Source organism: Neophocaena asiaeorientalis, unplaced genomic scaffold (genome assembly GCF_003031525.2).
Source record: "Neophocaena asiaeorientalis asiaeorientalis breed wild unplaced genomic scaffold, Neophocaena_asiaeorientalis_V1.1 scaffold10, whole genome shotgun sequence".
Classification (NCBI taxonomy): domain Eukaryota; kingdom Metazoa; phylum Chordata; class Mammalia; order Artiodactyla; family Phocoenidae; genus Neophocaena; species Neophocaena asiaeorientalis.
In genome coordinates, this window is record NW_020172817.1 from 4,283,075 (window position 1) to 4,348,495 (window position 65,421).

Consider the following 65,421-nt stretch of genomic DNA (forward strand, 5'->3'; position numbering starts at 1 on the left):
GCGGCGGCGCCGCAGGGGTTCGGCCGCCTCCCAGAGATCCGGAGACCCTCCCGTCGGGGGGCCAGGCCGTGGCCGCCGCTGCAGCTCTGCTGCCCGCCGGCTACCGACGGTTCACAGGACGCTTCCGCACACGTCACCACCGCCCGCCCCGCGACCTCTGACCCGCGGCGAGGGGGCGCGGCCCGCGACGGCTGGGAGTCCTGCGACGCGGAGCCTGCGCATGCGCCTGCGCGGGCCGAGCCGTCCGAGAGGACCGCCCACGCGAAACACTACAGCGCTTGCTCCACCCCCGCGCGCCGCCGGCTAGCCCCAGAGTTCCCAGCGCGCGGTCATTGACCTAAGAGTTGCAGCAGCTCCTTGTCCTCGAGTCCCCGGGCGTGAGGGAGAGAACGTGCTGGACGGGCGGTGGGACTCGGCCTCGGTGAGGAGGAAGAGGGCCGGCCTGGGGCGTGAAGGGTACTAATATGTTTGGGCGCCTTACAGTGTCGCGCTGGGCTTCGGAGCCTCGCCCTCTGCCAGAGGTTCCTCGGCTGTAGAGCGAGGAATGTGGTCCAAGTGGGTGATGTGCTGCTTCCCCGGCCTCCCATGGGCGATGCCGTCACCACCCAGCCCCGAGCCTGGAGCCCGGCAGGCTCTGGCCTTCGGCGTGGTGCCGGGCTTGTCGCTCCAGAGCTGAGTTAACAGCCGTCCCCTCCGTGAGAAGGGGGACACGGTCCTACCCAGCGCAGCAGCATGTGTGTGTGTGTGTGTGTGTGTGTGTTGTTGGACTACATTCTTGCAAATAGGAAATTTGGGGGGCTTCCCTGGTGGCGCAGTAGTTAGGGATCCGCCTGCCAATGCAGGGGACACGGGTTAGAGCCCTGGTCTGGGAAGATCCCACATGCTGTTGAGCAGCTAAGCCCGTGTGCCACAACTACTGAGCCACGTGCCACAACTGCTGAGCCTGCACTCTAGAGCCCACGAGCCACAACTACTGAGCCCACGCTCAAGAGACTGCAAGCCACAACTACTGAGCCCACGTGCCACAACTACTGAGCCTGTGCTCTAGAGCCTGCAAGCCACAACTACTGAGCCCACGTGCCACAACTACTGAGCCTGTGCTCTAGAGCCTGCAAGCCACAACTACTGAGCCCATGTGCCACAGCTGCTGAGCCACGACTGCTGAGCCTGTGCTAGCCCACGAGCCACAACTACTGAGCTGCATGCCACAACTGCAGAGGCTGCGCTCTACAGCACGCAAGCCACAACTACTGAGCCCGCGTGCCACAACTGCTGAGGCTGCGCTCTAGAGCCTGCGAGCCACAACTACTGAACCCTCGTGCCATAACTACCGAAGCCCGGAGACCATGCTTCGCAACAACAGAGGCTGCTGCAGTGAGAAGTCCATAAACCACAACAAAGAGTGGCCCCCGCTCACTGCAACTAGGGAAAGCCTGCAGCAACAAAGACCCAACACAGCCAAAAATAAATAAATAAATAAATAAAATAAGTCTATTTTTAAAAAAACCAATAGGAAATTTGATTTAGGAGGAGCAAGAGCAAAGGGAAAATATTAACAGACTTCAAAGATGAGAAGACAAAAATGCTTCCTGTCCAGGGAGGGAATAGCGGAGTAGCTGCTAAAGATGAGCAGCAGTCATAGGTGCAAGGGGCAAAGAGTGCAGGGCCAAAGTATGGAGGAAGGGAATGGCTTGGGCAGTTCGGAAACCTACAAGGGGTTCTGGGGTAAAACGGGTTCATAATGGGGTTTTATTGAAAGATGAACCTGGAAGAAGGGTACTGGAGACCAGATCTTGAAAAGCCTCCTTCAGCTGATGAGGAACCTTGTGTTTGATCCTCCTTGAAAGATCGGAAGGAGATTATTTTGTCTGCAGTTAGAGGAAAGGTTGGAGAAGGGCAAGACAAGGAAACCAATATAGGGAGACTATGTAACAATGGGCATCAAAGGGAGAAACTGGCTGAAAAGAATACTTGCATTTTATGGCAAAGAACTGTGGCGGGTTTTCCACTTTAATTTTATTTGAAAAAGTAAAATACACATGCTAAAAAAATTAAGAGCACACAAAAGAATATGCAGTCAAATTTTGTATGGATGTTAAGGGTGTGGGATTATAGTGGGATGGCTAGTGTCCCCTAAAATTCATTCTCCAACTGGAAATGCAATGTGACCTTATTTGGAAATAGGTTCTTTGAAGATGTAATCAGGTAAAATGAGGTCCTGCTGGATTAGAGTGGGTCCTAAATCTAATGTGTGGTATCCTTATATAAGAAGAGAGGATGCAGACATATATAGACACAGAAGGAATTAGGACATGTGAAGATGGAGGCAGAGATTGGGGTGATGTAGTTAGAAGCCAAGAAATGCCAGGAGCTGCTGGTAGCTAGGAAAAGACAAAGGTTATTCCAAAGAGCCTGCAGGAGAAGCATGGCCCTGCTGACAATTTGAGTTCAGATATCTACTCTCAAGAACTGTGAGAATAAATTGCTGTTGTTTTAAGCCTCTCGGTTTGTGGTACTTTGCAGTAACAGCCCTAGGAAACTAATACAGGGATAAAGATGAAGGCTTGTAAAATACTATTAGGCTGAATTTATTGATAAGAGCCTACAAAGCAGATACATTTTACATCAAAGGGTTAGAAGAAGATTAAGTTTGTTTGATTGTTTGCTGAGTATGTCTCTTCCAATTGTACCCGTGGAACTAAGAAAATAACCACAAGATGGCTTTCAGAGCCCAATGGACCCACTGTGAGAAGAAACTGAGCAAAAACACCATTGATCACTTGACTTCCTTCCACCCAAAAGTGCCTACACTAAATGAAGTTGAAGTGCCAGAACTGCCTAGGATACTGTAAAGGAAGATCTCCAAAGTCTTGGGAAGATGGGAATATTAGAGTTGATTTATCATGTAAGACTTTCTCACCCACCTCAGGAGGGTCCAGAGGACATTACCCATCAACATGACTATGAGAAGTAATTTGTGAAGTGAGTCCCAGCACCCTTGAAGAGATCTGCAATTGCTCCTCTCTGTATTCAGATGTATCTTACAATGGAACCTGTTATCAAACTGAGATTCTTAAATGCAGTGGTGATGATGGGGTCTCAGGATGGCAGGTAGGTACCAGTGTGGTTGCTATAATGGACAGCTGAGCCAAAGCAGTAATCAGAATTGTCTGACTCGCAGAGGCCTGTGGTATTGGCTAGTTGATCATGGTGTCCCTAGAAAAGAAATAGATAGATAATTACTAAATTCTTCCTTGGTCTTTATAAGCAGAAGAGTTCTGGGAACTCCCTGGTGGTACAGTGGTTAGGACTCAGTGCTCTTACTGCCGAGGGCCCTGGTTTAATCCTTAGGGAGCTAAAATCCCACAAGCTGTACAGCGCAGCCAAAAAATAGATTAGCAGAAGAGTTTTGGGTCTATGAACAGAAACCCTAACTTGTGTCACCAAAACAGAAAGTCACAGCCCCTCAATCAGTTCCCAGGCTTGAGCCAATTTACATACCCAGAACTCTGAATGAAGGGCAGGCCAGATCTTCCTGAGGAAGGACCCTACTTCAGTGCCAAAAATGTATAGTGTTAATTTTTTCCCCAGCCTTCCCCACAGGGTCCTATAGCCATCAACAAGAGTGACTGTTCATTGGAGGAAAGGAAATAACCAGACTTTTGGGGCTTAGTAGACAGTGGCTTTGACCTAGTTCATGGAAACCCAAAATATCACTGTAGTATCTACATATCAGAGTAGGGGTTTGTGAAGGTCAAATTATCAGTGGAATTTTAGCTCAGGTTCATCTTGCATTAGGCCCAGTGGGTCTCTGAACACATCCTATGGTTATTTCCCCAGTTCCGGAATGCATAAAAAATGGACATGCTCAGCAGCTGGCAGGATCCCCACAATGGTCCCCTGACCTGTAGAGTGAATGCTGTTACTGTAGGAAAGGACAAATGGAAGCCACTAGAACTGTTGCTACCTATAAAAATGTAAACCAAAACAATACCACATTTTTGGAGGGATTGCAAAGATTAGTACCACTATCAAGAACTTGAAAATTGCAAAGGTTGTGATACGCATCACATCCCTTTTCAACTCACCTATTTGGCATGTGCAGAAGACAAATGGATCTTGGAGCATGACTGGATTTTTATAAATCCGATTATGTGATGATCCCTCTTGCACTGCTATTCCAGATGTGGTTTCATTTTTGAGCAAATCAGCACATTTCCCAGTACTTGATGTGCAGCTATTGATCTGGCAAATGCTTTTTCCTTTATATGTGTTGAAAAAGACCACCAGAAGGAATCAACTGGCAAGGTCAGCAGCACACCTTCACTGTCCCACCACAGGTTATATCAACCCTTCAGCCCTATGTCATGATTTAGTCTGCAGGAACTAAATCCCCTTCCCCTTCCACAGAACATCACACTGGTCTATTACGTTGATGATGATATGCTGATAAGTCCTGTAGACAGGAAGTACCAATTACTGTACACATATTGGTAAGATATTTGCATGTCAGAGGATGGAAAATAAATCCACCCCAATTCAGAGGCCTTCTACCTCAGTGAAATTTCTAGGGGTCCAGTGGAGTTGAGTATATCAAGATATCACTTCTAAGTGAAGGATAAGTTGTTACATCTGGCCCTTCCTACTGTTAAAAAAAAAAAAAAGAGGCATAAAACCAAGTGAGAGAAGAGAAGTCTCTGCAACAGTCCAAGCTGCTGTGCAACTTACTTTGCCACTTGGGTCATATGATTCAGTTGATCCAGTGATGCTTGAAGCGGCAGATAGAGATGATATTTGGAGTCTTTGGCCAAGTACGTATAACTGAATCACAATGCAAACCTTTAGGATTTTGTAGCAAAGCCCTGCCATCCTGTGAAATAACTATTCTCCTTGTGAGAAACAAGTTTTGGCTTGCTGATGGACCTTAGCAGAAATGAATACTTACCCATGGGCCAAGTTACAATGCGACCTGCTCTCGGTGATAAATCATATTGATGGTATGTAACCTTGATATGATCGGATGCAAAGGGCACCACACCTCTGTGATCTTCCAAACCCATAACCCCAGTCTAATGAGAGGAACACTGGACAAATTACAAACTCCATTAGAGGGGCATCCTAAAAATTACTTCACCAGTTCTCTTCAAAACTGTCAAGGCCACCAAAAAGAAGAAAAGTCTGAGAAACTATCACTGAAGAGGAGCCTAAGGAGACATGACAACTAAATGTAATGTGGTATTCTGGATGGGGTCCTGGAACAGAAGAAGACATTAGGTTAAACAAAAGAAGTATGAATAAACTATGGACTTTAGTTAATAATGGATCAAAATTGGCTCATTAAGTAATAAATATACCATACTAATGTAAGATGTTAGTAATAGGAGAAATTGGGTACAGGGTATATAGGAGCTCTGTACTATCATATCCATTTTTCTATAAATATAAAACTATTCCCCCCCCAAAGTCTATTATATTAGAAAAAACTCAAACTCAAATCACCATGTCACAAAATGATAAACCAAGACTTTCCAAAATAAGGAAGAATGTCAAATCATGTTCTTATTTTGTACTTCAATAGAAAGATTTAAATTTAAAATTTAATTATTTCATCTTTAATCCTTTAAAATTGCTATTGTATATGTGTTTTATAATATACATAATACATACACACAGAGGTACAATGTATATGTGCATATTGGGAATGTCCAAAAATTTTTTAACCAGCATTACAGAACTAAATTATTAGAGAGCAAGGGTGTAAACTAAATAAGTCAAAAACTAAATCAGAGTTTCTAAGAGGAAGTTGTGAAACGTAAGCCCATGAACTGTGATATAATTACAATTAGCCTATTGTTATGCCAAGATGAATAAAAAATAGCAGAAAAATCTATAAGCCTAAGTAAAAGCCTATATAATAACATTGCTAGAGACAATTCCAGTTAGTTTCCAGCTTCTTCTTAAAATCAAACATTTGTAAATTAGATAACTAAAAGTAAAATGGTGACATAATAATGTGTAAGTCCTTAGACTTGATAACAGATTTTGAACCATCTCAAACTGATATTACTTCTTCAGTGGCCTTCCCTGGAATAGTTAATGCATGAAAGATTCTGAGCTCCTTTTCTTTGAATACTTCAGCCATTATTTACAGTAACTGTTCATGAAGAATACTACTGAGCCATTACACTTTTTATTTGTTTGTTGGAATGATTGATTAAGTTCTCTATAAGGAACTTAGTACAAGTTGGATGCATATCTCCCTCTTCAATACCAAAAACTCATATTTTACAGCAAAGTTAAAACACCCTATATTTTTACTCTATGGAATTTCCCAGTGTCACAGCTATAAAAAATAGACTACAAGTGTATTCCGTACATCAGTTTCTAAAGTAGTCACAGGTACTTTTTAGTTTATTCTAGTTTCACAGGTTCATGTACTATACTCAAGCTTGGCAGGAAGTATCACTAGTTTCACTTAAAAATTAACTACTCTAGGAATACCTGTGTATTTATTTGAAGGACCCCCCCCTTTTCAGCATGTCTCTTGATTGTAGAATGCTCATTATTTTTAAATAGGACTTTGGGGGTGGGAACTACTATTTTTTTTGCAGTTCTGAGACTAGAAGAAATAACTTTACAGGGAAAAAATTAGGAGAAATAGTTAATTAAAAAATATCTTGCACTAATAATAGTTTACCTGAAAACCCCCAAAATTGTCCACAAGAGTTTTTCTTGGGAGAAGTGTGTCATAATGAAATTTTATCATGAAATTCAAACCATTTCATACATGAGATGACAGAGGATGATGTTATAAAAAGACTTGGAATTCTGGAAAATATTAAATGAGTCTTTTGCCTCCAGCTAAACAATTTCATCCTAAACAAATAATTCAGGCAGCTGATTATCTTAAATTATTTGAAGAGCTTCTAAAATGGAATTCCATACCCTTAGTACCTTAATATCTGCTATGGACTGAATCATGGCCCCTCCAAATTCATATGTTGAAACCCTAACCCTAATGTAACTATATTTGGTGATATGAGCTGAATATTTGTGTCCTCCCAAAATTCATGTGTTAAAACCCTTTACTCAAATGGGATGGTATTAGGAGGTGGGACCATTGGGAGGTAATTAGGATCAAATGAGGTCAAGAGGGTAAAGTCCTCATGAATGAGATTAATGCCTTATAAGAGTCACAAGAGTATCTGGTCTTGCATTTAGGCCTTTAATCCATTTTGAGTTATTTTTATATATGGTGTTAGAAAATGTTCTGATTTCATTCTTTTACATGTAGCTGTCCAGTTTTCCCAGCACCACTTATTGAAGAGACTGTTTTTCCTCCATTGTATATTCTTGCCTCTGTTTTCATAGATTAATTGACCATAAGTGCATGGGTTTATTTCTGGGCTTTCTATCCTGTTCCATTGATCTATGTGTCTGTTTATTTTGTGCCATACTGTTTTGATTACTGTAGCTTTGTAGTATAGTCTGAAGTCAGGGCACGTGCAGGGGACACGGGTTCGTGCCCCAGTCCAGGAAGATCCCACATGCCGCGGAGCGGCTGGGCCTGTGAGCCATGGCTGCTGAGCCTGCGCGTCCGGAGCCTGTGCTCTGCAACGGGAGAGGCCACAGCAGTGAGAGGCCCGCATACCACAAACAAAAAACAAAGACACGCCATTGGTAATTTGATAGGGTTTGCATTGAATCCGTAAATTACTTTGGGTAGTATGGTCATTTCAACAATATTGATTCTTCCAATCCAAGAACACGGTATATCTTTCCATCTGTTTGTGTCATCTTCATCATATAGTTTTTGGAGTACAGGAACTGCTAGAGGAAAATATAAGCATAACACTCTTTGACATAAATCGTAGCAATATTTTTTTGGGTCTATCTCCTAGAGTAATGGAAACAAAACCAAAAATAAACAAATGGGACCTAATTAAACTTAAACGCTTTTTCACAGCAAAGGAAATCATAAACAAATGAAAAGACAACCTACAGACTGGGAGAAAATATTTGCAAACAATGCAACCAACAAGCAATTGATCTCCAAAATATACAAACAGCTCATACAGCTCAATATCAAAAAACAAACAACCCAATCAAAAAATGGGCAGAAGGGACTTCCCTGGTGATGCAGTGGTTAAAAATCAGCCTGCCAGTGCAGGGGACATGGGTTCAAGCCCTGGTCCAGGAAGATCCCACATGCTGTGGAGCAACTAAGCCCATGTACCACAACTACTGAACCTGCGCTCTAGAGCCTGCGAGCCACAACTACTGAGCCTGAGTGCCACAAATACTGAAGCCTGCACACCTAGAGCCTGTGCTCTGCAACAAGAGAAGCCACCACAATGAGAAGCACATGCACCGCAATGAAGAGTAGCCCCCACTCACCTCAACTAGAGAAAGCCCACACACGGCAATGAAGACCCAACACAGCCAAAACTAAATAAATAAAAATAAATAAATCTATTTTTAAAAATGGGCAGAAGACCTAAACAGACATTTCTCCAAAGAGCACATACAGCTGGACATTTCTCCAAAGAAGACGTACATTTACAGGCACGTGAAAAGATGCTCAGCATTGCTAATAAGTAGAGGAATGCAAATCAAAACTGCAGTGAGGTATTACTTCACACCAGTCAGAATGGCCATCATCAAAAAGTCTACAAATAATAAATGCTGGAGAGGGTGTGGACAAAAGGGAACCCTTGTGCACTGTTGGTAGGAATGTAAATTGCTGCAGCCACTGTGGAGAACAGTATGGAAGTTCCTTAAAAACTAAAAATAGAGTTACCATGTGATCCAGCAATCCCACTCCTGGGCATATATCTGGAAAAGATGAAAACTCTAACTCAAAAAAATACATTCACCCCAATGTTCATAGCAGCACTATTTACAATAGCCAAGACATGGAAGCAACCTAAATGCCCAATGACAGATGAATGGATGAAGAAGAGATAGTATATTTATACAGTGGAATACTACTCAGCCATAAAAAAGAATGAAATAATGCCATTTGTAGCAAAACAGATGGACCTAGAGATTATCATACTAGGTGAAGTAAGTCAGAGAGAGAAAGACAAATATCATATGATATCATTTATATATGGAATCTAAAAAATGATACAAATGAACTTATTTACAAAACAGAAATGGATTCACAGACACAGAGAACAGACTTACACTTACCAAAGGGGAAAGCAGGAGGGATGGATAAAGTAGGAATTTGGGATAAAAAGATACACACTACTATATATAGAATACATAAACAACAAGGACCTACTGTATAGCACAGGGAACTATATGCAATATCTTGTAGTAACCTATAATGGAAAAGAATATGTATGTATATATATATATATATATATAAAACTGAATCACTGTTGTACACCTGAAACATTGTAAGTTGATTATATTTCAGTAAACAATTATAAATACCAAAAATACATTTATTAATTTTTTTAAAAAGAGTCACAAGAAAGTTTGCTCTTCCTCTCTGCTCTCTGCCAGGTGCAGATATAAGGAGAAGTCAGCAGTCTACAAATCAGAAAACTTTCCTTACCAGAACTCAACCATACTGGCACCCTGCTCTTGAACTTCCAGTCTCCAGAACTGTAAGAAATAAATTTCTGTTGTTTAAGCCATCCAGTGTATGGTAGTTTGTTACAGCAGCTTGAATTCACTAAGACATTTAGAGATAGGACCTGTGAGGAGGTGATGAAGGTGAAATGAGGTCATATGGGTGGGGCCCTAATCTGACAGGGTTGGTGTCCTTATAAGAAAAAGAAGAGACACCAGACTTCTCTCTCTACCATGGAGGACACAGAAGGCAGCCATCTGAAAGCCAGGAAGAAAGCTCTCACCAGAAACCAAATCAGCTAGCACCTTGATCTTATACTTCCCAACCTCTGTAACTGTGAGAAAATAAATTTCTGTTGTTTAAGCCACCCAGTCTATGGTATTTTGTCATGGCAGCCCAAGCCAACTAAGACAGTATCATAGAGTACTTCTTTATACTTACCTTTTCGGACAAGCATCTGGGTTCCTTTGGAAAGGAAGCCCAACATTCATACTGTACACTGGAATTTAGAAAGAGCTAGAGGGACAAATTGTAGAAGTTTCCTAAGAAAATAAAGGTAAGGAAGAGATTCTTAGTCATTTCTGTGCCCTAACATAGGAAATCTTCACCTCCTAGAGTAATCTGATGTTAGGCTGATGGTTTTCGTATAACCTCATCTTATCTCCATCAAAGTCAGAGGGGAAAACATCACCCTACTATTACCAAAAACTCTCTGCTTGCAATAAGGTAGGTTGTCAACCATACCTTAAAAAAGTCATACCAAGATATTGCTGACAAAGTAACAAGGGCTTTCTGGATCTTTTGCTAATCATTGTCTCATGATTTTTTTCTTTTTACTTGCTCCAGAATTTTAGAGGATAGTTGACTAGGTCTTCTCCAGAAGATACGGCTGCATAATTTCATTATCATTGCATTATTTTCCAAAGACCCTGGCAGCTAGAATTCATCTTAAAATAATGATCTTCAAAGTGGGGTACCTCTGTCTCTTGAGGTACACCAGGGCCACTTCATACAGCTGTGCAGCGTAGGCCCTGGGGTGAAAGATACCTTTCACAGCTGTACGAGGGCATGGATAGGACTATTTTCCTTTCTGACCACTTCTCTTACATTCACCATATTCTTACTTTACAAAAACAAAAGATTGCTCTCTTATCCATCCCAAATCTTACTACAGTGTGTCTCTCAAGGGCTGTGTTGTCCAGTACAATAGTCACTAGTCACATGTGGATATTGGGCACCTGAAATGTAGCTGGTATGAATTAAGATTTGCTGCTTGTATAAAATACTACAAGGAATAGTACCAAAAAAATGTAAAACTACCTCATTTTTAACTTTTTATATTGACTGAATGTTGAAATGATTATATTTTGGAAATATTGCATTACATATAACTTTAATTTCACCTGCTGCTTTTTGCTTTTTAAACAAATTTTAAATTACATATATAGCTCACATTATATTTCTTTTGGATAGCACTTCTGCTTTCGGAGAAGTCTCCCATATAAGGCATCAAAAATTTGCATTCAGGCTTTGTGTCTTTCCTTTTCTTCTCTTTAAGAGTCGGTATTTTGGTATTCAGTGGAGCAGTTTGCCCAATATGTTCATTCAGATATAATGTAGAGTGTGGTTATAAGAGTGATGATAATTTTACCCAAAGAAAGCATTGCTCCTGAGTGAGAGTGTTGAGAGAACCAAGCAGAGTATAGGTAAGAGACATTGGTAGCATCTTAGGTCATCCAGGTGACATGCTCATTGCAACACTCTCTGCCTTACATAGCACTCTTCCTTAGAATTAGTATTTATAAGTAAGATGATTGTCCTATAGTAGTCCCAGATTGACTGTTAAGACTGGATAATCAATCCTTTTGTAATTCAGGGGGTTTCTAATTCTTTGCTTTCAACAAATTTGATGGAGAACCTAAAGTTGATGATTTAAAATAACATTTAATGAGAGATTACTATGATACTTTTGGCATGCAATTCAGAAGTTGAAATAATTGAAGGACTTTACTATAATAAAACTATTCTCATCTATTTATGAGAACAGTGTCTCTAAGTGCTTATATCTATAAAACCCCAAAATAGAAATTGAATCTAGATTAAATTCTATCTCTAACAATAAATAACATTCATCAATAGATTTTGAGAGATGTATCCAATAAAATTTTACTAATTATGTATAATTATTATCAAAATTTATAATATATTGTTTCAAATTTTAACTACTGATAATTATAATAAAACTTTCAGGTAATTTTAATTTTTAATTTTAAAAGACTTTCAAACATAAAAATATACCGCATTACATAAAATTCTGGGAATGGAGAATGGAATGAAAATAATATTTCATTGAGAAAAAGGAATGATGTGAAATGCAGTCTTTTTTATGAATGACAGTGACTTTCTAATAAATATGTTATTTTGATGGTACTGGAAACCTAAGAGTCATGTGATGATTTCATTTTAAAATGTCAATATTTATAGTATAATGGAAATTACATTCTTTAAAACTACATTTCTAATGGAAAATTTTAGATGTCAACTTTCAAAATTTATAATATTTTGAAACAGTTTCACAGTTTTTCAAAACTCTTTTAGGGACAAAGTGAGCAAAAATATTCAGATGACTGCCTCAGATGGCAGCTAGTCAAAACCGTCTCATTTTATAGATGTAGCAGCTGAGGACCCCAAGTTCTGTTCTTAAACCAGAACCCAAAGCCACATTCAGTCACTCGCTCTGCAACTCCATTCCATCTCCTACGCAAAGAGGGCACACGGGGTTCTGAGAGAAAGTCCATGTTTATTAATGACAAGGTACCTCTAAGTAAAAGGTCATCTCTTAAATGTATTTGAGTTTAGAGCTGTCTGACATCTGTGGTAGCCTGTCACCACTAGTCTCATCAGTATTCCTTCTAAGGCAATCATTTAGAAATATGAGGTGTCCATACATCTATCTCAGCAAGTTGGGTTGTGATTTATCTGACAGCTGACTTCCCTAACAAAGCTGGAAGCAGCTTAGGGGGAGTAGATCTTCATTGTTTTAGTTGGCTTGGGCTGGGCTGCCATAACAAAATACCACACACTGGGTGGTTTAAACAACAGAAATTAATTTTCTCCCAGTTCTGGAGCTGAAAGTGAGATCAGTGTGCCAGCATGTTCGGGTTCTTTTCCTGGCTTGCAGACAGCTGCCTTCTTGCTGCATATGCCTGCCAAGAGAAAGCAAGATCTGGATCTGGTCTCTCTTCCTATCCTTAAGGACATAATCCTATTGGATCAGGACCCTACCCTTATGACCTCATTTAACTTTACTTCCACAAAGCCCCTACCTCCAAATATGTCACATGAGGGGCTAGGGCTTCAACTTATGAATTTTAGTTGGACACAAACATTCAGTTCCCAACACTCATAAATCTTTATATACCTTGTTCCTAACCCAACGGATCGCACTAGTGAGCATTAATAAATTTCCACTGAATAAACATATTAATTCCTTATATTAGTGCCATAGTGGCAATGTAGTATAGCAAAGAGAAAACTAGCTCTATGACCTTGGGCAAGTCATATAACATATCTGAGCCTCAGCTTCTTCGGATGTAAAGTCTAGATAGCAACTCTTATAAATATGAAGCTTAGAAGGGAGGTGTGTCAAGGGTATGGAATCGTATGTGTGAAATAATAGCTCTACATAATACTTTTGCTTAACATTTTACAGTTTATGAAGCACTGCTGTATACATCATTCTACTGAATGAAGACCTGAATGCCTCAGACACTTGTAGCACCCAGCTTCATGATCTTTAAGGTCTTGGATCAACTGGTATTGTGAAAAGAAAATAAGGTAACCTTGGACTTCACTAGGTCATAATTTCTGTTATGCAATGAAGTAATTCACTGCATTGGTCTAGCTCTCAGGGTGATCAAGAGGCCAGGTTAATAAATCTTCCCGGCAGGAAGAGGAAAATATTAGGTGTTTTAATGTCTATTCTTTTGCAAAATTAATCAGTTACTTGCTATTTCCTTAAATAAATTATTTTTCAGAATACTTATAGCCAAAGTTTTGTAAGTCCAATCACGGACACTAGATGGCACCATAAGAACCTCACCTGCACCAATTCCTGACAGTCCAACAGCTCTTTCTCACAATTTACAGCCTGAAGATTTTTAAGATAGAGTCTAGGGTGAAGAAAAGTTCTTTCATTTCTGTGTAGAGTCTATAAGTTTTCTCTCTAAGAGGCTCTCCTACTGTGAATTGTACGCAGATGGTCAAGACTGTCGTGGGAAACTACAGACAGCGTGGGTCAAGTCAGGAGGCTTGGTCTGAGTCCCCGTGCTGATGCTTAGCAGGTTTTTGCGGAGAAAGTCTGTTTCCTGCCCTGTATGCATCTCACAGAATTGCTGGGAGGACCATACGGAGTCGTGTATGAGAACTGCCACGTGCTACAATTTTTTTTTTTTTTTTTTTTTTTTTTTGGTACGCGGGCATCTCACTGTTGTGGCCTCTCCCGTTGCGGAGCACAGGCTCCGGACGCGCAGGCTCAGCGGCCATGGCTCACAGGCGCAGCCTCTCCGCGGCATGTGGGATCTTCCCGGACCGGGGCACAAACCCGTGTCCCCTGCATCGGCAGGCGGACTCTCAACCACTGCGCCACCAGGGAAGCCCCACGTGCTACAATTAAATAACAAGGTTCTTTCTACCTCTGCAGCCCCTCTTCCTGGGAGGCTCCTGCCTTTGCACCAGCTCCGGGCCTCTGCTACCCTGGCCCCTGCCTACTCTGTTTTCAACCACAAGCTCACTACTCAAGCATCTGTAAAGGACTCTGACAACAGATCTATTTTTCCACTTTCACTCAAACGGCTGAAACTCATGCTTCTTAGTGTCCCCCACCCCAGTGGTGCTCAGCTCCTCTTCAGTAGTCCTGTGGCTACTCGTCATCATCTGGAAGTGAACCCCTTAAAATCATCAGCTTCACGTCCCATTGTTGCAGAAGTCGTCCCTCCTCTCCCCTCCCCACTTGCCCATCCCCTCATTGCGATTCCAGCTCCTCCACGGCTTCCTTCTCTCCCTGTTCGCCAGCCCCCGCTTCTCTGCGCACAGAGCCCCTCCTTCTCTTCTTGCCTAAGCTCTGTACTCTCTCACCAACACCTGCGACTCCCTCTCCCCAGTCCTCCGATGCTCCAGCCCTCAGGCCCCCACGGGACCAGTGCAGCCTTCTGTTTGAGGCAGCGCAGAGTGCTAGGTGGAAGAACACAGGCGTAGAATTGTTTATTACCAGCTTTTACACAGTGACCAGCTGTGTAAGTTACCCTGCCCACGTACACTACGGGTCCCTCTGAGCACCAGCGTGGGGTATTTTAGGAGGATGAAAACATCTACCGACAGGAGAAGTAAGAGAGTTAGTAGGTAAGAAGAGATTTTCTAAAACATATTTTTATGCTTTTGTCTTTTGCCTCTTCCACATATGTGACCACTCCCTGCGATCCAGAGGTACTTCTGTGGAGGACAAGTGGATGAATAGGTAGACTAGGGTTATGAGAGTGAAACGCAAATAAGAGGCAGGGTGTAGTTTACTTCTAAAACAGGTAATTGAGATATAAAACTAAAGGCCTGAAGAAAGTAGGGCCTAGAGATTAGGCCCTTTGGAAACAAAACAGGGGAGACCCAGGTATACCTGCCTTCTGTTTCCCACCACAACCAGAAAGGGTCATGAAGACCACGGAGGAGGAACCTCAGAGGAAACAGGCAGGGGGGCAGAGGGGCTGCATTGTCCCCGTATGGTCAGGCCCCCCACGATGACTGTTCCCTTGCTCTCTGTGCATCCCCTGACTGACCAGTCCCTGCCTCACCTGCATCCTACTCACCTGACCGACCTTCCCTCCTCAAAAAATGGCTGTGTACTCGCCCCGGGCCCTGACTAGTGATCGCTCATTAGATCAAAACATCCGCACCTTGCTAGCTCATCAGAGGGTGGGGAGGGTCATGCTCCTCTGCTGGTTTCCCTGGTAACTGATGAGCCAACCTGACGTCACTTCCCCCTGCAGCTGGTAACCTTCCTCTCGCCGTGGTAGTGAAGATGCCGCTGTCTGCTCCACAGGGTGAGGGGTCACGCCCGGACTTCGCTTCACACAGGTAAGACCCTCCTATCCGTTAACACCACTGATGTCTCTGTCACTGATTCTGGGGTCCTTCTACGGTCTTCAAGCTGGGCAAATACTGGGCTCACAGGCCTGCGGGGTGCAGCCCAACAGTCCCTTTTCAAGAGTCCTATATTCACCTAATCGTGAAACCCTGAAACCTAGGTGGGTCCCTTAAGCCCCAGAAGCAAGGATGTGGAAGGAAAATCCACAGCATATATTTAGCCCTCAAAACAACTCCACAAAACCACTGTTACCCACATAAAACAGCACCACAAGACTATTATTGGCTCCATTTTACTGAATAGGAAAGTGACAGGATTTTAACTCAGGCCAGCTGACTTCAAAGGCCGTGCTCTTAACCATCACCCTACACAGCCTTTCAGTGAACATCAGTTCCCTGCACTCACTCCAGCCCCATCTCGGTTCAATGCCGGGGCTAAGAAGCTGAGTTAGGAAAGGCAGGCTACCATGTGTTTCATGCTCTTACTATTTAAGGTCTGAACTCAGCTGGGCCTTCGGTTCTGCTGCATTTCCTGTTGTTTCTGCTCCGTGGGCTCCCTTCACCAATCCCTGCAGTAGGCCTAAACCTTCAACATCCCCTGCCCTGCTCACCTTCAGCAGTAAACTTGCCTGTGATTCATAGAGGAAATCAGTGCCGTTAGGGGTGGACTCTCTCAGCTTCTCTCCTTCCCTCAACTTATCTTCAGAAGCACCCTCTCCTCCTATCCAACCAATTTTCGAAAGAGAGGTTTCTCTCTCTAGCCTATTTCAGACCACTCCCTCCTTTGCTCTTTCACCTCCTCCGGGAGTTCTCTCAGGTGTCTCTTTTTCCAGTATGTTCAATCTTCACCCTCTCTGCTGGGTCCTTTCAGCGTATAAACAAGGTAAGGTCTTTCCTCACCTTCATGTCACTTCCATCTACAATTGTCCTAGATTTCAGAAATTTCCAAGCACCAGTCCCTGAACTCTTCCTAAGTAGTGATGAAATCTCACTAATTCATGATAAAAACTTGAGCAAATAAGGATAATATAGTGAGTTTCTCATTAAGCTAAAGTAATTCAATTTAAATGATTTTCTTTTGTTCTGAAATTATGACTTTTTTTTGAATGTTCTGATATTCTTTGTATAGGAGGCCCTCTGTATCTGTGGGTTCCATATCCTTGGTTACAGAAGGCCGACTGTACCACACCATTTAATACCAGGGACTTGAGCACCCGTAGAGTTTGATATCCTTTGGGGGTCCTGGAACAAATCCCCCAAGGATCCCCAGAGATGACTGTATGCCACCTATCATCAGAAGTGTGAAGACTTCACCTGAGCAACGAACAACCCTCTTTGCTGTAAGACGTTGAGATTTGGGGCACCTTTTTTTATTGTGCATTACCGAGCCAAGAAGCCCTCAAACTCCTTGGTCTCTGAACATCTCTACACTCTTTACACTCTTAAAAACTATTAAGGACCTGTATTGACTATGCTTCCTTACTTTGTCTTCTTAAAGCTCTGGCACCTGGGACCTTGCTAGCGCAGGGGAGACTGCTCCTTTGAGGACTAGCTAATTCCTAGAGATAACAAGCTCCTCCCTTGTGAATATACCTCTATGTGCAAGCTAACCAATCCAAAACCATGCCCCCTCCACGCCCATGGGCACCCCCTTTTTCCAGCTCTCACAGGGCTCTTGTCCTCTGGGCCAATACAGCGATGCGTTGTTTTACTGCCCTTCACAGATACCGCATTGTTGACAGATTGAAGGCTTGTGACAAACCTGCATTGAGCAAGTCTATTGGTGCTGTTTTCCCAGCAGCATTGGTTTCTCGTTAAGGCGTGTGCGTTGCTTGCTCAGACACAGTGCTATTGCACACTCAGTAGGCTGCAGCATAGTGTGTGCACATAACGTCTATACGTACTGGAAACCAACACTTCGTGTGGCTTGCCTTAGTGCCCCATTTGCTTTAATGCAATGGTCTGGAACCAGAGCAGCAGTATCTCCGAGGTATGCCTGTACTCACCTGTCCTAGTCACCTCAGGGCCAGATCCAGGAAACCCTAGGACAGCCCCTACACCCAAGAGCCTGCTGAAATTATTCAAACCTGCTTACCCTGCCTTGCCTGTTCCTTTCTGCGAAAACCACAGTAAGGCTCTCACCCATGCTTTCCCCTCGCTCCTTCAGCCTTCTGACTGACTTCCCGGTGGCCCTGTGTGGCCCTGTGTGACATGGCAGGCCTCCTATTCTCGGGAGCAGACTTCCCTTTCAGTGACAGTCATCTCCTGGTCTATTGACCTAACCATACCTGGGTAATAACAGAGCCTACATTTTAAAACAGGACCTCAATGGACTTTATGTGGGTTCTATATATTGATATTTACTGTTTTAGATATTAAAACTGAGAAATTTTTAAAATATGTAAATGAATCCATTATACATTAGCATAGTAATATCTGAATGAAAATATATATTTTCTAAAACAAATAACTGTGAGAAGAGTAGCACCGTTTCAATTTTTGCAAATCTCTTTAATGTCTGGCTAAGCAGAATGAAGCTGGGTTTGGGGGTCTGCTTCTGCATTCAAAGAGCTGCAGTATCACATTCTGGAAAACTCCACAGTACACTCATGAGAGATTGAGAATGAAAAAGGCAAATAACATTTTAGCATTTAGTCATTGATTTTGAAATTGACCTCATAGACCCAGGGAAAATGTCCCCAGACCACACTTGGAGAATGCTAACCTACACAATATTGACTAATACAAGCAAGTTTTTTAGAATTTAATTTTTTTCCAGTTGTATTGAGATATAAATGACATACAGTACTGTATAGGTTTAGGTGTCCAGCATAGTGATTTGACTTCTATACATCATGAAATTATTATCATGATAAGCTTAGTGAGCATCCATCATCTCATATCAACACAAAATTAAAGAAATAGGGGAAAAAACATTTTTTCCTTATGATGAGAACTCTGAGGATTACTCTGTTAACAACTTTCATATGTATAGTACAGCAGTGTTAATTATCTTTATCATGTTGTACATTACATCTCTAGTACTTATTCATCTTATGACTGGAAGTTTTGTACCTTTTGACTGCCTTCACCCAATATCCCACCCACACCCGTGCCTCTAGTAACCACAAATCTGATCTCTTTGTCCATGAGTCTGTCTGTTTGCTTTTGAAGTATAATTGACCTACAACACTATGTTAATTTCTGATATATAACATAGTGAATCAATATTTCTATACATTTCAAATTGATCACCACGATAAGTCTAGTTACCATCTGTCCCCATACAAAGATATTACATAATTGTTTACTATTTTCCCCACACTGTACATTTCATACCCATGACTCATTTATTTTGTAACTAGAAATGTGTGCCTCAGTCTCCCTCACCTATGTCTTATCTCCCCCTCAACTCCTCCCCTTGGCAACGACATGTTTGTTCTCTGTATCTATGTCTCTGTTATGTTTGTTCGTTTGTTTTCTTTTATAGATTCCACATGTGAGTGATATCATAATTTGTCTTTCTCTGACTTACTTCACTTAGCATAATACCCTCTAGGCCATGCATGTTGTCACAAATGGCAAGGTTTCATTCTTTTTATGGCTGAGTAATATTCCACTGTGTGTGTGTGTGTATGTGTATGTGTATGTGTATGTGTATCCATTCATCTGTGGATGGGCACTTAGGTTGCTCCCATATCTTAGCTATTGTAAATGATGCTGCTATGAACATAGGGTTGGATATATCTTTTCTAATTACTGTTTTTATTTTCTTTGGATAAATATCCAGAAGTGGAATTACTGGATCATATGGTAGTTCTATTTTTATGTTTTTGAGCAATTTCCATAATGTTTTCCATAGTGGCTACACCAATTTACATTCCTACCAACGGTGCACAAGGGTTCTTTTTTCCAATCCTTGCCAATACGTGTTACTTGTTGTCTTTTGATAATAGTCATTCTGACAGATATAAAGGGGATATTTCATTGCGAATTTGGTTTGCATTTCCCCGATGATTAGTGATGTTGAGCATCTTTTCATGTGTCTGTTGGCCATCTGCATATTTTCTTTGGAAAAATGTCTACTCAGATCCTCTGTCCATTTTTTTTTTTTAACAGCTTTATTGGGGTATAATTTCTTTACAATGGTGTGTTAGTTTCTGCTTTATAACAAAGTGAATCAGTTATACATATACATATGTTCCCATATCTCTTCCCTCTTGCTTCTCCCTCCCTCCCACCCTCCCTGTCCCACCCCTCTAGGTGGTCAGAAAGCACCGAGCTGATCTCCCTGTGCTATGCGGCTGCTTCCCATTAGCTATCTATTTTATGTTTGGTAGTGTATATATGTCCATGCCACTCTCTCGCTTTGTCACAGCTTACCCTTCCCCCTCCCCATATCCTCAAGTCCATTAGTGCCCGTCTCTGGAGCTCCTTTAAGCAGCGCTCTTAATCCGCTCTCCTCGTGCACCAGGAAACAAAGAGGGAGGAAAAAGTCTCTTGCCTCTTCGGCAGGTGCAGACTTTTTCCGGACTCCCTCCCGGCCAGCCGTGGCGCACTAACCTCCTGCAGGCTGTGTTCACGCCGCCAACCCCAGTCCTCTCCCTGAGCTCCGACCGAAGCCCGAGCCTCAGCTCACAGCCCCGCCTGCCCTGGCGGGTGAGCAGACAAGCCTCTCGGGCTGGTGAGTGCCGGTCGGCACCAATCCTCTGTGCGGGAATCTCCCTGCTTTGCCCTCCGCACCCCTGTTGCTGTGCTCTTCTTCACAGCTCCGAAGCTTCCCCCTCCGCCACCTGCAGTCTCCGCCCGCGAAGCGGCTTCCTAGTGTGTGGAAACCTTTCCTCCTTCACGGCTCCCTCCCACTGGTGCAGGTCCCGTCCCTATTCTTTTGTCTCTGTTTATTCTTTTTTCTTTTGCCCTACCCAGGTACGTGGGGAGTTTCTTGCCTTTTGGGAGGTCTGAGGTCTTCTGCCAGCGTTCAGTAGGTGTTCTGTAGGAGTTGTTCCACGTGTAGATGTATTTCTGATGTATCTGTGGGGAGGAAGGTGATCTCCGCGTCTTACTCTTCCACCATCTTCCCCCTCTCTTCCCTATTGACTGTTACTGATGTGACATTCCACTTTCTTCACAATTTGGTCCATCCTACCTTCTAATCTATAACATCTACACTCTTCAGTTGCCTGTGAGAATTAATTTCTCTGCCTATATTGGTTCCAAATGTAGATAGGAATAAAACAGGTTTATCAATATTTGTTTTCCTTTAGTCTGTCAATTATAATGTGATCTCCTTTGGGTAAAGACTATACCATCATTCTTTATGTCCCCACACCTGGCCCGGTTTCTGGCACAGAGTTAGTAACAAGTAAATATTTGCTTGGTTCGTTTGAAGTACAAAAAAAAATTTCTATTGAAATTAAATTTTCCTCCTCTTCCTGTAGAAGCTAGCTCTGGCAGAATTTCACAGTGTCTAATTGTTACCTGATTATCCAAAGCTTTATAACTGTTGCCCTTGGAGACATCCCAGCAGAGTGATATTACCTAGACCACCAGGTGATAGGAAATTTTGTTCCCCAGGTGTCATAATAATTCCTAGTGAGTCCTTCCCAGAATTTAGCTTTGTGAACTCCAGGTGAGCTTTGTCAGTTCTGCACCTGCTCTGAAATTTTTGACAAAGGAGAGGGTGGAGGTTGACAGAGCCCATGTTTCTGTAAAGCTCTCATCTTTCTGACATTATGTAGGGCAGGGTAATGACTGAAGTGGTGACTTGACTGACAAGACTCTTATATGAGGATTTTTGTTGTAGACTGTGTCCTCTCCATAACCCAGTAGTGAACAGTAGTTAAAGACAAAAACCAAAATCAAAAAAACCCAAAGCAAAATAAAACAAAAAAATTCTTGCTTTACTCTAATTCTGGTGACACCAGCAGAGAAAAGTTCAAAGCCAATTTTAATCATTCATATAGCATCCTCTAAAGATGGAAAATTAAACCTGCAGTTTACTATCTTCTAGAGATCACAGTGACATCAAAAATAGAACTCAGGTCTTCTGACTCCCACTATATATTTATTTTTTAAAGTAAATGTACAGAGGAATTATTTGGGTAAAATATAAAAAGTATTTCAGATGGCCCTGTAATGACTTTAAGATACTAGGGGAAAACACTTCGAAAGCTAAATAAATTAATAGTGAATTTCAGATGTTTGTAAATTAAGCTATTAGATAACTCTCATTTTCTGTCCAACAAAATAAGCATTTAAAAATAAAGATTAATAAATATCATTTACCCTTATGAACAAATCAAACTTTGAATGTTTGAATGATTCTTCAATTATACTGATAGCAATTATTGATTTTTAGCAGGAGGAAGAACATTCCCTTAACTGAAACAAATAATGGAAAACTGCCCATGTAGGGAAAATATATTTTTAGCTCAGGGATATGAGAAGATATTTTTCAACTCAGTGTAGGTGTTGGATAAATGCTATATTTGAAAGTTTTTTAAATTAAATTTATTTTATTTTTAATGATGTATAGTTGATTTACAGTGTTGCGTTAGTTTCTGGTGTGTAACAAAGTGATTCAGTTATATATGTATATGTGTATATATATATATATATGAGTATATATTCTTTTTCATATTCTTTTCCATTATAGGTGATTACAAGATATAGAATATAGTTCCCTGTGCTATACAGTAAATCCTTGTTTATCTATTTTGTATATAGTAGTTTGTATCTGCTAATCTCAAACTCCTACTTCATCCATTTTCCACCCCCTTTCCCCTTTGTAACCATACGTTTGTTTTCTATGTCAGTGAGTCCATTTCTGTTTTGAAAATAAGTTCATTTGTATCATATTTTAGATTCCACATATAAGTGATATCATATGATATTTGTATTTCTCTGTTGGGCTTACTTCACTTAGTATGATCATTTCTAGGTCCATCCATGTTGCTACAAATGGCATTATTTCATTCCTTTTAATGGCTGAGTAATATTCCATTTTGTGTGTGTGTGTGTGTGTGTGTGTGTGTGTGTGTGTGTGTGTATGTGTATATATATATATACCACATCTTCTTTATCCATTCATCCATCAATGGACACTTTGGTTTCCTCCCTGTCTTGGCTGTTGTAAATAGTGCTGCTATGATCATTGGGGTGAATGTATCTTACCACATTAGTGTTTTCATCTTTTCTGGATATATAACTAGTAGTGGGATTGCTGGGTCATATGGTAACTCTGTTTTTAGTTTTTTAAGGAACCTCCATACTGTTCTCCATAATAGTGGCTGCACCAGTTTACATTCCCACCAAAAGTGTAGGAAGGTTCCCTTTTCTCCACACCCTCTCCAGCATTTGTTATTTTTAGATTTTTAAGATGATGGCCATTCTGACTGGTGTGAGGTAAGATCTCATTGTAATTTTGATTTGCATTTCTCTAATAATTAGTGATGTTGAGCAGCTTTTCATGTGCTGTTGGCCATCTATATGTCGTCTTTGGGGAAATGTCTGTTTAGGTCTTCTGTCCATTTTTTGATTGCATTGTTTGTTTTTTTTGTTGAGTTGTATGATCTGTTTGTATAGTTTGGAAATTAATCCCTTGTCAGTCGCATCATTTGCATATATTTTCTGCCAGTGTGTAGGTCGTTTTTTCATTTTTTTTTAAGATGTTGGGGGTAGGAGTTTATTAATTAATTTTTGCTGTGTTGGGTCTTCGTTTCTGTGCGAGGGCTATCTCTAGTTGTGGCAAGCGGGGACCACTCTTCATCGCAGTGTGCGGGCCTCTCACTATCGTGGCCTCTCTTGTTGCGTAGCACAGGCTCCCGACGCACAGGCTCAATAGTTGTGGCTCACAGGCCTAGTTGCTCCGCAGCATGTGGGATCCTCCCAGACCAGGGCTCGAACCCATGTCCCCTGCATTAGCAGGCACATTCTCAACCACTGCGCCACCAGGGAAGCCCCGTCTTTTCATTTTGTTTATGGTTTCCTTTTTCTGTGCAAAGCTTATAAGTTTGATTAGGTTCCATTTGTTTAATTTTGCTTTTACTTCTATTGCCTTAGGAGACTGACCAAAGAAAACATTGCTATGATTTATGTCAGAGAATGTTTTGCCTTATATCAGAGAATGTTTTGCCTATGTTCTCTTCTAGGAGTTTTATAATGCCCTGTCTTATATTTAAGTTTTTAAGTCATTTTGAGTTTATTTTTGTTATAGTGTGAGGATGTGTTCTAACTTCATTGATTTACATGCGGCTGTCCAGCTTTCCCAGCACCACTTACGGAAGAGACTCTTTTCTCCACTGTATATTCTTGCCTTCTTTATCGAAGATTAATTGACCACAGGTGTGTGGGTTTATTTCTGGGCTCTCTATTCTGTTCCATTGATCCATATGTCTGTTTTTGTGCCAGTAACATGGTTTTGATTACTGTAGCTTTGTAGTATTGTCTGAAGTCTGGGAGGGTTATGCCTCCTACTTCATTCTTTTTCCTCAGGATTGCTTTGGCAATTCTGGGTCTTTTATGGTTCCATATAAATTTTAGGATTATTTGTTCTAGTTCTGTGAAAACTGTCATGGGTAATTTGATAGGGGTTGCATTAAATCTGTAGATTGCTTTGGGTAGTATCATCATTTTAACTATTTTAATTCTTCCAATCCAAGAGCATGGGATATCTTTCCATTTCTTTAAATCATCTTCAGTTTCCTTTATTCATGTTTTATAGTTCTCAGCATATAAGTTTTCACCTCCTCAGTCAGGCTTATTCATAAGTATTTTCTTGGATGCGAATTTTAAAGGGTTTTTTTTTTTTACATTCCCCTTCTCTTATGTTTTGCTTGTCTGAGAAATTCTTTATCTCTCCTTCTATTCTAAATGATAATCTTGCTGGGCAGAGTATCCTAGGTTGCAGGTTTTTCCCTTTCAGGACTTTGAATATATCTTGCCACTTCTCTCTTGCAATGGTTCTGTAGAGAAATCAGCTTATAGCCTTATGGGGATTCCCTTGTGACTAACTCTTTGTTTTTCTCTTGCTACCTTTAGAATCTTCTCTTTATCTTCAACTTTTTCCATTTTAATTATAATATGTCTTAGTGTAGGTTTGTTTTGGACCCTCTGTGCTTCCTGTACCTAGATATCTGTTCCCTTCCTTAGGTTTAGGAAGTTTTCAGCCATAATTTTTTCAAATACATTTTTGATCCCCTTTTCTCTTTCTTCTCCTTCTGGGATCCCTATTATGTGTAGATTGGCTTGCTTTATATTGTCCCATAGGTCTCACGATGCTTTCATTTCTTTTTCATTTGTCTTTCTGTCTGCTGTTCTCATTGGGTGATTTCCATTATTTTATCTTCCAGATCACTTATTCATTGTTCTATATTATCTAGTTTGCTATTTATTGCCTTTAGCTTGGCTTTTGTCTCAGCAGATGAATTTTCTAATTTTTCTTGACTCCTCTTTATAGTTTCTAGCTCCTTGTTCCAGTGATCTGCATTTCTATCGATAGCCTTTCTTAATTCCTTCAGTATTTTTATTACCTCCATTTTGAACTCGTGATCTAGCAGGCTGGAGAGGTCTCTTTCATTGTTTGTTCTTTCTGGGGATTTCTCTTATTCTTTTAATTGAGACTGGTTCCTCTGCTTCTTCATTTTTCTTATAGTTCTCTGACTGTATGAATTTACCCACTGTGTTCTTGAGGGTGTGGGAGCATCCCTGTGTAACCTGCATGAGTCTTATATTTTGGGGGTGAAGACTGTTTTTAGTACGGATGCCTTCCACATCTTTCCTCAGTGTGTGCTGAGTGTTGTCTCCTTCATAGGGGACTTGATTGATGTTGTGGTGACCGCAGCCTGCACTGGATGTTGGGTGGGGCCTCCTCTTTGCTCTGTGGTTGTCACAGCCCTATTGGGGGTAGGGTCTGCTCCTTATTTGTTGAAGCATTAGCTCTCAGTTCTGTTTCTGAGCTGCAGTTTGAGGTTGATGGTACTGGAGTACTTCCACGGCAAGAGGAGCCACTGAGTATTCCTTCATAAGAGCTTTCCACCTGGAAGTGTGCTCTGTGGGGTTGCCTGTCACCCGTGTATGCTCAGAAAGTATACTGCCCTTGGTCCCACCTCAGCTGTGGGAATCCTGGCAACCAGCCTGGATGTTCTTTAGGCTCCGTGCTCACAAAGCCACCAGGCACTGCGACCCACCATAGTTCTACCCCTGGGTGCTGTGGAATCAGCCCAGACCGCAGCTGCACCTCTGCATGCTTACACTTGCAAAGCCTGCAGCCGCTACACCAGACCCACCCTAATCATGGGAGCACCAGTAATCCACTTGGATGTCCCATAGGTGCTAAGTTTACAAAGGCCCTGGTGGCGTAAATCACCAATGTCATATAGCTGTAGGGATATGGCCCTGCAGATTTTAGCCCTGCTTCAAAGTCACATGGACCCAGGGATCAGCTCAGACTTCAGCCCGGCCTCTGTGTGTCAGCAACCCACCGGCACTTGCATGCTCCCAGAGCTTGTAGAGGCAGATCCATGCCTGCTGTAGGCACTCATAGGATGAGGCTGCTCTCTCAGGGCCCTACCCCTCACTCCCTGCACCTGTTAACAATGGGGCTGCTATGGCAGATCTGGGCTCTGTCCTGAGCACACCCCCAGTTGCGACCTGGACCACACTCCAGCTCCTTTGGGCTGTCTCCCTGCAGCCAACCCCAGTCCTCTCCCCAGGTCTGTCCACTGAAGCCTGAGTTTCAGCACCAAGACCCTCCACACACCAGCAGATGCACATCTCAGGCTGGGGAGTGCAGTGAGGTGTCCAGGGCCGTCTGTCCTGCTCTGCCTGCCATAAGCCAGTGGCTGCACTCTCCCGTGAGCCTCTGAAGCTCCCTATTTGTCCCAGATGATCTCCCAACTGGTGAAGGGGGTTCCCAGGGTGAGGAAAGCCTTCTTTCACAGCTCCCTCCCAGGGGCACAGGTCCATCTTAATTCCTTTCACCCTATCTGGTTAAATAGTTATCTTCCTTGTAGTTTTAGTTGTATGAGATATTCTGCCAGCATTCAGTAGGTACTCTGTGAGAACTGTTCCACATGCAGATGTATTTTTGATGTGTCTGTGGGAGGAGGTGTGCTCTATATCCTTCTATTACACCATCTTGATCTCTCAACCTTGAAACTTTTTAAAGGAATAAAATTGATCTCAGTTAACTCACTAGACTCTTTTTTTTTATTCTGCTTTCCAATAAGGGGGAAAAGCTCTTGCCGATGTAAATATTTTCCAATTAAAAAATAGTTTAAGCTTTCTCTGATTGTGTGAGAGGAATATATTTTATTGCCAAATAATAAAATTTGAAAACAGGGGTTTAATGCTTACTAGTATATAAAACAGGTCTATGCTTCCATCACTTTTTCCTTGGCTATCATTTTCAAGCAGAGTTTGTTTTATTGATAGGAGAGTAGGCTCCACACAATGAGAAAAGTACAGTGTTATAGCGAGGCACACCTCTTCTCCTGCAGGGAACAGATGCCACACATTCTGCATCGTCCAGTTTTATAAGCAAGCCTTTTACCAGAGAGCCACTAAAATTTTTCTTTCATATGATATTTGCCAACAATTATGTTGTAAATGAGTTCCTTCCTTCATAATGAGCTACTTGGAGCATAGATACTGGAATTCTTTTTTTTCTTTTTTTATTTGTGTATTTCTGTTCTTTTTCTACAATTTTTAAATTGAAGTACAGTTGATTTATAATATTGTATTAGTTTCAGGTGTACCTCAAAGTGATTTGATTATACATATGTGTGTGTGTGTGTGTGTGTGTGTGTGTTTGTGTGTGTGTGTGTGTGTGTGTGTGTGTGTATATATATCCTTTTTAAGAATTCTCTTCCAGGCTTCCCTGGTGGCGCAGTGGTTGGGAGTCTGCCTGCCGATGCAGGGGACGTGGGTTCATGCCCCGGTCCGGGAGGATCCCACATGCCGCAGAGCGGCTGGGCCCGTGGGCCATGGCCGCTGGGCCTGTGCGTCCAGAGCCTGTGCTCCGCCACGGGAGAGGCCACGGCAGTGAGAGGCCCACGTACCGCAAAAAAAAAATTATCTTCCATTATAGGTTATTACAAGATATTATATACAGTTCCTGTCCTGTATATAGTAAATCCTTGTTGTTTACCCATTTTATATGTGGCAGTATGCATCTGTAAATCCCATACTCCCAATTTATCCCTCTCTCCTTCCCCTTTGGTAACCATAGGTTTGTCTTCTATGTCAGTGAGTCCATTTCTGTTTTGTAAATAAGTTTGTTTGCACTATTTTTTAGATTCCACATATAAGTGACATCATATATTTGTCTTTCTCTGTCTGACTTGTTTCACTTAGTATGATAACCTCTAGGTCCATCTATGTTGCTACAAATGGCATTATTCTTTTTTATGGCTGAGTAATATTCCATCAGAGAAGGATCACTGTGTTGAAAACAGTCATTTACACTATCGAGAAAGTGAAAAGACAAACCACAGTGCGAGAGAAAATATTTCTAAATGATATATTTGATAAAGGATTTGTATCCAGAATATATAAGAAACTCTTTCACCTTAACAATAAAAAGAAAAACCACCCAAATTTTTAAAAATGTGCAAAAAATTTGAATGGCCATTTCTCCAAAGAAGATGACAGGTGTCCAATAAGTACATGAATAGATGCTCAACATCATTAGTCATTACAGAAATGCAAGTCAACCACAATGAGATACAATTTCACACCCACTAGGATGACTAATATTAAAAAAACAGACAATAACAGTTGTTGATAAGGATGAGGAAAAATTGGAATACTCATACATTGCTGGTGGCAACTGCTTTGGAAAAGTGTTTGACAGATCCTCAAAATATTAAAAAGATCATATAACCCAGCAGTTCCATTCCTGGGTATACACACAAGAGAACTGAAAACATATAGCCGCACAAAAACACTTGTACATAGATGTTCACAGCAGCATAGCCCAAAAGGAGAAGCAATTTAAATGTTCATTAACTGATGAATAGAATGTGGTATATTCATCCAATGGATTATTGTTTGTCAGTAAACTTAATGAAGTATTGATACATATCACAACATGGATAGTCCTCAAAAACAGTATGCTATGTGAAAGAAGTAAGTTACAAATAGCCACATATTGTATGATTCCATTTATATGAAAAGTCCAGAATAGGCAAATCTATAGAGATAGTAGATTCCTGGTTCCAGAGACTGAGAAGAGGGGTTTCTTTGGGTTTTTTCTTTTTTCAGCAGTAATAAAAATATTCTAAAATTACATAATGGTGATAATTCCACAACTTTGTGACTATACTAAAATCTAGTGAATTATAGCATTAAATTTACCTTTTAAAATAATAACAAAGCTATAATTAAAAATATTATAAAATCCTTAAAATATTTAGAAAGGAAAATTTGTTAGAAATACAATTTTTTATTGATAGTATTGTCATTGGTAATAGAAGCCCAGAAGAAAATATGTAGGAAAACTGGTTGAGGCCATCCTCTAACCTGTTCACCTCATGGAAGGTTCAGCACCAAGGACAGCTCCCCTGCCTGCCATCTTTTCAAAATTAGCTTACAAAAGGCTACCAAAGTCCTGCAAAAGTTTTCTAAAAGTGACATTTCTATGATGCTTTTCTTCTTTTCAACACTGCTGTATATTATGGCAGGTATGCTTGTCTTCATTTGTACATTTCGTAAGCAGTTGACCAGAAGACAAAGGATCTGCTACAACACTTCATTAATCCACTTAGCAAAATAGATCGTTGTGTGCCAGGCACTCACTCAGCATGAGTTCTTAGACAAGTCACTTGCCTCTATTAGCTTCATTTTCGTATCTAAACCTTGTGAATGATTATACATGCATGATAAACTAAGACAATATTTGTGAAATAAGTCATATGACTTGTATTCATGAAGGTATTTTTATTACTGAATTGTTGAGCAAATCATCCCATTGCATTATTGAGCAATTTATTTTATTCTGGGCGCACGTAATATCCTGTGACCCTAGAAGCCCAGACCAGTGTCTGGGTCATACTCAGGCTTAAGATTAATTCTGTTAAGAGCCTTCATGGTAAGAATAATCTTCTTAAGCATGCTTCACATGGGCACAAATTTCTAAGACATAATCCTGGCCCTGGCCTGGAAATGGGCCCATTTCCTAAAGATGAGGAAAGGATTAAAAGCTATATATCCAATCCTTCACCTTTCTAAATTTAGTCCAAAGATGAACTTCAGCACATAGTTGCAGCTACATGTCCCCTACACATATTTCCATGTGATCAGTCCTGTCATAACAGACTTTATCTGTATGGTAGATGCTAATTCTAACCTCATACAACACTGTTATAAAAGAATTGTGTAAAAAATAGCACTTCAAAATAAGAAATTATATAGAAAGTTCCCACAAATGTTTGAACAGAAAAATTGTGTCAAATCATGTGATGTCATGTTTTCATCTGTATGACTGTGGGTGGGAGAGGGAAAAGATGACCTACAAAGACCTAACTAAAAATGTATGGTTCAGTCTCACTGGCTTTCATTATCCTCATTCTTACTCAGATGGTTCAACTTTAGTTGCCATTTACCAATCTTGTTTGTATTTAAAAATCAACATAACTAGAACAGGATGCTTAACTCTGCCAAATTCCATGAAGCCAGATGCTGCTTCCTTAAGAGGAAAAAGAAGTACATAAAAATTACTGATTTTTAAAGGGAACAGAGTGGAAGGCAGCCATTTGATCTCTCAACGTCCATTATTTCCTTTGCTCTGGCTTAAGTAAAAATGTTGTGTAAGAGGTCAGAGTACATTTCTGTAGAAGCCCTGGAATTTCTTAACACAAACATCGTAAATAGTACTTCTGTTCCTGGAGAAAAGAAAGAGCGTCACCCTGAGCAGGCACACAGGAGCCCCTATCATTCTGAGAAGCTGGGAATGGATCTTGAGTCCAAATGTTTTCAAAAGCAAACACTTCCCATTTCCATTTCATTTATTCTTTTGTTTTTCATTTATTCTTTATTTAACCCTTACTTTCTCCTTCAGTGATTATTTATTGCTTTCTTCAACTATAAGCCCATCTGCAAGATGGCTATTCTTTTGTGGGGCACAGAATTTCAACGGTTTGCTTCGTTTCCTTAATGATTTTCCTGACTTGCCCACCTGCCTATACTCTTCTTCAAGGTTTAATTTAAACATGCCATGTCATTTCATATCACCCAGCAACATTTATTATATTTAGAATATCTTTTTCCCAAATGTATTAATGTGGTTTCTTTCCGGTCAGTTTTAGAGCCCCATCAGAAAAAAAAAAAAAAAAACCATAATAATTAATACATATTTATGGGAGCACTTGAGATGAGAGACTGAAACAAATTTATATTGAAAAAATTCAAATAATATTTATAAATAAGCCACCAACACAAACCACTATATCAAATTCCTTCAGGCTAAAGGCAAGCCTTATCATGTCTATTAGATTGGGCTTTGGACCATAAATTCAATTCCCACAGATTCATAGCACAAAAGCATTGGCAAACATTGCCCTCCTCAATTTGGACCCCAGACTCAGGAATGCAGTGGGATCTTGCGTTGCAGGTAGACTCCACATTCTTGGTATGACACTCAACCCTGTGAAAATTTCCCCATGATTCCTCTTCCTTTTTCCAGTACCAGGAAAGGTATGTTTTGGTCACCCAGCGTCCATGAGCCCTTCCTTAGAACACCCTGAATTCTTTTGGGGAAACAGCCTTCCCTCTCTGTGTGCATGTGATTTTGGTAGAACTGTGGTTACAGGAAGCAGCCCTCCTGCTACCAAGACCCTAAGCGGTCCTGAGCACCTCCTAGTAGGTCCTAGTGTATCTAGAGGGTGAGCACATGATGAGTCCAGTGCTTGTTCCTGGGACTTTGACACTTGAGCCAGTGATGGAGGTGTGAAGTAAGACTGGAATTCACTAGTTCCAGTGGAAGCAACCCAACCAGACTGCTGCTGCTGCTGCTATGGACCATCCCTGGAATTCCTGCTTCCCCCTTCTGGAGCTGCCTCAATTCCAAGACTGATTTTCTGGTCTTCCCAATGATTTTCTTTCCTTTAAGTCAGCCAAAGTCAGTTCCTGCTACCTGCAACCAAAGAACTCTGACCGACTCTCGCTTCAGGTGGAGTTTCTTGCCATGTTTAATGACTACCTACAACAGCAGCCAGTGCCCTGTGCTAATACCAGATAAGATGCTAAAGCATTTACAGGGCTGGAACCATCTTGGGAGAATTATTGCACAAAAGGTCTTCATTTTCCTTCCACGAAGCTAGAGAGTCAAAGAACCACTCACTATAAAAGGAACTTGAGTCATGGTTTTCTGTATCTTCAAACCTCGTACATTTATTTTTCAGTTTCAATATTTTGTTATAAAAGCTATACGGAAGGTCAAGAATCTAAGAATAAAATTAACCACAATCACATCCTAGGTCAATTCAATGTTTTCACTTGTTCATGTCATCTTCTAATCCTGGTCTATGTTCAGAACACATTTTTATCATCAACAACACTGTCATAGATTATATTTAACACTTCTTGTTATTTTATCATGCATCTGTTTCCATTTTGTCAGTCTCCTTGTGTTTTTCCCTCACCTCTCCCTCCTACTACCCATAGATAAACAAATACTAACAGCAACTCTGTATGTTGCTTTTTCCACTTCACAGCGCATCCGGAATTCCCTTCTGTCAGCTGGATCTAATTCATTCTTTTTATTTCGAGTGTTTGTAACCATTTACGTGTAATGGTTGTGATTAAATCTACCATCTGGATGTTTGTTCCCTATTTATCCCATCTGTTCTCTGTTCATTTTTTACCCTTATTTCCTGCTATTGGTTTCTTAGCTATACCTCTACCTTTTAGCTTTTAGTGGTTGTGCTAATGTTTATAATATATATCCTCAACTTACCAAGTTTACTTTAATTAATAATGTTTGAATATTGTATAATAACCTTATAACAATATACTTCCAGTTTCCCCTTCCATCCTTTGTGCTATTGTTGTCATACATTTTATTTCTGCATAAGTTATGAACACATGTTTATTTTTGCTTTATATAGTTAATTAGTCGTAGAAGAGATTTAAAAGTGAAAAAATACTTGCATATTTACCCACATATTTACCATTTCTTGTACTCCTCATTCCTTTTTTAGATCCAAGTTTCCATCTGGTTTTATTTTTCTTCTATCTAAAGAACTTCCTCTAACAATACTTATAGTGATGTTAACTGGCAAAACCTCTCAGCTTTTGTTTGTCTTAATAAGTCTTTATTTCACCTTAAGGTAAAAGTTTTAAAGAAGATTTTTGCTGGATATAGAACTCTATGTTGACAGTATTTTTTCTTTCATTCTACAATTTAAAGATGTCCATGGTCTTCTGACTTGCATCATTTCTGAAATCTGCTCTCATTCTTATCCTTATTCCTCTGTACACCATGTGCCTTTTTTCTCTGGCTGATTTTAAGATTTTCTCTTTATCACTGTCTTTCAGAAATTTGATTTTGATGTACTTTGATGTTATTTTGTGTGTGTGTGTGTGTGTGTGTGTGTGTGTGTGTGTGTGTTTTATGCTACTTCAGGTTCCTTTAGGTTCTTAGATCTGTGGGTTCATAGTTTTTATTAAATTTGGAAGTTTTTCAGCCATTATTTCTTCAAATATCTTTCTGTCTCCCTCTCCTCTCCTCCTGCCAACACACACTTTTCTGGGACTCCAGTCAAACATATAATGAACCACTCTATATTATCCCCAGGTCATTGAGGCCTGATTTATTTATTTAGTTAGTTAATGTTTCAGATTGAATAGTTTGTACTGCTACATCTTCAGGTTCCCTGGTCTTTTTCCATGTCTAAGCTGCAGTTAGTCCCACCCAGTGTATTTTTTCACTTCAGATATCTTAATTTTCATCTCTAGAAGTTCCAATTGGTTCTTTATGTCTTCACTATCTCTCCTGATTATATTCATATTATTTAAAGATCCTTAAACATGTTGAGCATGTTTGTAATAGCTATTTCATTGTCTTTGAATACTAATTCCACCATCTGTGTCATTGGTGGGTCTTTTTCTATTGACTCTCTTTCTCCTCCTGGTTATGGGTCATATTTCCTGATTCTTGGCATGTCTAGTATTTTTTTTTTGGATCCTGAACATTGAGTTGTTAGATCATTGAGTATCTGAACTTAGCTATCCTCCTTTAAAGAATGTTGGTTTTGTTCTGGAAGCTAGTTAAAGTCCTGGAAGATCAGATTGGTTTGATCCTTTCATGGCTTCTTTTTAAGTGTTTAAGGGTATATCTGGAGTAGTCTCTATTCTGGGCTAGTTTAGCTCTACTACTAAGGTGTGACCCTCTGGGTCTCTTGAACAGTCACTTTGGATGCTGGTCTCTTGAAGGCATAATGTGAAAAGATCCATGGCTTGACCTTGACCTGAAAGATCCTTGGCAAGAGATTCATAAAATCCTCTCTCCACATGGTACAGCTTGAGACCAAAGAGTTGCTGTGAGGGAACATGGAACTGAGGTTGCCTGCAGTTGCATAGAGGGACCAAACGTATGGCTGGATGCTGAGAAACAGTTAGAATGCTCCTGTGAAGAAAAGTGGCTGGCGAATAGTGGGTCATTCATTACCAGGTCAGTAATTCAGTGTGATACTTGATTCTCTCTGTATACAAGGACTTGGCAGCTTTTTGGCCTGCTACATAGCTAATGCTAAACTTTCTGGTCCCTGTTAGGATTAAATGGCACTGAAGATGGCATTAATCGACGAGGTCCTAATGCATCTCCTTAGGACCATCAGCCTACAAATAGGAGCTTTGAGGCATTGCTACAATTCTGAAGCAGTTGTCCTTTACCACGTCTTTGCTTAATTCCTAAACTTCATAAAAGTTGTTAAATGGTTTTATGTTGAGAGATTTCTTCATATTTGAAGAAGCATATCTTGTTTCACTCATTTGAAAATGACTTTGGTTACTATTTTTCATCACTGTCCTTTGTTCAACACAATAACTGACTTTGAAAAGCGCATTATCTGGGGATGGTTTAGGAGTAAAGTAAGGGAGATGGCTTGGAACCATTTGAAGTCATTTCACCATATCTATTTACTTCTTTTTCCCTGAGCTGGGGTAAGTATAGGTTTAGCACCAACCATATCTATTTTATAAGGTGTTTGCTTCTTCCCACATGGATATTCAACTTGGTGTCTGAGGTTATTAAAATGAAGCTTTAAGTCTGACTGCTTTTTTTATTGTGATTTTTACAGCATTGTTCAACACACTCATTCCATTAGGTCTTGCCAACCATTAGCTTGTGGAAAATAGTTCCTCTTCTCTAAGTTTAAGCCTAAACTTACATTGGCTTAGTTAGTTGCATTGTTAACCTTTGAAATGTAGGTAATTTTAATGTCCCCAACACAAGTTGGCCCAGAAATAGATTTAGTGAATATTCATTTACAACACCAAACTATCTTTTCTGATATCCACCGTTGAGGCTCTCCAAAGATTTCCCGTTGTTTTTATTTACTTAGTGTCTAGAAAGCCACACATGTAATCTGACGGATGAGAACAACCAGCAGGTTTACCCTTCGAAGGGTCTGGGTTCTCTGCTCTGTTCCCTGGCTCCAGGCTGTATCTTAACAAATATAATATCCTGTAGAAGGAATAAGAGGCATAGGGAAAACAACACCTCATTACAGTAAGCATTAAACTAACCTGTGATAGAGCTGTTGGGAATTCTGTGCATAAGGTTCCAGACAACCTTGGTGCTTAGGCTTAAGAGTGCAGGAGCCAATCTCCACTGTCGGTAAGAATTTACTACCCAGGGCACAAAGAGAACAACAAGTTAAGGAAGTCGTCATGGAACTTGGAGAAAGCAGACAATGCTAAATTTACCCTTTGCGACATGAAGTTCAAGTACTGGAGCCCAGAGCACTTTACAGAGCTAGCCAACCGCAGGCCAAAAATGGGGCTGAAAACACACGTAGTTGAGGTTTAGAGGACAGAACTGTAAATCCCCTTTCCATCAAAAAGCTGCAGGAAACCTCGCAGGACTTCGGTCTGCATTTGAAAAACAGCACACGTGTGTCTTTTAGGCTATTTAAGCAGATCAACAGCAACAAACCTGCACACGAAGGGAATTACTCCGGACACCTGTAACTCTTTTTTCTTCCTATCTCCCCTCCGACCGCTAAGAAAACTGCCTCATGAGGGCAACCTTGTGTGACTCTTACCCTAAAGCTTCGATGTCACCTACATTTGTCTTTGTTCTTCTCTGATGAACGCGTTGACATTTCTATCGGTGAGGATGCTAATTGGATGATTACCAACGAGGTGCTCTGAACTACGCTGACTCTTCTTCCTTTGCTGAAGGTCACTTATGTGTGCACCTGAGCTGTGAAAACTCCACGTGTATTTGATATGGTTTGAGGCACGCCCTGAACACACCTGCTTCCCAGAAACTTTGAATCTGTGCTGCAGGCGCCCGGGGCCCCATGCCCTGGCCACAGATGATTGGATAGAGCTGTGCACGTGGTTCAGGGACCGTAGATCGGCTGAGCCAATCAGATTCTACTCAGGATTTTGGACTGGTGAGCTAAGATGCAGCTTCCTTCAGTGGCAGGAGCATCCTTGTGTGCCCGGAGGATGAAGAGTGGGAGATGGAGGTGGAGAGAGACAAAGAGAGGAAAGAGAGAGAGATCATGTACAGAGCGAGGTGGGGAAATCTTGAGCGATGAGACCATCTCTCCGTGGATTGTTAGAGATGCTGCTGGAAGCTTTACTTCTTGGCTCTCTAGGTCCCAGGTGCCTTCCAGGAGGACTGGCTGTACTTCCTGCCCTGTCGGTCTGTGGGATTCTCCTTATGGAACTGACTTAAGTGGTTTTCTATCCTCACAACCCAACTGCTTGAACAGAACCCAAAATATGTTAGACACATACTTCTTGCGTTTCTGGCAAGACTGGTTTTAGGCTCAGGCAGTATTTCATATTAATCATAAAACAGCAACTTAGGCTCATAAACATTTGTCATTCACACTAAAATCCCATACAGAATTGGAATTCATGGATTTGCTCAAAACTCTTCCTTATTACAGACATTGAGCCCGTGCCCCCTCTTCAGGCCACTATCAACGAGGCCTGTGAGGGTCAAACAGTGTGCCTTTCAGATGCGTGAAGACCCTCAGGAACCAAGGCGTGATGGATGTATCTGGTGGAGAAGAGACCATTACGAGCCACCTGTTGTTTAAGAACTCTCTCCTGTCCCATTTGCCACCAAAAGTTATTTCCTCTGTGTTGGTGGTAAGTTTCCAGGCCTTCATTTTTCCTGATGTCAGTTATGCATGCCAAGGGGTGTGTCCTGCTTCTGACTTTGATAAATACCTGAGGTGGTCTCAGGCTGCTATGCCATTGCTTCCCTGTTCGCCACACCAGCCTCACCCTACACCACTGTCCCCTACCTGCGACCTGCCAGGAGGCTCTGCAGAGTCCAGGCTGGGGTCAGGCCTCTGCCACCAGCAGTGCAGCATGGCACGTGTGTTCCCCAGACATATTAAGGTTCTGTTCATTGTTAGGAGTCCGTGACCCCAATAAGCAGTGTTTTTTCATGAGCTATATTTGTTTAAGAACCTGTTTCTCGGTGAACTCAATGTCCTTGGTTAATTTTAACCTCACTAAAGATAAAATGTTAACAATACTTGGTTTGACCTCTTATGTCTATTGTGGCCATTCCATAGGTCTCTCTGACTGGATGAGTATTGTCGGGGTATCATTAACTTCAGGAAGCTTCTCTCCCCAGGACTACATCTAAAAACTTGGTCTCTTCAAGTCCTGGATCAATAAAAAAAGAAGGAAAAAAGTCATCACACTATGAGATTCTTTGCTTCTTCAAGAAGGTTAACAGCTGAGCGTGGCTTTCACTACCAACCTGCGATTCGGAACTCATTTGATATTAGTATGAGCACTGGTCTAGTCACAATATAAGACGCACACTCCTTCCCACAGGAGCCTGAAACCCATGAAGAAATAAACGTGATGAAGACTTCTGTTAACCATAACGAACTGAAATCAAAAGGACGTTCTTGCTGATTTCCGCTAAGAGAATGTAGAAACCTAGGGAAGCCTTCTCAAAAAAGTAGCAAATGTAACTGGGACTATCGGATGGCTGATCCAAGAACCTCCACCAAGCAGAGGGTACGACTCAGAGGAGAGATCCCAGCCCCCACGCACCTCCTCAGTCAGGTGCCCTGAGCAAGGCGCGTACCGGGCAACTCTACACAAAAGTTGGACCAAGAGCAAAACAACAAAACAAAAGAACTGCCCTCCCGTTCTGGGCAAAATCCCAAACTCCCAGATAAATAACATCAGGAGCTATTGATCCTTGCCTGAAACTCACGTTTCACTGCTACTAAAGGGTGCTCTACGGACCAGTGCCACATAGCAAACTCTTTCTGCCCATCTGCAAGAATGTACGGAAACTGAGAGCAAGTGTTTAGAAACTTTTATAGCAATTTGATCTCAGTGCAACATTTTAATTTAATTTTACAAAAGTGCCAGTCTGCAAAGAATTGGAAATTGTAAGAACAGGTCCATCACCACAGATTCACCACGGATAGTTTTATAAGCACTGTTCTGTCACAGTTTTCAAAGGAAAAAGCCACTTCACTTCCTGCTTTAAAAAGAGAGTCATGTGACATTTCCTTTTCCTGTACAGTACATGGAGTGTCTTCCAGTCTGCTAGCACCTAGAAAGACACACAGGAGGGACAGCTGAAAATGCAACCAGTAATACAACTGGCCTCACAAGCCGACTGAAGTGTCCACTCTTATCTTGTGAAATATAAACCAAGTGGAAAAATTAATTTCTCATTTACCACTTTCTGACTGATGAATTTAAACACAGATCAAATATACACCAGTGCTCAGTTTTTAATCTATCCAGCATGCTTAATTATAGCTAAGGGTAGCTTCTGATAAGAGATATAAACATATATTTATCTTTCCTATTTAGCTATAATGATACAAATATTTTATAATAAACATCATTTTCACCAGGTATCACCTCATCTCTGCTCCTTTTTTATTTAAGGGAGTCATAAATGTGTCTACTTGGAATCACATACGGGAAGTTGCAGAACATTCACGCAGCTTTTCAGGTCTTCACCCCCACCGTCAGCTTACACCAGCTGCTTCTCATCACCTAGCCCTGGGGTCCTTCCCATGAAGCTCGGTCCAACAGAGAAGCCAGCACCCAAAGGAAGTCCATGCACACACTGGGCAGTGGACAAAAGCCGAGACTTGAAGGTACATGAAGTAGATCCCAAGTTGTTTCCCAGATTCTGTCTTTGGGGATGACGGTGATAAAAAGACATGGGGCCAGGAAAGTCTCAGGCCTTCATGTTTGTCCTTATAAAGGTGTTGATGTATGGTAAGGAGCAATGGAGTAAAGTTATACGTTGTCCATGAAGCCTTCTAGCATTACCGATTTGACCTTCACCCCACCTTTTCAAAGTCGAGGATGAGTAAAACAGAATAGTAAAATGCTATGCTGATGGTTTTAACTACCATCCTCTATATGGTTCTGTCCAGATGTTCCATCTGAGGTTTTATAAGTTAGAAATAAGAAAGCCTATTCGTAAACAAAGAATATTATTTCAATGGAAAAAATATTTCTGTACCTCAGGAATGCTTCTTAGGGCACATTCCTTATTTAAATAAACTACTTGTACAGAAATGGGTTTTACAACCCATCTAGACGAAGTTGAAAATACTTAAAGTGAGCATTTAAAAAAAATTTAGGAAATTGTCTTGACTAAACTTTCCAAGTGACTGACACTGGTGGCAGCAAAATGACTTGAATAATCTGAGACCTGATGACGTTGACTATGAGGACCAATGGATCAATTATATCAGAACTCTGTTTTTTTTTTTTTTTTTTAAACAGAGAGTGGTATTTTCTCCAGAGACACCGGATAGGAATATAACTTGAATGTCTCACATGTGGTCCACTCATCCACGCTGGCTTTGAACCACACTCATTCCACGCTGAGCTCTTGTTTCCTAAAGCGCATTCTATGGTCTTCCAGTGCAGACATATGGCATGCACTTCTGGCTGTTCTACAGAGCCTTCTGGTCCAGGGCTGACTGAATATGTGAGTAGTTTTTCTATCACTTATAAACCATGTTGATATTTAGCAAAAATGTAGTCCAGATAAGCTTTCATTTTCTTAGCCTAGAGGAGTATGACAGGATTAAAACCAAAGTGAATTGAGGGACGACTTAACTGTTTTCAGCAAATAATATAGAAGTGATTGTACCATTTGGACCCACTTAATTTTGTGTCTGACTATAAAGCAAACATTGTGACAAACGGGATTTGAAGGAAACTGAGTGACTATAGAGGAAAGTATAGTCTATATACTTTTATACTATATAGTATACTTTATACTATACTATATAGTATAAAAGTACAGAAACCTAAGTATAGTCAATACTAAGGTAATGAAACAATATTCAACTTATGACAAGCAACCCAACAGACCGTTAAAGTTTTAGATCTATAAAAATATATATTTTAAAAATTTACACAGTAACAATTTACATAGTCTTAAGCAGTGTGAAACACATTCTTATAAAGAGAATCACACAGCTTTAGAAACTTGCTATTTAAGAGAACTAATTCTGAATTAGTCATTCCTTTATTCCTATTTGTATAGGTTTTCACATATCAAGTCAGTTATCAGTTAAAATACAGGGCTTCCCCGGTGGCGCAGGGGTTGAGAGTCCCCCTGCCGATGCAGGGAACACGGGTTCGTGCCCCGGTCTGGGAAGATCCCACGTGCCGCGGAGTGGCTGGGCCCGTGAGCCATGGCCGCTGAGCCTGCACATCCGGAGCCTGTGCTCCGCAATGGGAGAGGCCACAACAGTGAGAGGCCTGCGTACCACAAAAAAACAAACAAACAAACAAAAAAAACCTTCTTTAATGTGGATTCCCAACATTTTCAGAGTACTCATAAATTAGATTTTTTTTTTTCCTCCCCAAGGCCTGCTTGGACAGAATTAAAATGGTCTTTCTTAGATCTCATTAAAATATGAGAAAATCATCTGATATATAACAAAAACAAATATTTCCATCCAAAATCCATTTGCAGAAAGTCCCTGGAAAATTAACAGGAGTGCCCCTGATCTGGGCTGCTCCTCTCTCCTGGAGGCTGGGCTGAGCCTATGCTAGCTCTGTCTTGGGCTCTCCCGTACACCAGAGAAGGCCCTGGGGCTTTCCCCTGGCTCCCCCGTGGGTGGAAATGACTTTGGTTCAGGGCTGTGAAGGCCCACATCCAAGAAATTCAAGTCACTAAGGTGGCCCTGAACTAATACAGTTTCTTGGGGACCTTTCAAATGATAGTGTTCCTAGGATGAAACCAGAAGCCATCTGTAGTTATTTCTTTACTTTGGAGACAAAGCAAAACACAATTTGCATGACTCATTTGGTCACCTAAACCTCCCTCACATTGGACTTTACACTGAGGGTCTTTTAAGGCTAGAGGAAATAGATTAGAAGGGCACGATAGAAAGATAAAGTGAAAAGGAAAAGAAATCCAGGTACCAGGCAGGGGAATTAAACTTGCTTATCAAAAAAGTCAGTCTTGAAGATAAAAGTTCTAAGGATGGATGGTGATAATAGTTGCACAATGTGAATGTACTTAATGCCATTGAACTAAACATTTAAAAATGGTTAAAATGGTAAATTTTATATTATGTATATTTTACCACAATAAAAAAGTCAGTCTTGTACTAATATTCATACAACCCCTCAGTGTGGACACACATGGCCAAAATTTAAGAGAGAAACTTATTCTAAAATCAAAAAAGGACAAGGGCATACGTTTTCATTTTTGCTAAAATTCCTCTCATCATTTGAACCCTATAAGGTTAGAGAGACATTAAATGTTGGCATCACACAGGAAATTCACTTCCAGTTTATTGTTGGCATTTAAAAGTGGTGCTAATTTATATGCAGTTCCTTTTAATTAGTTTGTTACATTCAATTATACAACTGAATTAAAAACATAAAAACACCCAGTACCTCTTCCCTTAAAAATCTTCTGTTTTGATGCTTTCCCAAAACACAGCAACTACTGAGAAGTCGTCTTTATTTTTTACTTTCATTGTATTGAAATGTTTTCCACAATCTGGTCTTGCCCCTCTTTTTAAAGAATTCTTTTCCCACCTTGCCCCATCCCCCCAACACAGTTAAGGATAAACATCATGGGTTGATATGTCACAGAGTTATAGGCTGCCCATCCCTGTGAAAAAGTTCTTCCTTTCAGTCCTGGATCGATGTGGAAATCATTGCACTGGATAAGGAGATGCCAAGGCCAGTGGGAACACACACGTGCCAGGTACATACCTGGACAGGCTCAGGTGGAGCCAGGAGTCCGGAGCAGCAATTCTACGTGTATCGGTCTCAGCAGAACTGCTGCAGGCTGTCATCATATCTGCTTGTGAACACAGAGGGGAGAGTTCTTTTTTTCTTGGTCATGGGGATAACTTGCAACAGTGTCAATTCAATGACAGGGGTGATGCACAACCACAGATGCCTCCAAGCAGGAAAGGGCTGTAGAGATCTAGTGAGAACAACTGCTTCGCCTGCCTGTCAAGGTAATGCACAGCCCCTAGATCTGAGCTCGTTACTCTCCAACTCTTCACCCAGAAAACAAAATGACAGCAGGCACAGCACTGGCTTATGTAGTACATACAGGTGATCGTCTCCATTACAGAAGAATCTGAATGTTATTTTCATACACCACAGCATTTAACATACCTCTTTTTTATTTACAGTAAAATATAGAAATGTGAGAAAACGTTAGCGTCAAACACGTTAAGACGTTCTTAGAAGGGATGTGTAACTTTGAAGTAGTAGATCATTAGCCAAGATTTTAAAGGTTATTTTGTATTCAATATTTGTTGAAATTCAAAACAGATGAGCAAAGTACCTCCAAAATAAAGATTACCAAAATAAACTGAAAAAGTATTTCCAAAATAAAGATGATCAAAAGCTAGTTAGCCTGAGTATATTAGTTGTCTACTGCCGCTGTAACACATTACCAGAAACTTAGCGACTTAAACAGCATATCTATTGTCTTACAGGTCTGTAGGCTAGAGGTCTGACATGGGCTCCACTGGGCTAAAATCAAAGTGTCGGCAGGGACGCGTTCCTCTCTGGAGGCTCTAGGGGAGAATCTGTTCCCTCGCCTTTTCTAGCTTCCAGAGGCCGCCCACATTCTTTGGCTTGTGGCTCCTTCCCGAACCTGCAGTAACTTTCTTCCTGTATATGCTGTAAGTAACCAACGCCAGCAATGTTGCATCTGTCTCTGATTGTACCTCGTTTCCCTCTGACCCTCTCCCAAGTCCCTCTTCCACTTTAAGGACGCTTGTGATTATGTTGGGCCCACCTGCAGAACACAGACTCCTCTCCCTATTTCAAGGTCAGTGGATTAGTCCCTTAAGTCCACCTGCAGCCTTATTCTCCTTTGCCATTTAACCCAACATATTTACAGGTTCTGGGGATTGGGATGGATTCTCCCTACACACGTTAGATACACATGTAAATACACATTAAATATACCGTTTAATATTTTTGTGACAGTACAATAATTGTCATTCAGTTGCCTTAATCTACAGAATTTATCTTTTTGATCTATATAAAACATATTAAACTGGCCAGATGCAATAGTAAAAATAAAAAAGATAAAACAAATTGTACAACATTACAAAGTAGTGGCTATGTGTAAGTATGTGTTTAGATATGTATATATAAAATTATACATGTTTATGTGTATGTGAGTGTAAATACACACACACACACACACACACACACACACACAATTTTAAAGTTAATCGAATGGTTCTGGAAAATCAATATACCATAGAGATTCCTGGGAAGGTAATGCTTATAAAATAAGGCCATGTTTATGAAGATCCCAAATCAGTCAAAGACAAGATTCTTAACAAAGAACATCAAGATTATAGACAAAGCAATTCTTTCCCTTTAGTCCTTTTCCCCTACTTGTTTTTTTTCTCGCTTTCTTCCTGTTCTTGTTCTTCCCAAACTGAATGTCCTTGTGCTCTGTTGTGTGTGAAATGACCAGAGCCTTTACAAACAAGGTCAAACCACCAACCCACAAATGCATTAGTGCAAGGGCTCTGGAGGAAATCACTGGAAACAAAGGGAAGGCACGTGGGTCTCCGTCCAGTGTACCTGTAATCCTGGAGAGGGAGGTCCCGATTCCTCCAATGGCAGCAATACTAGCTTTGCTTTTCTAGAAACATGACTTGCAAGTGTGACCACTGTCACCAGTGAGAGCTGGTGCCCGGTCCAGGCAGACTTAAAAGACAGGAATGTGATAGTGGCAGTCATTCTCGGTCAGCAGGGAGACCTCCGGCCACTCCCTGAGCGACTCCTCTGGGTAGCAGACTTCAAAGTCTCTGGAGTTAAACCTGAACAGTCTGAACACTTTTATCTTCACTTCCAGGGAGTATCCAAGTACAAACATATCAATCTGGGGACGAGATAAAAGAGAGGTCACAGATACACATCTCCAAATTCCCACCTCTCACCAGCGGAGGGCGAGTATTCTTCTGCAGCTCATGAGATGATGATGTACTTGCTGACCCACACATGAACCAGGGAGGGGGCACAGAGCAGGGGACGAACGTCCGCTGCGTGGAGGGCAGGGGACAAGCGGAGAAACGTCTCTGGGGAGTAGCGTGAAGAAATCACAGGGGAAGCTGCCTGGAAAAAAAAAAACTAATAAAGGAATGCTTACAGTAAAAGTTACACTGTTTTTCCAACGGTTTTTTTTTTTATCGTTTTAAATCAATTTTTACTAAAATGTCAGATGATTTTGAGCACCTCCTAGGAAAGGAAAGCAAAGCAAAGCAGAACGAAAGCCCTTTTCTATGGGGAAATGAAAGCATTGTCTGGACTTCTTTTAAAATTTCAATAACTTCTACTTGTCTGCACTAAGTAGCCAAATGCTCTCCCAGATGTTGCCTCAGTTTGCAGCTGGACTTCCTCCTGGGTAACCTCTGTTGTGGGAAAGACTGTTACTGCCTGAGAGGCAGTGGGAAGGTCAGGAACGCTCCCAGGACTGCCACTCGCCAGCCACAGGGCTGCGAAGACGCAGCCGCCAGCGCCGGGCAGGAAGGTTTATCACTCTTCTTTTCCTCACTTGAGGGCAATCATACCCACCCGCCACCTCTTTGCAGCTGGATTGCTCATGGCTGAAAGCAAACTACAAACACCTATGTGCTCAAGTGTTGCCAGCATCGTCCTTCATCATACACACGCGATTCTTCTGCCCCATTTACCTGCTCTAGTCCACACGTGTCACCTACAGAATTCAGGTGATTCATCATGAAGCTTAAAGGGTCGGAAGAGGTTTCCCGGGTAAACAGGAGTCGAAAAAGACTGGGAATGGCCTTTTCGGTCTTCATTTGTTCGTAAGCCTCAGTGACCTGATAGAGCATGATGAACTTCAGAGCTTCGTAAAGTTGATATTCCAGGATAGCATCAGAAAAAAGGATGTTGCACATACTTCCTCTCTTGTGATAATCTTTAATTCCACTAAATTCAGTCCACTAAAAACACAGATGTAAAGTGAAACTTAAACGGGAAAGGTGAATACATACACCATTGCCTAATTGTTAAAGTACTTATGAAACAAACCAGAGATTAATAGAGGGGAGTCGAACTTTAACTTTTCATTTTATATCATTTGACACTGATTTTTTTTTTAACCCTAAGTACTTATTACTTTTACAATAACAAAATATTTCATTTAAACTAGTTTTTCAAAAAAGCACCACCTACTAGGTAAAATACTAAACAAGTCAGTTTCCTAAAGCTGCCTCTAAGGGTGTTGGGTTACACAAAGGACTTTCCAGTGACAAACAGTACTAATTAGTATTCTCTCTTTACCACTCACTGTGTGCCAGGGCGGAGTATAAAGCGATCCACGTGCATTCTCCCATTAAATCCTCACAACAACTAACTGTACAGGGTTGAGGCTATTCATATTTTAGTTTTACAGATCAGAAAACCGTGGCACAGAAATGGTATTTCCCAAGGAGGATTCATTTCAACGATCTAAAATCTGTGTTTATTCAGAGCAGGAAAAACAATCTTAGTCAAATTATAACATCTGTCCTGTCCCCAAGTTACTAATAGGCACGTTTCAGAAGAGCATTTCCCAGTGCCTTGTCTGGACCTTGCACCACATTTTTCTGGGGAAACAACAGAGGTACGTGATTGTTAAGGTTTCCCGGCCAGCCCACAAAAGCCCTCTTAGCCCGTGATAGGTGTAATTGTCACGTACAACAGCATCGCTCCCGTTCATTACTGGGAAGGACACAGAAGAGCAGGGAAGGAAGTGGTCAGCTGCTGGAAGACCATTCCTGCCCCACTTCCTACTAGCGGGGCGTAGAGCGACACGCCTGGCATGAGAGAAAAGGGGCTGTGTGTGGGGTGCATGCTTTCATTCCTAGTTTTCCCCCCTAAAGACTCACCTGTGCTTTCAATAATTCCACACATTTACGTAATTTTCCAAACACATTCGAACCTGTATACTTCTCAGGACCAAAACTGTATTGCTGGATCCAATTACAACCTTGTGAAAAGAGCAGTTTTTCAGGAAGCTTAAAAAGGAAGTAGATGCCAACAGTGATCAGTATCTCAACATGTCTGACACATAATTTGGAATATGTCACAGGAGATAATCTTATCCCATTCAGAATCTTCATTTTAAAAGACTATAACAACAGTTAAGTAAAAACATATAGTTTTTTTTTTTTTTTTTTGCGGTACACGGGCCTCTCACTGTTGTGGCCTCTCCCATTGCGGAGCACAGGCTTCGGACGTGCAGGCTCAGTGGCCATGGCTCACGGGCCCAGCCGCTCCGCGGCATGTGGGATCCTCCCGGACCGGGGCACAAACCCGCGTCCCCTGCATCGGCAGGCAGACTCTCAACCACTGTGCCACCAGGGAAGCCCTATAGTCTTGTTTTAGATTTGTGGATTAAGTGATTTGGATCATCTTCTTAATTCACAGTTTCACAACTGATGAAAACCTAAATGAAGATTACGTCTACAGAAACTATCTTTTTGGATAAAACATTTCCCGAACTTCCTAGGTATACACTTTTAGAAATTATTTTTAACCAAGAACCGTTAAGAGTAACATAGTATATCAGGGGAATGTAGATTGTACAAGGATGCACTTTGGGGTTCAAACCTAGCTCTGTCACTCGCCTGCTGAGAGATTACTCACCCAGCACTGTTTATGTAACCTCTTAGCCTCATCCTCCACTGTAATGGAGACAATGACAATTGTCAAAAATCAATGACAGTACTATCCATTTTGCAGGACTCTTGTTGGGACTCTATAAGGTTATAGAATACGTAAGAATCTGATCCATTGTGGGTATCTGATACATTTTCCCACCCAGCTGAGCTTGTGGAGCCCAGCGCCTCAGCTAAGTTCTCTGTCCTCAGCAACTATCAGCAGGGCTGGCACACAGCACACACTTAACCGCTAGATGCAATTAAACTACCACTAAAAACAGCTCTAAACAAAAGATGGTAAGGAAATAGACCATGTGTAGTTATATATATGCAAATACTTTATATTTCTTTGCTCCTCCATCCTTAAATGTACATCTGTGGTTAGGCATACTACATTCAAATAAAAATTAAGGTTATCCATAAGACTGTGCTGCTTTAACTGTCAAGAAAATGAAGAAAACAAGGTACTGACTGGGAGAAAATATCTGCAAATGACATAGCTGATGAAGCACTCATATTCAGAATATATAAAGAATTCTCAAAACTCAATATTAAAAAACCCAAACAACCCAATAAAGAATGGGAGGGGCTTCCCTGGTGGCACAGTGGTTGAGAGCCCGCCTGCCGACGCAGGGGACGCGGGTTCGTGCCCCGGTCCGGGAAGACCCCACGTGCCGCGGAGCGGCTGGGCCCGTGAGCCACGGCCGCTGAGCCTGCGCGTCCGGAGCCTGTGCTCCGCAACGGGAGAGGCCACGGCAGTGAGAGGCCCACGTACCGCAAAAACAAACAAACAAACAAAAACAAAAGAATGGGCAAAAGATCTGAACAGAGACTTCTCCAAGCAGGTAATGTGGATGGCAAATAAGCACATGCAAAGATGCTCAATATCATTACCCATTAGGGGAATGCAAACAAAAGGCAGTGACACAAATGCACCCCTATTAGAATGGCTAAAAAACAAAACAATAAACCTGAGAATGTGGAGCAACTGGAACTCCGTTATTGGTGGCAAAATGGCAGAGCCAGTTTGGAAAAGAGTTGGCAGGTTCTTATAAAGTTAAACCTATCATGTGACCCAGCTATCTCACTCCTAGGTATTTACCCAAAAGGGATGAAAACTTACGTTCATACAAAATCCTGTATGGGAATATTTATAACAGCCTTATTCATAATTGTCAACAACAGGAAGCAATCTGGGGACCTCCCTGGTGGCACAGTGGTTAAGACTCCATGCTCCCAGGGCAGGGGGCCCGGGTTCGATCCCTGGTCGGGGAACTAGATCCCACATGCGTGCCACAAATAAGAGTTGTCCCACATGCCACAACTAAGGAGCCTGCGAGCTGCAAATTAGGGAGCCCGCCTGCCGCAACTAAGACCCAGGGCAACCAAATAAATAAATAAATAAACTGGAAGCAATCCAGATGTCCTTCAACTCATGAATAGATGAACAAAATATGTGACATTCATATCATGGAACACGATTCAACAATAAAAGGAGTGAACTACAAATCCATGGAACAACGTGGATGAACTGCAAATGCATTATGCTAAGTGAAAGAGGCAGATTCAAAAGGCTACACACCAAATAATTCCATTTACGTGACATTCTGGAAAAGGCAAAACTAAAGGGACAGAGGACATATCAGTGGTCGCCTGGGGTTGGGGGTGAGAGAAGGATTAACAAAAAGGGATACAAGGGATTCTCTGGGATGGAGGTTACATACTGTGCTTGTCAACACTCAAATAACCATAGAGTAGAAAAGTGAATTTTAGCAGACCACCTAACTTGTAAAGGACAGATGCCCTTCTCAAGAAAAGATGCCGGCATTAAAAACAAACAAAATTGAGTGCGACTATCCTTCTGAGATGGTTTGTTTCCAAACTGACATGAGAGACAGAGGACTGGGCTAAAGGACCTTCAGTCTCCTGATGCCCTGTGTACAAAGCCACCCACAGAAGACCCCGAGCATCTGCGTTGCAGTCCCCATCAGTGTGACCTTTCCCGAATTTCCGGTGTGAGAACGTACCTTCGCAATATCTTTTTCTTTCATCCAGGACGGGAAAGAGAGGCCCTGGCTGAAGATTTGGAAGAGCACCGACCTTAGTGTGTTGTAGTTGTCTCTCCTTACTTGTCGAACACATTTAATATGCCGCCGCCAAAACAGCTCCTCATAAGCCTATGAGCACGAGAGGAGAGGCTGTCTTTAATTCCACTGGATGAGAGAATAAAGAAAGCAAATCCACTGCCTCTTCAGCAGGTGTTACTCCCAAATAAAGTGGACAACAGAAACAAAACAATCATAAATTAAGAATGCAAACACGTGTAATTTTCAAGTGACTTTTGTGTGTATGGAGTCCATGTCATGCTATTTTAGTTGGTAACTTCCTGGAAGCCCAGAGCCAGGAAATGTCATTCTGGGGAGATGATGTCTACAACTTGAACACAGTGAAATATACTATATATACTTTTAAGCCCATGCTAAAGTGTCATTTAAATGTACTCTTCTTTTTCTTTCTCTCTCTCACTCTCTTTTTTTTTGGCTTTAGCTAGTGACAAGGTTGGACAGCACTGCTGGGAATATTTACCAAGATCGGTCTGATGGAAAGTTCTAAAAATCCTCAAAATGTTTTATGTCAAGGTGCCTGAATCCCTTCAAGGACAGAAATCTCCACTGCATGTGCAGATGTGTTCATAGGCTTGGTCAGCGGGGAGCTGAAACGGGTACAACGCTCAAGTGTCCTGAAATTACGGGCCTAATTTACCCAAGTCCTCGAAGGCACTAGCTCTAGGTGAAAGGCCCGAAGGCAATGTCTAGCAGCTGTTTGGCTTTTAATTAGAGCCACAGTTGTTCTTGGTGCCACATTTGGTAAAGCAGAATGGAATGCGTGTTTCCCGATTTTTACACACAAATTCTCCAGCCACCACGAGCTGTATAAACAGACACACCTTCCTCATCAGCTTGGCATGGGGTGTCTCTCCTTTCCATTCTCTTGCACAATGACTGAGTAAATCAACTTCTGCCTCCACACTGAGGTTCCCTGGACCAAATCAAAGACACAAGGTGGTGAATTTTCCCTTTCCTTTCCCTTCTTGAACCCTCTCTGCACTTTAAAAATAAGGAAACATATGCATGAAAATATTTACTTTTGAATCTCCTCTGCAGATATCCAATCCACCTAAAAGATAAGGGAACGATAATATCAAAATTCTATTTTAAACAGCAAGGGCATTTTTGAAAATTAAAGATGACATAGCCACATACCTTTTCAGCCGGTGCCCTAAATATAAATGTAGCCTTCTGAAGTAGCAGAGGGTGCCCACCAGAAATGAAACTGCCAACGTCACTGACCCCTTTGCTACTCTCCACGTGGTATCTAAGGCTTGGCTGGTGACGAGTGTCCAGGAGTGCACTTGGTCATTTCCTACAAAAATTTAATAATAATAACACTGTATAGCATGGGGAACTATATTTAATATACTCGATAAACCATAATGGAAGAGAATATAAAAAGGAATGTATATATGTGTCTGAGTCACTTTGCTGTACAGCAGAAATTAACATTGTAAATCAACTATACTTCAATAAAAAGTAAAGTAAATATACATCACAATTACACAAGCCCGCTTTGTTTAAGGGGGGAAAAAAGATACACTGGATAATTTTACCTGTAAAGAGTCTATCATTGATTTAAATAAACATTTTTTAAAGCATTTGAAAATTCAATCTAAAAATTAAAGAAACACCTAGTTCTATAATCAGTGTCAATACATAAAGATATCTTTGTTCCACAGAATTCAAGAGGAATAGGGAACATAAACAGCATGGGTTTCGGAATCCCTCAGACCTGAATTTAAAACCCGTTTCTCCTACTTACTCAGCTGTCTGACTGTGGGACACCTCATTTCTCTTCCCCTGAATTTTCTTGACTGTAAAATGGGAGTAAAAATACTGACCTCGCTGGAGAAAGATGGAATGCAGTCCTTTAAGAGCTAGCACAGTGCGCCTTGCCCTGGGTAGAATATCTGCTAAATCCAAGAATGATCAAGGGAGTCTGCTCAGCACCGAGCCCACAGGAGTCAGTCACACCAGGGGGGTCTCCTGCCGCATGGCCACCACCCACTTTTGCCCACGGCGACACTCTTAGATCATTATGGGGCATAACACATGCCATCATCTGAACGCACAGAACGAGACTCAGACAGCAGGCACAGAGACATGGTTTCCAGAAAGTGGGCCACTTAGAATAGTCGTGGATGGAGCTAGGTGTGCAGCTTACAGGGTACACTACGATTCCTGATGTGACAGGAGAGAAAATTCACAGGCCAGGAGAGCCCAAACTACGTACTTGCAATATTTTACTATATGCAACAGATTCCTAATTATATTATGTTTGAACATGTAAAATGCTGAAGCACAAATGAGGAAGAGAACTTCTGAATGGTGGCCAAACCTCCTGGGGTTCATTGTGAAACAGTTCCCTCCCTGGCACGTAGGTTTAGTAAAATTCCAATGATTAACTGTAGTAAAAGCCTCCTGGATTCGGAATCTACAATTTTAGCATTTTTGATCATATGGATATTTGATATGCATACCTCAGTAAAGTTGTTGTACATTCTCAATAAAGAAATATATATACTCTCAATAAAGAATTTACCAGCAAATAAAGAAATAAAGTTACCAGCAAATAAAAATATGCACGTTTATAATTATTTAAAAGTACATTTTTTATTATTCGATTAAACTATTTATTTTTAGATCGTTGTACATTCATATGCAGCTCTAAGAAATAAGCTTACAAGAGACAGAGAGACCTCGTGTACCCTTTACTGGAAAAGTACATTTTCAAAAGCAGGTACTTACCTGTTTAGAACAATTGATTGGCTGTTAATTATGTATTTACTTCTACCTAGATATTTAGTACAAAGGTTTTAATGAATTGTTTAAAAACGTAAGCTATAATGCCTTTGCATCTATAATTCAGACTTTTATTAAAGCCTACATTATTCTCCTTAAAGAATGTATAATATTTTAGTATAAAGAGCAAGCATCACATGTGTACACAATCACTGCCTTGTTGACGAGCATCTGGGTGGTTTCCCAGCTTTTCACTTTTACAAACATTTTCCTCCAACAACAGTCCTCGTGGACTCACGGTATCTTTTAGGATAATTTCTAGAAGAGGAAACTCTGGGTCAAAGGGTGTGCACATTTCCAGATGTTACAGATGTTGCCAAAGGGCCCCCTCAAAGAGCTGACACTCCCGCCACATGTACGAGCCTCCATCTCCCTAAACCCCAGGACTGGTTATGATTTCTCACTGCAGTAACACGTTCATAGTTCGTCCTCTGTGAAGAGCCTTTCGGAGCATCTGCCTGCTTCCCACCGGGTCGTCCTGGTTTCTGTGTGGACTTGGAGGGCTTGCAGTCACTGGGCTGGGGGCTGGCTGCTGCCCCCTCCATGGGGCACTGCTCTCATTTGTCACACACAGACTCCAATCGACGTGCTGCATTCTTAAAAGATACTGCCCGGCCCCTCGGGGCATTTGATTTGAGACCCCTGAAATGGGGGCTTCTCCTGAGCCTGAGGCCTCTCGACAGCTGCCAGGGCCTCCATGGGGACCCACCGCAGATTATGGTCTCCTCACACCTACACACACGTGCACGCACACGCACACACGCACGCACTTCCCTAGCCTACCGCCCTAATCCTTGAAATTAAACCCACCTCCAACCCAAGAAACGGCGATACGATCAACTTCTCAGAAAAAAACATGTGAGGGCTGAACACCCCCTTCCCACGCAAACCAAGAATACGAGCCTAAACTCCTTGCATCCACTCTACCCAGTGCAGCCACAGGTACTAGCCAAGAAGGGCCAGGGAGAGGATCAGGGGGGCTGGTGTGTGTACCAGGGAGCGGCCTGGAGGTGGGACTCAGGAGGTCACAGGGGAGTGGGCTGCAGCTCAGAGAGAACCCCGAGGTGTTCACATAACTTCATATGAAAATATTATCAGGAGTGGGGCTTTGACAGTTTAAAAGAGCTACCGTTTGAGCTTTTGCTATGTGCCAGGCCCTGCAGCAAGCGTTTTACAGGAATCGTCTCATTTGCTCCTAGAAACGCAGTGGCGTCAGGAGGCCCTGGTCCTGCAGTACACGGGGTGGGTGACTCCATGCCCCCAAGTGCCTGTTCCTTAACCCCGGGAGGGAGGGCAGCAGGACAGCCCAGCACCAGGGACGCAGGGCGGCTCAGGGGCTCCTCTCGCTGCCGTTACCCTGGTAACACGGAGGCCCCCTTGGAGCTGTGGGATGCTCCAAGGAGATGTTGGGAAAAGTGCCGAGCTCATGGCCGGGCGCACGGCAAGTACCCAAAACATGTTCATTATTATTTTATCACCTGAGGACACTGCGAGGGAGAGAAGATGAAATAAGCCGCAGAGCTGGAATTCAAGCGCACGGGACACTACGATGCGGAAGCTGGACACTGTCCCACTTGCCTACCCTGCCTCTGAATGATGGAGCTGAGTGAGTCCCAAGCCAGCTCTGCTACAGCAAGTGGAATCCAGGCTCTTTAAAAAGAGAGTTTAAAAAATTTCTCCTGCAGTGTCAATAACTGGATTACAACTCAAAACAACAGACACAGAGGAGAACACCATAAATGAGGCACCCAGCAAAATACTATCATGATCACAGCTTTGATGATCTCCTGAGTCAAATCTCATTTCCCCCAAAGCAGCCAAGACGGGATAAGATCTTCCATGTCAGAATCTTCCCGGGGTCCCCCTCGGCCAACCGGCCAGGGAGAAGTCAGCACCCGCCCGCCCAACTTCCCCTCCCCTGCCCAGTGCCCTGCCTAACAGCGAGCTGGCCTTGGGGGGTGCCCCCTGGAATAACAGGAAAAGAGAGAAGTTCCACCACCATGGAGGCAGTCTTTCAACATAATAAACAGAGGAGTGAGAAGAAGGGCAAGAAACAAGGGGAGTAGGGGACGAGGGGTGGCTTTGGCAACGAAGAGGCGGAAGACAAGCGTTGCCAGGAATTATGGGTTTGATCCTTTTTAACGCTCATCAAGAGATAAAAATGAAATTTCTTTTTAACGCTTTCGGGCTGGACAGCTTGGGTGGTGGCTGAAATGAGGTGATACATGAGGCACCAGGCATTCCTGTGACAGCGGAAAGTGGATGAACTAGGTCTTACACATCCCCCCAGTCATCAGCATTACCACCTGCTGAGACCTCAACCCACACAATCCGCGGCAACACTTAGGTAGTTGCGATGTCCTTTGGGTAATGACACCAGAACCTCCTGAAGCCAGCAGTGTGGCCATCTGACGCTAAACTCTGATCTGCGATCACTCAGACTACATGTGGCAGATGAGACCATTGACTAGAACTGAAAAAATAAGAAGCCACTGTTCTTTTGTGGTAAAATTCTACTCAGCCTTTTTTTTTTTTTCCGTTCTCTAAACTGTACCAAAACTGAAATAATTCAAACAGGAAACCAAAAAGAAAAAAACAAACCTGAAAACAAAACTTAAAAGACCCAGAGGAGCCAGGAAACCGAGTGATCACCCTGACAGCACTTGGCCCCAGCCTCAGGCGTGCTCTCAGGGAGAGCCCTGGGGCCTGGCTGGGGCCCGGCCCCTGCCCCACAGGCCACCCCTGGGGCTGTGGCGGCACAGGGAGCTCGCTCTGCCCTGCTGACATCTCCTGAGGCAGAGGAGGAGATCAAGAGGCGGAGACTAGGTCTGAGCTAAACAGTGGAAAAGGTGACCTAATTTCGACATTGGAGACAGCAGGGGCAGCGAGACATACAACATGGGAAAATCACCCTGTTGAAAACTTTAAGGTGAAAAATACTAAATTTAATATAATAAATACAACAGATATTTCTATCAGCTTCAATGCCGTGTTCTGGCTGATTAGCAGGAGATGGTAGGAAGAGTGGCCAAGAGAGATGGATGGGTTAGGAAGCAAATAGGGCCCGGGACGGCCGTGCCCCTTCTCTGTGGCAGGAGTGGTGAAGGGATGGGGGTGCCCCAGAGAGGAGTACACACAGGCCACGTGGTACAGTGGGCTGGGAGCGGCCCGGGAAGACCCCCTCCCTCCTGCCCCTCACCCTTTGGTTATGCTATTTCTTCCTACCCTGGGCTGGGCGCCAGGCTGGCAGGCAGTGAACTGAAAAGACACATGCTCTGGCCCCAGGGCGCTCTTGGTCTGGTCTGCTGTCAGGAAAGGCTACTGGTCAGCTTGCCCGGGCCCACAGGTTAGCACGTCCTGCTGTCAGGGTCTGGCCGGGACACAGAATAACACGAGGCCCTCATGCTGGATGCCCAGGTGGGTCATCTCTCTCAGAGGGGAGCTCTGAGAACCTCAGAGGCTCAAGAATAAAGCAAAATACGGTACATTCGTCCAAACGTATAAACTAAGCAATATGCAAACAGAGCGATAAACATACAGAACAAATCCTGTTAGGACATCAAGGCTTCTGAATAACTTAGAGCAAACGGGAGACTCCTAGAGAAACGTCAGCACGGTGGAGTGAAAGGCTGCGTTTAAATGGTCTTGGCTCGTGCAAAACCATAGGTTAGTTGGTTTTTTGTTTTTTTTTTTTTATCAGCTATGTGGGAAAGAGAACAAATAACCTCTTAATAAATCTTTGAAATGGTGAGGTCAAAAGACTTTCTACACATTGGAATTTCAGGTACTAATCCTGCTCAGTGAAGAAACAACGGTCTCCCGCTTAGTAGAGTTCTATAACCAACAACCACAAGATCAGTATCGCTGAGGAAGAGAACCCCCAACGTGGAAGTTTTTATCTCGAAAGTCATGACCAGCGAGACACACAAGGGTAGCCCTGTCGTGCAACCAACTTAACAAGGCTATGCGCGCAATCCCACATCCCGTGGGACTGGGCATGCTTCACCCAAGGCTTCTGCCAACCAAGAGTCACCAAACACAGCAGGAAATGGTGCTTGCCAAACACTGAGGGGACTGTGTGCGTGTTTTTAATAACATCATAGCTCAGAGTATTTTCATGTACTGGGCACGGCGTTCGGTGTGTTCAGTCCCACCTGTTGCTTTAATTTTCTAACCATGTGGCAGAGGTTTAAAACCCACCCAACTACAAAAGCAGGAGGTGGGATAGGCTCCGGGGACCCCAGAACTCCAGGTCACTGTACCCAGCCAGGCAGACTCCCTGTCCCTGGTCCGGTGGAGACAGCGGGCTGGCAGAACAAGGCTGGGACCCAGTCTTTATTCTGCCATTTTCTAGCTGCAGGACCTCAGATGAATCACTTTGTCTCAACAAAGAGGCAAGCGGTTGGTGTGACCAGATCTGTCACCACAACTTGAATCGTTGCTGCTTGGCGTCACGAAGAACGTGTCTGATTCTTCCTCCACACGACAGCCTTTTAGATCTTTGACAGAAACACGGGATGCTTGGGCCGAAGGGGCTGGAATCCCACTGGTTCTCCAAGGCCTGAGTCACACCAGGGCCTCAAGCAGAATGAATCTCTCCCCCGGTTCCCCCCTACACACACACACACACACACACACACACACACGCTGTCCACACTGCAGGTGGGTTCCGGTTCAGTGGATTCATGACTGTGTCCCCCACTGGCTGGAAAGCACTTTTGAGGTGAAAGCTGAAGCTTAATTCACTGTGGACCTGGCCACCTGATGAGCTATCACACGCACACTTCATCTTTGAAGCCCAGAGAAAGCAAGCAGAAGCCTGAACTTGAACCCACATGTTCTGAGTCAAGGTCAGTGCCCTTTGAATTAACTACACAACTGCCCTTCCTGAGTAATTCTCTTCCAAGAATTCAAAATAATTAATAAGCATGAACTCGGAAGGCAGCTGTCATTCCCACTGTGCCTTTTTCTCTTCTAGATCAGACACTCCCCCTTCTCTCCACCAGGCCTCACTTGACATGATTTGGTGGCGAGGGGCAGGGGGGTAGTCTCTTCACCATCCCGGTCACTCTTCTCGGGACCCACCCCACACTCAGAGTGAGACCGCAGGTCAGAACACACTGTCCTAGGTGTGACCAAGCGGGAGAGAATTCAGCCACGTAACCACTTCTTCGTGCTCCATCGGGAGTCAGCAAGTTTTCTGTGTGGGGTCAGAGAGTATTTTCGGCACTGCCAGCCGTCTGGTCTCCGTCCCATCCACTCAGATCGTCCCCAACAGAGGGGAAACAGCCATCAGACAGTACAAGCGGGTACTGTGGTGTGCCAAGAAAACGTTTTTACGGACGCTGAAATTTGAATTTCATATAAGTTTCACATGTCAGGAAATGGTATTCTTCTTTCGATCTTTTTTCCAACCATTAAAAAATGTAAAAACCATTCATAGGTCACAGGCCATATAAAAACTGAGTGGGACAGATCTGGCCCATGGGCCGTGGTTGGCCAGACTGTCTAGATGATACATTCACACTAATGCAGCCTGCGATTGTATTAGTATTCAGCCTGCCATCAACCTAAAGCCTTTTAGACCTGTTGCTGGAGCACATCTCCCCATCTGCTGAAGGGGGAGAGAGATAAGGTGCTATCATCCCACTGTCCTCAAACCTCCAGGTGGAAGAACTGTCCTGGAGATCTGGTGCTGGCCTCCACCCCTCTACCCTCTCCTCTTCTTCTTTCTTGAGGGAGGGAGACTTACCTGATGGCAGGTGTAAGACCCTGTGCTCAGCTTAGCCCCCTCCTCTCCACTAGGATCTGCCTGCCTGCCGAGAGGTGCCCTTGGGGCTGCTGTCTCTCTGGGAGGGAGGCCTGACCTTTGAGGGGAGAGTACAGCTCAGGCACTGTCTGCAAGCCCATCTGGCCATATGACTAAGACATAGGGATTTTATCACCGAGCCGACATTTTAAAAATCCCTGACTTCCACGTCCACCTTTTAGTTAGTTCAGAACCTGGGAAGGGAAGCAAGGGGTTATCCAGATCGCGTGTGCAAGCTCTGTGCTTTTTCGACCCAGGAGCTGACACACAGCCCTGCTAAATTTCACGTTACTGGACTTGGTTCACTGCTCTGACCTGTCATGGCTTCCATGGTGCTCTGTCCCTGTCTCAACTCTTAGGCCTTTAAAAATTAAGCTTGTCTTCCACATCCCAAAATAGATCATTTATGAACATGTGACCAAGAGAGAAATAAGGTACACCCTGAGACAAGCCACTTTCGCTGCAGTGATTTTTCCATTAATCAGAATCATTTGGCCTCTGTCGCTAGTGGTTACTCATCCTTCTAATTGGCTTCCCTTCTCCAACGCCATTTTCCGCTCTGAAGCCAATGGTGTGGGTGTTTTGTTGGTTTGTTTTTTGTATCTTTTTTTACATTCAATGGACGTGTCATCTCCTACTCAAAAATCTTTCTGGCTTTTCTTACTTATAGGAAAGACCCACATCCTGGCAGCCAGTAGAGTCATCTGGAAAGGCCTCTAAACAAGTAAGAGAGTAATGGGGCAATGCCTATTGCACCATCCCAGCCACAGGCCTCAGAGAGCTGGTCTTCCCATAACCAGGGACCGGCCTCACCACGTAACCCCAGCCACTGGTGGAACAAACTGAGAAGTCGGGCTGGGCCCACCACTGATGGGAGCCCAGGGCGGAGGCCCCCTGTCCTCCTCCCCTAGTCTCTACCCCTCACGGACCCACCTACCTTTACGTGGTCCTTCAGATCTGCTCCCCTGAAAAGAAACCAGAGGTTTCCAAACAAACTCGCCAAACATTATAGAGCATTGTACTCAAAGTCTATTGACAGCGACATCCTTACCAGCTGGGCACTTAGAAAGACAATCCTCGGGCCCCATGGAAGCAGAATCTGTGTTCTACAAGATCCCCAGCGATTCAAGCGGAACCAAAGCCTGGGAGGCACTGCCACCGAGAGGGAACCATCCTTGCCCTGGCTCTACCTGTGGAGAATCTATTTATTGGCTGGGCACCGGTCTTTTCTTTAGTTCCCAGGTGATTCCAATGTATCACTGGCGATGAGACACACTGCTCCGGAGTCAGGGCTTCCTCCACCCTCGGCTGTTTCTGTTAGCTCAAATATACTATCACCAATTGGTTTCCAAAATCACCCTTAGGGGAAATCATGCCAGATAAAGTCTCACTGGTCATGTAATCCAGCTACAAGTACGTGCTGCCTGTGTTTTGTGTCTCTTTCCCTTTGGCCAGGGTGGGGCTACTTTTACTAGTCAGTTGCTAGTTTTCCAAGGCTGGGATCTATGCCTACCTAAAAAAGAACTTTGCTGAAATTAATAATCAAGGAACCCAACTACTAATGTGACCTCCGGGGAGGTTGACCAACTCCTCCTGGCTTGCCTGGGACTCCCCCAGTTTTAGTGCTGAAAAGCTCCTCGTCCGAGGACATCCTTAGTCTCAGGCAAACCAGGACGGGTGCTCACCCCGCCTCCAGGGTCCCCCTTGGTCTGACCCTGACCCTTCCCTATTCTCTCAGCTCTTCCTCTGGCTCCAAGATGACTGGCGGCCCTCAGTTCCTCCATCAGGGCTCACTCTTGCCTCTCGGCCTGCCTTTGCCCATGCTCTTCCCTCATCTGGAATACTCTTCACTTTACTCATTCTCCAGCTCTCAGCTCAAAGGTCGCTTCCTGGGGCCAAGCTTCTCTGACCCAATCCCAACCCCCAGGCTTGGTCAAATCCCTGCTACACTCTCTCACAGTACACGGTGTCCTTTTCCTTCACAGCACTCATCACAGTTTATACAACTGTGTTTGTGTTTGATTAGTGTCTGTCTCCCTGTGTAGGTAAATGTCTTAAGGACTGGGACTGTGTCTGTTTTCTCTCTGCTTTCCTGGTCCCTAGAAACATGGTAGATAGTTAATAAATATTTGTTGAATAAATGAAATGAATCGATGTAGTCAGAATCCAGTCCACATGTCTCCACGACAGAGACTGCCGGCCAACCCCCGTATCTGTTCTCTCTTCTTCCACAGGAATAGAATCCTGACTTTGGCTGGATACCTAGCTACTCAGAATAAAGGCTACATTCCACCTTCCCTACGTGCTGGGTAGAGCCATGTAAGTGAATTCTGGCCAAGAAGTGTTATGGGCAGTTTTCAAAAGGTTCTGTTGAGAAGAGTGTGTACTCCTTGCCCTCCCTCCTCCCTACTAGCTGGAATGTAGGTGTGATAACTGACATTCAGCAGCCATCTTGGATCAGGAAGTAGCTGTGGGCATGAAACCCATGCAGGATGGAAACAAAGTGGAAGGAGCCTGGGCCTCTGACACTATGGAGCCCATTCCAGCCCTGGGGAGCCATGTCTGAGCTTTGCCATAAAAGAAATAAACTTAATTCACTTATTTGGGGCTGTTCTGTTATTCCACCATACCTAATCCTGCCTAACAGCCTCTCTCTTGCTGGTCCCTTCTGACTTCTAACATGCATGTCAGAAATGGTGTGGGAATTCCCTGGCGGTCCAGTGGTTAGGACTCCACACTCCCACTGCAGGGGGCGCGGATTCAATCCCTGGTTGGGGAACTAAGTCCCGCAAGCCGTGTGGTGTGGCATAAAGCAAAGAAAAAAGAAAAAAAAGAAATGGTGAGCCACCACTCTTGTTTTCCCTTCCCTTAAATACACTCATGTAAATATAACGCAGGAAATGAGGCTGTGAAGCGGTCACCTCGTGGGATGGCTTCAGGGCAGTGGACTGAGCAGGCCCCAGGGAGTCAGGAACTCAACTCCAGGTCTGGTCCTAGACAGTCGAGCAACCTGGACCTCAGCTTCCTCCCCTATAAACAAACACAAGGAGGCCAGGCCACTCAGTGCCATTGTCCTCCAAATGCCTCTTTATGTTAACATGTTTCAGAGTTATGTTAGTGGAATGGTCACGTTGTGGTACAGGCACAGGATTTTAAGAAGTTGTGAAACAACCGAGATTCAACTAAACTCAAAACATTACTCAAAACTTGCACTACAGGAAAGATGCCTGAGCGTGTACAGAAGATACATAAGACCTTGACAAATGCCAGCAAATACTTCACCCCTGAGACATGCGTGCTTAGGTCTGCACGTCTATTACACCAGCTGACCTGAAAGCAGAATTTTGATAAAGAGCCTTTTCCGCAAGGGCTTGCGTGGAACCCCAGTTTCTAAATGACAGCAAGAAATAAAAGAGGAAGATTGAGGAGCCTGGGGGAGTGGGGAGGGAAAGGAGAATTGTACCTTCACATGTTAGAGGCTCCACACTTTGAATGAATCAATGAGGTATATGTGGGAGAAGATGCTGGAATATCCAAGCATGAGGACCAGTGCAGTACAAGGTAGGGTCTATAAGCAGTGGCTGTACCAGTCCTCTGTCATGACAATCAGCTGAGTATCCCAAACTGAGTTTAACAAATGTTTAAGAAACAAAAGAGAGGGATACACCATGGATAAAACTGATCTAATAAACTCTCAGTTTGAGAGATTTTTCTCTTTATTTCAGATTTCAGAGGAAGGAATCGATGCACCCAAGGCTTGCACTGCTTCAGGTGCAAAACGGAGGGACCCAACATTTATATTAATAATTCGATTGGCTACGTTGGCATTTCAAGGTGCGAGGCCAGCCTTAGCTACAAACTGAACTCCCAGTTCATTTGCTAAATACCAAGTAAAATGACACAGAGCTGATCGGGTCCGCCACTCAGCCCTTCACAACTGGACGGTGACTGACTGTCCTCACCCACGCCGGCCTGGCTGGCCATCTCTTCCACTTCTCCCGTCCTCTCAGCCATTCTGCTTCTTCCACAGCATTTCGACCTATCCTGGCAGGCGATTTGGAAGACACAGAGCACTGTTTTCCTGTCACTTTAGAGATCTCACAGCAAAGTTGAGGCCTTCTTGTCGCAGATCAACAAATATACCCACGATGTGCCTGGTGTCACTCTAAGACCCAGGGAAAGGTTGTCTCTTTACAGTGAAGAAGTTCAGTCCACTTCTCTTCAACTTGGGAGACAAGACGCTCTGGGGAACCTTCTCTGCCCCGGCTTAGGGGAGAGACACACAAGGTTCAAAGCCCGCGCCCCTACCCACCTCCGCTCCTCAGCCACTTGGGAACGGGCGCCTGTGCCCACGAGGTCCGCCAAGCCTGGGGGGAACAGGAGCTCAGGTCCACTGTATGGGCACACGAGAAGGCAGGACACTTTTTTTTTTTCCCAGTGAAAAAGACAGCTGTATGTGATTTACATTTAACAAGATTTACAGAAAGGGGTAGGCGTGGTCCTGCGCTCCTGGCCCCCCCAGATCTGGGCAGTGCCTCCAGGACAGCCTGTCTGACAGGCCGAGACCGGGACCCCCAGGTCTTCTGGGTCCCTTCTGGCCGCCTGGGCCTCAGCGTCTGACGTCCAGCTTGACCTCTGAGGTGGGCCCACGGCACAGAGCCCACCCGGAGTGCAGGCGCCCCACAGGCCAGGCCAGGTCGGGAAGGCATCTTGTGGCTCTGGGGGCCGCAGGCACTCAGACCCCACCCAAGAGGGCAAATCCAGGTATCTGGGCAGCTGCCGGTGCTCAGGGAAGCGGGCTGGGATTCTGCTTCTAAGTTGGGAGAGGACTCTTGAGAAGCTAACTTCCAATGATCGATACATTATTACTCCCTCTGCCAGAAGACTAACCCTAACTAATATTCAATAAAAACCAATAACACTGGCAAGCAGAGATAGAGCTAATAAGGTGTTTTAAATTACTATGTATCTAACAACCAACAGTTCCACGTAAACTCAAAGTCAGAGTCACCTGGTTAAATCAACAATGGAAGACTTACTATTAAATTCTTAATTCAGAGGTTTATTGAGCATAGCCTCTTACGTGCTACAGTTTCTGGGATTGTTGTTTATTGCCTGGGAATCCCAGCAACAGTACTAACAGACAAGCGTCCTTAGTCTCCTAGAAATGAACATAAACATTTTATCTTCCTCTTATTTTAAACATGATGGCACGTCTATTCCGGCTCAGTTAAATGAAAAAGTAGAAGAATAGAGTATGACTAAAACAAAAGATCACTGGAAAAATGAGTGTATAAACAAAAACTTCTCCCTGTTGACTTATTGTAAAATGACATTTAAGTGTTCTTCCATTCAATTAATTACAAATCAATAAATGTGTATATAACCTCCGTCTTGAGAACAGATTGTCCTAAGTAACTGAACGTGGACCAGAGGATTCAAGTGGGCAGGAGAGAAAGGTCAGATACACTAGTCCATTAACTCCTTTAAATGGTACATAGAGACTTCAGAGCCACGTATAAAGAAACACACGTGTAGGAAGTTTTAGCTCGATAACGATGACTTTTTCTCCCGCGCACACACCTGTGAGTTCCCTTGAGCAACAACAATGGTATTACGTTGATAAGCCAACTTTACTTTAGAACAGCTTAACTGTGATGAGGTACCCTTGGAACCTAGAGTGCTCCCAGGTGTAAGCCTGACTGTTTTAGGAGACAGAAGCGGGCGATGGTTTAGAACGTGCTGCGGGAGAAGCCAGGCTGCCAGGGCTTGAATCCCGGCACCACTTACTAGCTGGAAACTCTGAGGAAATTCCGTGACCATTCCGAGCATCACAGAAGGGTGGTCGTAGAGATTACATAAGACTATGTATGGGCAGTGTCTCCGCGTCCAGCACCGTGAAGAGAACTCCAATACCCACTGCTACTGTGGCAGGGACAATGCTGGGGGCTGCAGACACATAGGACAGCACCCACCTGCTCCGGGGAGCCAGGTGAAAGGTCACTTTCAAATTCAGTCATTGTGCCAATCAAGAATTTCTACTTAGCTAAAACACATGGTGCCAGAACTTACATTTTATTTGCTATTTAATCCATCTCACAGCGTAAGAGTAGAAGTATAAAAGTGACAAACAGGCTGGCAAAAAATAGCAACTGTGGACCACTTGGTTGTAAAGATTCTCTTGTAGGCTCTGTTGCGGGCATGTGTTTTCAATTGCAGTGTTGGTTTTCCTTTTCCTAAGCCCTCAAACTATTTTTTAAGGAAGGAAAATGTTTCCCTTTAGGCTGGAGCTGAGGAAAGAATTCTCTCTGCGCTCACAGTGGCTGCACACCTTGAACTTGGTGCAGTGGAAGGGAAAATTCCTGACAATTACATTAAGCCAAGAGTAGATACCCTTCCGCGCCCCCCAGTCAGCTTTTCCCAGCTGTGCCCCACCTCCGCTTCCAGCTTTGCTCTGCCGAAACAACACAGGGAGAAGGGAAGAAAATCACATATGAAAAAGTTCAGATGGATACACCCCCAGGAAATATTTGGCTAATTCTATAAGAATCCAAGGTGCAGAAAGGTTGAAAAGGAGTTCATTCTCCAAACTTTTGAAAATGGGAGATACGTCAACCACAGAATTCTAGACTGGGAGGGGCTTTATGGATCAGCTAGCCCAGTGCCCTCATTTTATGGACCAGGACCCAGAAGCTTCGAGGCCCGCAGTCCTGGGCAAAAGGATGTCTAGAACTCGTGTCTTGTCTCCTAGAACCGGGCTGTTTTCACCACACCCGACACTTTGCCGTGTGAATCAAAAGCTCCTGCTGGGACCAAGCATCCGGACTAAGAAGCAGTCCCAGGAGCTTCCCATTGACGCTGCGGCACCTGGAACAGGCGTGCTCCCCAAATTCACCAGTGGGCTCTCACCCCCCGGGTGGCCTCCAGGGAAATACACAATCGGGAATGTGCTCCAAACTGAGAAGCAGCTCATCTTCCTCAGACCTGGGGCTGAAAGCATGGGAAAGAAAGCACCCTTCACTCGTCCGGTGAGGGCCCCGCTACGCACGCAGAGGGCAGAGATACCGCGACACAGGTGGCGCGCGGCGACCCCGGCCACCTGTGCCATATACCGTGCTGCCGCTCCTGTCCCTGGTGACATTTTTTGTTTCAAAAGCCAGAGTTTTCTCTGTTGCTCATCGAGTCTCGACTGCTGCGAAGGTGTCGGCCACATCCTCTGCCAGCAAAGCGCGAAACCCGTCAACTTCCCTCCGACAACAATCAAGGGCTCGGAGGGGACACCGAGAAGGAGACACCGGCGCTCGTGGGCGCCAGGGCCCGACCCCAGCCGCTGCCGGGGCACCTCACGCCGCCGCAACGCATCCTAGCCCGCAGGACCCGCTTTCTCTTTCCAGGAACCCGCCAGCTCTGCCTCGGAGGGTCGCTCGCTGCCTCGGCCCGAGGGCGCAGTTCCTCACTGAGGGGCGACCCCCGCCCCCGACGGCCCCCCAAACCCTGCAGCCCGTCCTCCTCCCCGCCCCGGGCAGGGCGCCCAGGACCTCCCACCCTTGGAATGGCGGGCCCCGAACCTTCCAACCCAGGGCTGCGCCGACGGCTAGCGGGGAGACC

The 65,421-nt window shown here is 43.1% G+C and overlaps 1 protein-coding gene and 1 long non-coding RNA gene across 2 annotated transcripts; one reads left to right on the forward strand and one right to left on the reverse strand.

Moving 5' to 3' along the window:
- Positions 1 to 15,625: 15,625 nt before the first annotated feature.
- Positions 15,626 to 38,741, forward strand: LOC112397505 (uncharacterized). Its single transcript, XR_003002812.1, has 4 exons — positions 15,626 to 15,712; positions 34,241 to 34,391; positions 36,847 to 37,051; positions 37,486 to 38,741. It is a non-coding gene; the product is annotated as an uncharacterized LOC112397505 (long non-coding RNA).
- Positions 38,742 to 41,707: 2,966 nt separating this feature from the next.
- OTULINL (OTU deubiquitinase with linear linkage specificity like) lies at positions 41,708 to 52,549 on the reverse strand. The gene is made up of 8 exons (XM_024741742.1): positions 52,474 to 52,549; positions 50,352 to 50,511; positions 50,234 to 50,265; positions 50,036 to 50,127; positions 49,116 to 49,265; positions 46,315 to 46,443; positions 45,118 to 45,387; positions 41,708 to 44,306 (listed from the first exon to the last, which is right to left on the reverse strand). The coding sequence occupies exons 1-8, from the start codon at positions 52,547 to 52,549 to the stop codon at positions 44,133 to 44,135; spliced, it is 1,083 nt and encodes a 360-aa protein (XP_024597510.1). The 3' UTR covers positions 41,708 to 44,132.
- Between the last annotated feature and the right edge of the window lie 12,872 nt (positions 52,550 to 65,421).

What these genes read in the sequence shown, in the direction of transcription:
- OTULINL (XM_024741742.1), bottom strand. Translation starts at nt 52,549, where the DNA reads ATGGAGGGGGCAGCAGCCAGCCCCCAGCCCAGTGACTGCAAGCCCTCC. An exon ending in TTAGGGCACCGGCTGAAAAG is followed by an intron (nt 50,266 to 50,351) that starts GTATGTGGCTAT and finishes CTTATCTTTTAG; the next exon opens with GTGGATTGGATATCTGCAGA. An exon ending in ATGCCAAGCTGATGAGGAAG is followed by an intron (nt 49,266 to 50,035) that starts GTGTGTCTGTTT and finishes TCGTGCTCATAG; the next exon opens with GCTTATGAGGAGCTGTTTTG.